We start from the raw sequence: 72,089 nt of genomic DNA, 5'->3' as shown, positions 1-72,089 counted from the left end.
AAAGCAACCGGTTAACAGTTCAGCTTTGATTAGTGACAGGAATTTAATTCATAAGGCCGTTTGTGTTGTTGTGGACGCTGCCAATGATTCTGCAAGGTTTCAGACAGAGTTAAATCCATGCTGATCTGGAGACATTAGGATTAAATCTCATGGCTTCGTTTTATTGATCCCCTATCAGCTTGAAGCTGGTTGAGACGGAGATGTGTTGGTTAAGATGAGTAGGCATGGTATCTAAGTAACCGAATGTTGAAGCTGATTTTTTTTTCTCTTCCTCTCTCTCTCTCTCTCTCTCTCTCTTCCCCTTTTACCTGCAAAATAATTGATAGAAATGGTGACTGGGTTATAGCATGTACTTTTAGACTTGTGAGATCATGTTAATCCAGCTATATAATAAATAAAGTAAAATTAGCTCATTTGGTTACATTTCCTATCTCATCTACCTTAATCACCTCCAAGTGTCGTTATTGGATGGATAAAATGAAGCGGGATACCTATTTAAGTCGCCTTGAGCTCTCAGCCAACACAGTGCTAGGCTGCATTAACAGAGCAATAGAATCAAGATCACGTGAAGTACTAATACCACTTTACAATGCCTTGGTAAGGCCACACCTGGAATACTGCATCCAGTTTTGGTCACCACGATGTAAAAAAGATGTCGAGACTCTAGAAAGGGTACAGAGAAGAGCAACAAAGATGATTGGGGGACTGGAGGCTAAAACATATAGGGAACACTTGCTGGAATTGGGTATGTGTAGTTTAATGAAGAGAAGGGTGAGGGGTGACATGATAGCAGTGTTCCAATATCTCAGGGGCTGCCACAAAGAAGGGGGAGTCAAGCTATTCTCCAAAGCACCTGAAAGCAGGACAAGAAGCAATGGATGGAAACTAGTCAAGGAGAGAAGCAACCTAGAACTAAGGAGAAACTTACTTACAGTTAGAACAACTAACCAGTGGAACAACCTGCCTCCAGAAGTGGTGAATGCTCCAACACTGGAAGTTTTTAAGAAGAGACTGGCCAGCCATTTGTCTGAAATGGTACAGGGTTTCCTGCCTGAGCAGGGGGTTGGACTAGATGACCTCCAAGGTCCGTTCCAACTTCTTCTTCTTCTTCTTCTTCTTCTTCTTCTTCTTCTTCTTCTTCTTCTTCTTCTTCTTCTTCTTCTTCTTATTATTATTATTATTATTATTATTATTATTATTATTATTATTATTATTATTATTATTATTATTATTATTATTATTATCTAGCAAAGACAGAAATGAAAAGGACGAGGGACAATTGTGATTTTTTTTTCTTCTGTTCAATCATGTTTGAGTTTTGGAAACTGCCTGGACGAGTCCACGAAGTTTGCTTGGGAAAGTTTTTCAGGACTATACAGCTGTCCTCCTCCTCCCCATCCTTTAACCCAGATTGAGCTGGTTAATTCAGCTACAAGCAGGAGGCATGTAAGTGGTATGAGTGTGTTGAAGGAAAAGTCTTCATCGTGGTGCAGTCCAAGCCGGGAATAAACAACATGGCGACTGCTTTAGAAAGAAGGTTGCAGTTTATTGAAGAGGAGAGCCAGACAGGAAGAGGGCTCTGGAAGAAAAAGAGAGAGAGCGAGCACATGTAGGGAGTGGGTTTTTATACCCTCGGGGGTCTTGAGGTTGTTTACTGTTCCTGTTTGAGCCTTTGTATTTCTTGTGTCATGTATTCTGACTTGAGTCTGAGTGTGCCCTTTGGCATCTGTGGCTTAATCCTATTATGTCCTGTATTAGAGTTTGGGTGAGGTATGTAGATTTTAGGTGTCTTTGCCTTCTTAATCTTCTTGCTGGAGGGCTCCAATCTTCCTGAATGGATTATCACATCTGCATTTCTACAGAGCTGGTTTCTGCTTGGGGGAGGGAGACTTGGGGATATTAAGAAAACTGGGCATGCTTTGCTGCCTCTTTATGATCCTTTGAGAAAATATATTTTTCTGCCCTTTTAATATTTCCTTCTCTGGGGGAGGGCTGACTTCCCACACTTTACAGAAGACATGTTGGCTTAACTAAAGCCTTCTTCCACCTCGGTCTCTCCAGATATGCTGGAACTACAAGTCTGTAAATTCCCAGCTGAGTTTGCAACTTGCTCTTGCTTCTTTGGGATTCTGTAAATTCAGCTCCAGCATACAAGGAGGGCACCTGGCTGAGAAAGAATGAGATAGTCTGCTGAGTTATTGTTACATTTGTGTAATCGATTTTGCTTTTATTTCATACTGAAAATAATGTATTACATTTAATATCTTCAAAATATTGGTTGGAACCTAAACAAGAGTAGATCTCTTTATCAGTTGAAGATAATGACGAATTACTACTCTAAAGTTGCTTCCTCTATAATACTAGGACTTCTGTCCCAGTACAAATGAGTTGTTCCATCTTCTTGATCATGAGGCTGAGAACAACTCAACCTCTGGTAGAACAACTTAACCCAAGTTCATTACTTCGCTGATGTCACAAACAAAATAGGAACATCTTGCCAGTCAACCCATAAGCATCCATATTTTTACTTTATAGGGTGTTTAGAAGGAGCGGTGTGATTCACTAAGAACCTGCAACAAAGTGAAGAATGGAGTCAGTGCTAAAAAATGGACCAACAATTGAAAAATTAAGCTCTTAAGTCTATTTCAGTCTATTTCATAAAAAAAGAGCTACATATTTTTCCATGCATGGTGGGTAGGTCTTCTTGCATGCTGCCAAATGACACAGTAGGAACAATACACACTCTCTTGGCTACAATCTGCAGGCAGCGGCATACATTTAACTATTTTTTGCTGGTCCACAATCTTGTGTGGTCTCCCAACATCTCATGCAATATATGATTGCAGATGTTTCAGGGACTAAATATTTGGACCTTAAAGAAGTGTATCTGCTTGTAGGAGTCTTGGGATATCTAATCTCACACTCATCCATCCATCCATCCATCCATACATACATACATACATACATACATACATACATACACTGTCTGTCTGTCTGTCTGTCTGTCTATCTGTCTGTCTGTCTGTCTATCTATCTATCTATCTATCTATCTATCTATCTATCTATCTATCTATCTATCTATCTATCTATCTATCTATCTATCTATCTATCCTTCAGAGAATTATGTAGACATGTCCCAGAGGTTTTCTTGCCAGCATTTTTGGCAAAGTTTTCCTTTACTTCCTTACTCATGGGATGACATGATAGCAGTGTTCCAATATTTGAAGGGCTACCACAAAGAGGAGGGGGTCACCCTATTCTTCAAAACACCAGAACGCAAGACAAGAAACAATGGATGGAAACCGTGAAGCAACCTAGCAGAAATTTCCTGACAACGAGAACAATTCACCAGTGGAACGACTTGCCTCTAGATGTTGTGGGTGCTCCATCACTGGAGGTTTTCAAGAAGAGATTTGACAGCCATTTGTCTGAAATGGTATAGGGTCTCCTGGTTGAGCAGGGGGTTCGATTAGAACAGACATATCAAATTCGCGGTGTCATGTGACGTCACGTGACGTATCGGAGCTTTTTCCCCCATTGCCGGTAATGGGGTGAGTGCGGTTTTGTCATGATGCATCCGGCCCATGGGCTGGCAGTTTGACACCCCTGGACTACAAGATCTCCAAGGTCCCTTCCAACTCTGTTATTTTGTTATTCCTTAGGTGGAGATAATGGCTGATCACATGCTTAAGGCAGGAGCAGAACTCCAGATTCTTCCAATTTCAAGTCTAGTTCCATTAACCACTGCAACATAAGTTCTTCACCAGAACTCCTTAAATTCCCAAACTCCTCTTTACCTTCACTTGAAGAAGGAGGAAAGGAAAAGTGTCATAGCAGAATAAAACCAAAAACCCTTAGGAAAAAAATAATTGGCTTTCTCTGGCGATATCACCAGAGCCAGGAAATACAAAGGCTCAAACAGGAACAGGAAACAACCTCAAGAGCCCCAGAGGGTAGAAAAACCCACTCCCTACATGGGCTCTCTCTCTCTCTCTCTTTTTCTTCCAGCGCCATCTTCCTGTCTGGCTCTCCTCTTCAATAAACTGCAAGCTTTTTTCTAAAGCAGTCGCCATGTTGTTTATTCCCGGCTTGGACTGAACCATGATGAAGACTTTTCCTTCAACAAAAGCATCTGCTGTTGAACTGTATCCCTTCAGACAGGAGACAGGCCATTCATGAGTGAATGTTCCCAGCGTGTGTATATATATATATATATATATATATATATATATATATATATATATATATATATATATATATATATATATATATATATATATATATGTCAAATGTTAACTATTTAGATTACCTTGCTAGGCCCCAAACATGGGGCAAATCTTTATTTCCTGTTTTCAGCCTATCTTGAAGGCCATCGAACAGGCTGTAGTCACACCGGACAGTTCATATATTTGTGTAAATTACTAACAAAGAATTAAGGGAGACTGAAATGCATTTCTAACTCATCAGTTTTCATCAGTCAGCCATACCCTTCTGAGATTCGAACCTGGGCTGATTGCACATTAGGCAGTGTATTTACCTCTTGAGCCACAGGATCTCTCTCGCTCTGTTAGCTTATATATCCCACCAGGCTCAAGGTTGACTATATATATCCCACCAGGCTCAAGGTTGACTCAGCCTTCCATCCTTCCAAGGTAGGTAAAATGAGGACCCAGATTGTTGGGGGCAATAAGCTGACTTTGTAATAATGCCGCTTGGGAGGTGTGTGAAAGCCCTAATAAGCAGGCATATACATAGAATGAAGGCTACTGCTAAGCTTGTAAGCTGCCCTGAGTCTTCGGAGAAGGGCGGGATATAAATGGAATTAAAATAAATAAATAAATAAATGACTGGACGCCAAAGGCGCACGGAACGCTGTTACCTTCCCACCGGAGTGGTCCCTATTTTTCTACTTGCATTTTTTACGTGCTTTCGAACTGCTAGGTTGGCAGAAGCTGGGACGCGTAACAGGCGCTCACTCTGCTACGCGGCATTCGGGATTCGACCCGCCAAACTGCCGACCTTCTGATATATATATAACCAGTAGCTACTAATTGACTTATTCTTCACCCGTAAAACTTCCTAAGTTGCTGCTGTCTTAACTACATCTTGGAATTGTCAGTTCCATAATTAAACCCTGTGCCATGAAAAGAATATTTTCTTTTATCTGTCCTGAGATGCCCTACATTTCAAGAAGACAAGCTGGTTCTTCTTCAGCAAAGCAATATGCCTGCTAATTGTATCTTTAATACTGCTTCCCATCAATTTATCTGGAACAGACATTCAGCTAATTAACCTGTAATTTCCTAGATGCCCCCGGGGATCGTCTTCTTAAAATGACGGTTACATATTAATAAACTGGCTATGAATAACGAGACTGAATCCAGCATACGAAGAACTTAGCAAATGTTGCCAGGTTTTAGAGCTTTTTAAGCAGACAAACAAGAGATTCAAAGCAAAAAAAAATTAAAATAGCAACTTCTAATAGAATGACAAAGGAGGTTATGGCAGATTCCTTGCAGCAGGAAAGCAGCAATTCATATCATAATGCCGAGCAAAACATCAGTTATTGTTTTGTTTTGCTTTTCCCTTTATTCCACTGGATCATTAGTGAAAGCAGCAGCCAAACCCGTAACGTCGTCTTCCTCCTGCTAATATATTTCCTCCTGATAATATATTTTTAATGCAATTTGGTATGATCTCTCACTGCAACTTCCCATATTACAATTGCCACCTGCCCATCCTCCAGTGCAGAGGCTGTTCATCCATTAAGGATGGATTACGTTCCTTTATTAGAAAATCACCCTTTAAGAACTCTTGGCTTTATGCCATCTGACTGGTTGATTGGTCTATACCAGGGGTCCCCAACCTATGGTCTCTGACCCACTACTCAGCTGTGGCCTACTGGCCACTGGACCGTGGGACAGGCTGGTCAGTGCACTCAGGTGTGTGCGCGCACTCAGCCCCACTCAGGCTAGCACCCATGGACCTGTTTGCACCTGTGTGCAGGGCTAGCAGCAGCGGTGGCTAGGGCCTGCATGCATGTGCAAATGGCCACCGGCACTGTACAGGTTGGGTGGCCCGTTTGTGCATGTGTGTGGTGCTAGCAGAGGTGGTGGAGAGCCCCTGCACGCCTGCGCAAATGGGGCCGCTAGTGCTGTGTGGGTTGCGTGGCCCATTTGCATGTGCATGTGGGACTAGCAGTGGCGGCTAGCATCTGTGTGGGTGTGCACGGCCCTGTTTGCGCACGGCCCCGTTTGTGTGTGCACACGTGTAAATTTCCCAGCTGCTCTCTTTCCCTCCGGGCCACCAAGTCTCTACCAGGAGTCCCCAATCTATGGTCCATGGCCCACTACTGCGCACACTCACCCCCACTCCTGCTAGCACCCGCAGACACATTTGCACCTGTGGTGCAGGGCTAGCAGCGGCGGTGGCTAGGGCCAGTGTGCATGCACACATGGCCACCAGTGCTGTGCAGGTTGTGGCCTATTTGCACACGCATGTGGTGCTCGAGGGGTGGTGGCTAACACCTGCGCGCCTGTGCAAACAGGGCCGCTAGTGCTGTGCAGGTTACACGGCCCGTTTGTGCATGTGTGTGTGTGCACAGCCCCATTTGTGCATGACCTTGTTCACGTGTGCGCTCGTGTAAATTTCCCAGCTGCTTCCTTTCCCTCCAGGCCGCCAACATGAAAAGTTTGGTGACCTCTGGCCTATACAGTATATTGATGTGATGCTCCTCGGTCTTTAATGCACAACAATAGCATACAGGGAGTCCCTGACTTACAACAGTTCATTTAGTGACTGTTCGCAGATACAACAGCACTGAAAAAAAGGGATTTAAGACATTTTTCACACTTAACGACCATTGCATCAACCCCACGGCCAGGTGATCAAAATTCAGATCCTTGGGAACCGGCTCATATTTATGACGATTGCAGCGTCCCCTGGGGTCCTGTGATCCCCTTTTGTGACCTTCAGAAAAGCAAAGTCAAGGGGGAAACCAGATTCACTGAGCAACGGTGTTGCTAACAATTGCAGGGATTCACTTCACAACTGTGGCGAGCAAGGTCGTAAAATGGGGAAAAACTCACTTAACAACTGTCTTGCTTAGCAACAGAAATTTTGGGCTTTGTTGAGGTCCTACGTTGAGGACTACCTGCAGGGGACCAGCAATTTCTTTTAAGAACTCTTGGGTTCATGCCATCTGACTGGTTTACTAATCAAATTCCTGGGTGTGCAATTGACAAGTAGGCTGGCTTTGTAGCTCAACAGCGAGACACCAGTGAAGCAGGCACAGCAGCGCTTGCGTTTTCTGCATTGCATGAGGAAAGTCCATCTTCCTTCCCCCGTCCTGACCACTTTCTACAGGGGAACGATCGAGAGCATCCTGTCATACAGCATCACAGTCTGGTTTGGAAGGATCCCTGCTTCGGACAGGAAGGTGGTGCAGAGAGTGGTGAGGACGGCAGAAAAGATCATTGGCAGTTCCCTTCCTTCCATCCAGGACACGGCACACAAGCGTTGCTTCAGCAGGGTCCGCAGGATTGTCTGGGACACTACACACCCTCTTCATGACCTGTTTCCCTTGTTACCTTCTGGGAGGAGGGGGCTCCATGGTATCCAAAGCAGAACCTCCAGATTCAGTCACAGTTTTGTTCCATACAGTGTCAACCTCATGAGCTCTAAAGCTTCCTCCTTCCGTTATGTATTCAAGATGTACAGTGATTAATATTTATATGTTACTTATACGTAAGGGTGTAGGTCTATACATATGTTGTATGTAGCATGTTTTAAATGTGTGTTGTGCATGTGCACACTTTGAGAGCAAGCAACTAAATTTCATTTTTAAAGTGTGCGGGGGGAAAAATGACAATAAAGGTTATCTATAAAGCGCCTGTTAGAAAATCATAATTAAATAAATCCCTGTAAGTGGAAGGCTTTGGATGGGGATATAAAAATGTTTGCAAACATTGGCTAATATCGTATTTGCTCTGGTCTGCAATTTCTTCTACATGAGTCAACCTCTAAGCCATTTCAGACCAGAAAATAAATCTGAAAGTCAAGCTAGTGCAAAGCTACTAAATCTTGACTGCATAAATCCAGATGATCACCAGAATCACTAAAAATTGCTTTCTGGAAGCAGGTTTTTTTTTTTTTTGCATTTGATCAGGCTCCAACATCCAGTGCTTCTATTTTACTCAGAGAGCCTAGCACAGCTCAGTTCACCATCTTATCTTTTTCCAGCTCCTATTTGCATTTCTAAAATAATTCCCACAAGTTTACTATTATTTATAGTTTGATTTTTATACACAAAGTTTCCTCCTTCTCCTCTTCCTTCTTCTTCTTCTTCTCCTTCTTCTCTTCTTCTTCCTCCTCCTCCTCCTCCTTGTCCTCCTCCTCCTCATCTTCCTCCTCCTCTTCTTCTTTTTCTCTTTCCCCCCCTTCCCCTCTCACATCCATTGCAGCTCTCTCAGCCATGTGATTTAAAGAAATATAGAATAAATTAAGGGGACGCGGTGGCTCAGTGGGTTAGGACGCTGAGCTTGTCGATCAGAAAGGTCGGCAGTTTGGCGGGTTGAATCCCGAGTGCCGCGAAGCAGAGTGAGCGCCTGTTACTCGTCCCAGCTTCTGCCAACCTAGCAGTTCAAAAGCACGTAAAAATGCAAGTAGGAAAATAGGGACCACTACGGTGGGAAGGTAACAGCGTTCCGTGCGCCTTTGGTGTATAGTCATGCCGGCCACATGACCACGGAGACGTCCTCGGACAAGCGCTGGCTCTTCGGCTTTGAAACGGAGATGAGCACCGGCCCCTAGGGTCGGAAACGACTAGCACGCATGTCCGGGGGAACCTTTACCATTACCTTTTTTACAATAAATTACATATATTAACTGTTTATAGACCTAAAGAGAGCATCTCAAATCTTTACTCTCAGAACACAAGGTTGTTTTTTTTCCAAATTTGGCTGTTTCTTCTTTCAATTTTGTAAGGCTCCTAAGTATCCCAAATGCAGATTGTCCTCAACTTACGACCACAATTGAGTCCAACATTTCTGTTTCTAAGTGAGACATTTATGAAGTATGTTTTGCCCCATTTTACAACTTTTCTTGCCACATTTGTTAAGTGAATCACTGCAGTTGATAAGTTAGTAACCTGGTTGTCGTGAATCTGGCTTCCCCATTGACTTTGCTTATCAGAAGTTTGCAAAAGGAGATCACATGATCCTGGGACTTGGCGACCGTCATAAATGTGAACAGGTTGTCAATCATCCGAATGTAAATCACATGACCATGCTGCAACAGTCATAAGTGTGAAAAAAAGGTCATAGTCATTTTCTTTCAGGGCCATCGTAACTTCGAACAGTCACTAAACGGACTGTTGTAAGTCGAGGACAAACCTGTATCACTTTCTCGGTATTCCTGTCCCACTCTTCCTATGAAACCTTTGAAATGGCAAAAAAATCTATGTTCTTTCAGGAAATGTCACAGTGGATTTTGCGATTCATTAGAATTCTCTGTCTGAAATCAAACTAAATAGACACCCTCATTATCTTTTCCATCTCTGTTGGAAAGATGAATGACTGTCAAATCAAAACAAGAGACACACACAATTTGCTAATTTCTTCCTAGAAAGGGCTTGCTATCATCTGCCCAGATTTCAGCTGTGCATTTGGCAGAGAGAGAGAGAGAGGGAGAGAGAGGAGAAAGGGGGAGAGAGAGAGGGAGGGAGAGGGAGGGAGAGAGAGAGAGACAGAGAGGGAAAGAGAGAGGGGGAGAGAGGGGGAGAGAGGGATTGGGAGAGAGGGAGAGAAGGAGAGAGAAAGAGGGAGAGAGAGGGAGAGGGAGAGGGAGAGAGGGAGAAGGAGGGAGGGAGGGGGGCACAGAAAGGGAGAGAGAATGGGGGAGAGAGGGAGAGAGAGAGGGAGAGAGAGAAAGAAAGAGAGAGAGAGAGAGGGAGAGGGGGACATAAAGGGAAAGAGAGGGGGGAGAGAGGGAGAGAGAGGGATTGGGGGAGAGAGAGAGGGAGGGAGCAGGGGAGAGAGGGAGAGGGGGAGAGAGGGAGAGAGAGGGAGAGAGAAAGAGGGAGAGAGAGGGAGAGGGGGAGAAGGAGGGAGAGGGAGAGGGGGGCACAGAAAGGGAGAGAGAATGGGGGAGAGAAGGAGAGAGAGAGGGAGAGAGAGAAAGAAAGAGAGAGAGAGGGAGAGGGAGAGGGGGACATAAAGGGAAAGAGAGGGGGGAGAGAGGGAGAGAGAGGGATTGGGAGAGAGAGAGGGAGGGAGGGAGCGGGGGAGAGAGGGAGAGGGGGAGAGAGGGAGAGAGAGGGAGAGAGAAAGAGGGAGAGAGAGGGAGAGGGGGAGAAGGAGGGAGAGGGGGGCACAGAAAGGGAGAGAGAATGGGGGAGAGAGAGGGAGAGGGAGAGAGAGAAAGAAAGAGAGAGAGAGGGAGAGGGGGACATAAAGGGAAAGAGAGGGGGGAGAGAGGGAGAGAGAGGGATTGGGAGAGAGAGAGGGAGGGAGAGGGGGAGAGAGGGAGAGAGAGGGAGAGAGAAAGAGGGAGAGAGAGGGAGAGGGGGAGAAGGAGGGAGAGGGAGAGGGGGGCAGAGAAAGGGAGAGAGAGAGTGGGAGAGAGGGAGAGGGAGAAGGAGAGAGAGAGAAAGAAAGAGAGAGAGGGAGAGAGAGAAAGAGAGGGAGAGAGGGAGAGGGAGATGGAGGGGGGCACAGAAAGGGAAAGAGAGAGTGGGAGAGAGGGAGAGAGGGAAAGGGAGAAGGAGAGAGAGAAAGAAAGAGAGAGAGAGGGAGAGGGAGAAGGAGAGAGGAGGGCACAGAAAGGGAAAGAGAGAGTGGGGAGAGGGAGAGAGAGGGAGAGGGAGAGAGAGAAAGAGAGAGAGAGAGAGGAGAGAGAGAGAAAGAAGGAGAGAAAGAATCGGTTGAGCACAAATGTCTATTTCAAAGGGGCTGCAGAATTTCGAATCAACAGCTTCTTCTGAAAAAAAAGTTTGTTCTCAGAACGTGTTTTGAAATGCGCAACTCAGTGCATGCCTTAACAGCCACACTGATATTTTGATCATATGTTACAGCTGGAACAGACACCGTTGTGTTAATAGCAGATCCTTTCATTCCTGTGTTTAATTACCTTGCAGTGTTAAGGGACATTTGTTGTTTATTTTGCTTTGAGAGTTTTCATACATTTGAAATTTTTCCCAAAATTGAACAACTGTCACTAACTCCATTTTTCCCCCTTAACTTTCCTTTTTTTTTGTTTTCAGCTATAGTGAAAACAAAGTTGAAAATAACTCTGCAGTCCTCCGTATGAAACAGAGCTACAATCAGAAAAGGGGAGGTTAAGGAAGCAAGGAGTAATTTATAAGTTTCTCCCTGCCAGGAACTTTTGTGAGTGCTCACTATACAATTGGGAGCTGAACATTAGTTTTTCTGAAACTGGGCTAATTTGGGTTGCAGTATAGAGATGGAAAAGGGACGCCGTGGCTCAGTGGGTTAGGACGCTGAGCTTGTCGATCAGAAGGTCGGCAGTTTGGCGGGTTGAATCCCGAGTGCCGCGTAACAGAGTGAGCGCCTGTTACTCATCCCAGCTTCTGCCAACCTAGCAGTTCGAAAGCACGTAAAAATGCAAGTAGAAAAATAGGAACCACTACGGTGGGAAGGTAACAGCGTTCCGTGCACCTTTGGCGTCTAGTCATGCCGGCCACATGACCACGGAGACGTCCTCGGACAAGCGCTGGCTCTTCGGCTTTGAAATGGAGATGAGCACCGGCCCCTAGAGTTGGAAATGACTAGCACGCATGTGCGGGGGAACCTTTACCTTTACCTTTATAGAGATGGAACGATGGGAAAATATGTGGCTAGAAAGATTTAATTTCAATATTATAATCTTATGACACAAGAGAAGTGGTTTAAATATACAAAGGCGCTTCAAATTTATGTTAGAAAGGTGAACAACTAGAAGTGACATATTTCAGATAGTCCTTGACTACAATTGAACCAAATTTCTGTTGCTAAGCAAGACAGTTAAGTGAGTTTTGCCCCATTTTACGACCTTTCTTCCCACAGTTGTTAAGTGAATCGCTCCAGTTGTTATGTAACCAGGTTGTTAAGTGAATCCGGCATTCCCCTTCACTTTGCTGGTCAGAAGTTCGCAAAAGGGGATCGCGTGACCCTGGGACACTGCCACCGTCATAAATATGTGTCAGTGGCCCACGTGATCCTGGGACACAACAGCGGTCATAAATACGAGTCATTTGCCAAGCATCTGAATTTTGATCACATGATCGTGGAGATGCTGCAATGGTCGCAAGTGTGAAAAATGGTCAAAAGTCACTTTTCTCAGTAATTTTGAATGGTCACTAAATGAAATAATCAAGGATTACTTGTAAATTTACCAGTAGGTTTGCACCAGAGTTACAACAGAATAACAGAATTGGAAGGGGCCTTGGAGGTCTTCTAGTCCAAACCCCTGCTCAGGCAGGAAACCCTATACTATTTCAGACAAATGGCTGTCCAGTCTCTTCTTAAAAACTTCCAGTGTTGAAGCATTCACCACTTCTGGAGGCAAGGAGTTCCACTGATTAATCAATAACGTGCCTGGCTGAGGAATTCTGGGAGTTGAAGTCCACAAGTCATAAAAGGGCCAAGTTTGAAGACCCCTGTTTTAGCTTATAACTTTGCCGTTTGACGCATTTATCCAGTCTTTTGCTAGGTTACAGCCTCCAGTATTAGTGGTAATGGTTGTGTGTTAATCTTGCGGGCCACACACAAAACAACATATATATATATATATATATATATATATATATATATATATATATATATATATATATATATATATATATATATATATATTTTCCAGAACCACAGGCAGACTAAATCATAAACGGCAGTTTCCTCTATAATTCAATGCATGTAATGGTGGCCAATAATATATGGGCGTAGCTGCTATAAGTTAGACGGTCAAGCAAAATCTGGATTTTTCTAATGTGCAGCTCTAAGACTGATTATCAAGTTGGTGGGGTCGTAATCTTAACAGTTTATCCCACATCAAGGATAGGAAGGGAAGGAATCTCTCTTGCAGAGCTAAAACGTTTAAACAACTAAAAGAAAAAAAAATCCATCTGCAAGGACAACTGAGGTTAAACCTTCACTTTCTTCCCATCTTAAATGGGATTACACAGGCTGCAAAAATCCGAGTTGTCTTATTATTTGGATAAATAGCAATTCAATAAAGACGTTTTTTCTAATATGTCTGCAAATAATAACCACACTGATATAAAACTTCTTTTCTAACTGATCATCTTGATTGCCTTATCATGGATCCTGTTTAAAATTCTTATTTCAATTTGTTTCCCCCCACAATATCCAAAACGTTCTTACTGGTTAAGATTTTCATTAAAAAGGTAAAGGTTCCCCCACACATGCATGCTAGTCGTTTCCGACTCTAGGGGCCGGTGCTCATCTCCGTTTCAAGGCCGAAGAGCCAGCGCTTGTCCGAGGACATCTCCGTGGTCATGTGGCTGGCATGACTAGACGCCAAAGGCGCACGGAACGCTGTTACCTTCCCACCGCAGTGGTCCCTATTTTTCTACTTGCATTTTTACGTGCTTTCGAACTGCTAGGTTGGCAGAAGCTGGGACAAGTAACAGGCGCTCACTCTGCTACACGGCACTCAGGATTCGACCCGCCAAACTGCCGACCTTCAGATCGACAAGCTCAGCGTCCTAACCCACTGAGCCACCGCGTTTTCATTACACTTAAGTATTTAAGCATTTTTCCTCAGGCAGGCCTTCGCGACACATTGATTCAAGTATGGCAAAAGAGAACATTTTTGGAAGAAGAGAACATCAAGCAAAGCTATTATGTGGACTATGGAATTATAGAAACTAATGGCTATTGATTTTTTAAAAAAATATAAACCCAGACAACAAGATGTTTACCAAATATTAAGGTGATTATGTAAAAAAATAATAAAACATACTTTTTAAAAAAAAAATAAACTATTTTAATGGGGGGGAAAAATCCAGGTTGTCACTAAATGGTACGAAAAGCTACAAGTAAACTTTGACTTGCAATCATTCATTTAGTAACTGTTCGAAGTTACAACAGTACTGAAAAAAGCCTGCCTTGTGACAATTTTTTACACTTAACAATTATTGAAGCATTCCTGTGGTGGTCATTATGACGGTTGCGGTGAGCCAGATCATGTGATTTCCCCCTTGGGTGGCCTTCTGACAAGCCAAGTCAATGGGGGAACCCAGATTCACTTAACAACCATGTTACTAACTTCAGAACTGCAATGCTTCCTTTAACAACTGTGGCAAGGAAAGGTCGCAAAATGGGGCAAAATTCAAATGTAACAAATGTCTCACTTAGCAACAGAAATTTTAGGCTCCATTGTGGTCGTTAAGTCAAGGACTACCTGTATACTTCTCTATGTTTTTGCAGCCGTCCCGTGGTTCTCTGGATTTTGCAGCTCAAAAAGACTGCATTAGTGACGACCATGTTTTCCTGAAAATAAGACTGGGTCTTATTTAATTATTTATTTATTTCTCCCAAAACAGGCACCAGGTCTTATTTTCAGGGTAGGCCTTACCTCACCTCTGGCACTGACAGCCCCACCCAGCCGGTCCACTTCTTCTGGGGCCGAAGTTCTGCAGCTGTATTCGGGCCTGCATTTCTCAGTCATAGGGCTTTCCAGAAGGCAGAGGCCTTCTGGAAAGCCCTGTGACTGAGAAATGCAGGCCTGGCTGCAGAAGAAGTGGGCCGGCAAGGAGAGGCCTGGCTGCAAGTGGGGGTGGGGCAGGTGGGGCAGCTCCACATCCCCACCCTGCCCTAGCTTGATTTTTAGGCACGCCCCTGGCCCCAAAACTAGGGCTTATTTTTGGGATAGGGCTTATATTAGGCCCACCCCCAAAAATCAAGCTAGGCCTTGTTGGGGTAGGCCTTACTTTTGGGGAAACAGGGTAGTCCTCAAAGAGAGCTATTAAATTGTGCAGAATCATTGTTCTGCAGGAAAAAAAATACTGCGCTTTATGGAAATAATTTCCATATTCCATGTGCTCCATGCAGCTCTTTGCAATGAGACATGACTTGGCTTGCTGGAGGCCATGGACTAAGATTTTTTTTCTCCTTCAAAGTGAAAAACAAGACTCCATTTTTTGAGGGGACCAGATTCCCCTCAATACTCAGCCAACCTATTGTTGGCACAGTGATTAGAATGCAGAATTGCAGACTGATTCTGCCCACAGCCTGGAGTTTGATGCTGATAGGGCTCAAGGTTGATACACCTTCCATCCTTCCAAGGTCGGTAAAATGAGGACGCAGATTGTTTGGGGCAACATGTTGACTCTGTAAACCACTTAGAGAGAGCTGTAAAGCACTGTGAACTGGTATATAAGTCTAAGTGCTATTGCTAAGTGGGAAGGAAGGAAGGAAGGAAGGAAGGAAGGAAGGAAGGAAGGAAGGAAGGAAGGAAGGAAGGAAGGAAGGAAGGAAGGAAAGAAAGGAGGGGGGGAAGGAGAGAGGAAAGGGAGGGGGGGAGGAAGGGAAGGAAGGAAGGAAGGAAGGAAGGAAGGAAGGAAGGAAGGAAGGAAGGAAGGAAGGAAGGAAGGAAGGAAGGAAGGAGATTTGGTGGCACAGTACAATGCAGTATTGAAGGCTAATTCACTGCCCACTGCCAGGAGTTCAATCCTGACAGGTTCAAGATTGACTCAGCCTTCAATCCTTCCGAGGTCGGTAAAATGAGGACCCAGATTGTTGAGGGCAATAGACTGACTCTTTAAAAACACTTGGAGTGGGCTGCAAAGCACTGTGAAGTGGTATATAAGTCTAAGTGCTATTGCTATTGATATCTCTCCCATGGTAGCTCAGTGGTTAGAATACACTATTCCAGGAAAACTCTGCCCAGTGCCAGGACTTCGATCCTGACCAGCTCAAGGTTGACTCAGCTTTCTATCCTTTTGAGTTTGTATTGTTGGGGGCAATAGGCTGACTCTGTAAAAACACTTAGACAGGGCTGTAAAGCACTGTGAAGCGATATATAAGTCTAAGTGCTATTGCCATTGCTATTTTTTGATAATTTGGAGAATGAATAGACTCATTTTCTAATCTTAGTATATCTAAATTCCCTGATAGGAATATGTGCTGGTGGTTTTTGATGGAGTTTGGGTAATATGTCACAAACACAACTAAAGCCCATTTTAGAAAGCTGAAATGGATTGCAAACAAATTTAATAAATAACAATAAATATTTTTTTCCAGTTCTTATAAATAAAGAATTTTCATATGTTTATCTTCTTCTTTTTTTCTTCTTCTTCTTCCCTGTTCTGGCCAAGAAGCAGTCACATGGGGAAATATGTGAAAAGCCTTAAATGTACGAACCTTAGATCAATAAATAAATTAAATTGAAAAAAATTTTTAAAAGAACATTCAAAAACTAAGGGGAACAAAATGGGTAGACCTCCCCCTGTTATCCTTAGGGCAACCCAGGTAACAGAGCTTAAGTCCTTTTCTCTTTTTTTTTTGGTTGCTAAGCAACGGTTATGACAACCTAAAACGAAACTGAGATTTTCATACACATAAGTATATATTTTGCTTTAATTATACCATGCCTTCAGGATATACTTGGAAGTTGATAAGCCTGTGTATTTTTGTAAAAAAAAGAAAAAGAAAAAAAACCTGAAATCGTCTGGGCTAATGAAGACATTCAGAGACAAAGCTGTCTTCTCTGTTTTAGATAAACCTAGGAGAGATGTCTGCGAACATCACCCTGCCAACAAAAGTGCATATAGTCAAGGCTATGGTCTTCCCAGTTGCAACGTATGGCTGTGAAAGTTGGACCATAAGAAAGGCTGAGCGCCAAAGAATGGAGGCCTTTGAACTATGGTGCTGGAGAAGACTCCTGCGAGTCCCTTGGACTGCAAGGCAATCAAACCTGCCGGTCCTAGAGGACATCAACCCTGACTGCTCTTTAGAAGGCCAGATCCTGACGTTGAAGCTCAAATACTTTGGCTACCTAATGAGAAGGAAGGACTCACTGGAGAAGAGCCTAATGCTGGGAAAGGTTGAGGGCAAGAGAAGAAGGGGACGACAGAGAATGAGGTGGCTGGATGGAGTCACTGAAGCAGGAGGCGTGAGCTTAAATGGACTCCAGAAGATGGTAGAGGACAGGAAGGCCTGGAGGAACGTTGTCCATGGGGTCACGATGGGTCAGACACGAGTTCACAACTAACAACAACAAGAAGAAGAGATGTGTTGTTAAGGCGGTCCGATTTAAGATTGTATTCCATTGTGGCATTGTTTTGAAACAGAGCTTAAGATTGAACAGCCCTCTCTCAACAGAGGGGGAGGGATACAACCACATCTATCTCTGAGCTTTTGCCTGAAATGGTATAGGGTTTCCCACCTGAACAGGGGGCTGGACTAGAAGACCTCCAAGTTCCCTTCCAACTCTGTTATTCTGTTTACAACACAGTCTTTTTCAGCAGTCCCAAGAAAGTCCCACACCTATTTGCACTACTCAAGTGACCCGAAAGGCACAGATGAGCCTCCAAGTGGCCTTGACGACTCTCTAACAATTAACCTTCAGAATGCAAACAGCCAGGTGACTGCAAGAGGCATAAACCCTTCCATTCCCCACCATTCAGTTAGAACTGAAGAAGCTTTTTGGATGAGAAGCGAAACCTCTTCAAGGAAAAAAAAACCCAGCTGCCTTTTGAAAAAAGCAACTTTGGGATGTCCAAGCGCAAATCTTCTATTGCCACCGATATTAAATCCACTCAGATTGTGTTTGCCCAAGATGGGGTTTAAAAATCGTTGAATCCTGCTAGGAGCAAATTTCAGTATATACAGGGGATGGAACTGTAAAATAAAACTATTTCTAGCTAACACTTGGCTTTTCACAGATTAAAAATAAATAAAGCCAGGGATGATGCGCAGGGGACTTGCACATATTTCCTAAAATGGATGATTTTTCTCCCTGGGTCTTACGTAGCCGTGTTGTTATTTGGGATGAGACATCTCTGGAAACAGCTTGTTACTGATCACTCATTAGACATCCTGGAATTAGAACATAGAATAATAGATTTGGAAGGGACCTTGGAGGTCTTCTAGTCCAACCCCTTGCTCGAGCAGGAGATTTTATACAATTTCAGATAAATGGTTGTCCAGTCTCTTTTTGAAAGCCTCCAGTGGTGGAGCACTCACAACTTCTGAAGGCAAGCTATTCCATTGGTTGATTGCTACCACTGTTAGGAAATTTCTGCTTAGTTCTAGGTTGCTTCTCTCCTTGGTTAGTTTCCATCCATTGTTTCTTGTCCTGCCTTTCCAAGCTTTGGAAAATAGTTTGACCCTTCATCTTTGTAGGAGCCCCTCAAATATTGGAACACTGTTATTCTGTCTTCCCTTAGTTCTTCTTTGAAAGGATATGAGTGATAGGAGAGTGTTCTTCTGAAAGAGTCCTTCAGAGAAGGCCTACATTCAGGAAGGGGAAATTGAATTTCTGTACATTTCTAATTAATCTACAAATTTCCTCTCTCTCTCTGACATTTTGTGTGGATTTTTTTTTCTAGAAAACATTTCAGATAAATGCATGACAGAGAAGCTTTAATCACGACTTAAGCATCATTTGTAGATTGTATTGTGAGGACAGTGTGTTAACTTGTTGCTAATATAGCATTTAATGCTATGGCAACACCTTCATTGCACGGAAAGGCCACTGTTTTCACCATCCAAGGCAGAATATGTCCACACATACAAGTCCATTCGGGATTTATAAACATAGAGATGAGGGATGATTGAAAGCATCCTGTTGTATTGTATTACGGTGTGGTTTGGAAGTATTACTGTTTTGGACAGGAAGGCGGTGCAGAGAGTGGTGAGGACAGTCGAAAAGATTATTGGGAATTCACTTCCTTCTATCCAGGACATGGCATATAAGCAATGTTTGAGCAGGGTCCATAGTATTGTAATGGATGCTAACATCCTCTCCATAACCCAAGGGTCTTCAAACTTGGCCCTTTTATGATTTGTGGACTTCAACTCCCAGAATTCCTCAGCTAGGCACGCTGAGGAATAAAAGGGCCAAGTTTGAAGACCCCTGACATAATTGGTTTTCTTTGTTACCTTCTTGGAGGGGGCTATGTGGTATCTGAAACAACTATATTCTGTAATACCATATAGTATAATAATAATAATAATAATAATAATAATAATAATAATAATAATAATAATAATAATAATAATAATAATGATGATGATGATGATGATGATGATGATGATGTTGATGTTGGAAGGGACCTTAGAGGTCTTCTAGTCCAAACCGCTGTTCAGGCAGGAAACCCTATACCATTTCAGAATAATGGTATCAACCTTCTTAACTCTCAAGACTCTTTTTTCTGCTATGCATTCAAAATGGACTGTGATTAATATATATTTTGTGTGTGTGTGTGTGTGTGTAGCATACGTATACTAGTGTGCATGTGCATATATGGGTATATATTTGTTTTCTTTTGAGAGCTGGCATCTGAATTTTATTTTTAATGTGTGCCGGTGTGTTTGCAGGAAAAAAAAGTAACAGTAAAGGCCAGCTCATCTTAGTCCTGGAATTCAGTCAAACATGCTTCCATTTTTTAATGTTGAAATGTTTCGTGATATTCCACTTCATGATCTCTTATATATGCATAGCTGCTGAGGACAGAAATATTCTAAACTACACCGAAGTATTCTCCCCAACAAATCTCATGCAGTAGAAATTCTAAAGAGAGTATATTTTAAGGAAGTGGGGATTGAAATACTTTGATGCAGAAATGCTGCTAACTGAGGTTTTGATGCGGTGCTGAAATAGGCTATTTACAAGAGTCTATTTTGCAATATCATAACAATGCATTACTACATGAAAGTATTTTTTTATCACCTGTTTATTGCATATTACTCACAAGAGCTGATATTTAGTAGCAATACTGAAAAATTGGATTGCAGCTTCCAGGTAAATAAAGCCATTATTCACTTCTTCATACAGCAAACAGCGTAATCACACTCTCAATATAATGTCAAACTATAGTCTTAAATAGTGATGTTTTCATACACACGCACACACACACACACACACACACACACACACACACATATATATCTTATCTATGTATATATTCTGCAAGTGTCTTTCTATTGCAGTATTGCGTTACCATCTTTTCATTCCCTGACTTAAAGAAAAGGTATTCTTGAGTTTTCTCATTGTAACTCAGCATATAAGGTGCAAGTTGATGGTGTTATTAGTTATCTGTCACTATTAAATGACTTCTTTCCTTTCAGTTCAATTTAAAAGGTTCTCAAAGGAAAAACTATAGGTCAGGGGTCTTCAGACTTGGCCCTTTTATGACTTGTGGACTTCAGCTCCCAGAATTCCTCAGCCAGCATGCCATTGGTCAACAGCTGACCACATACTGCCTATGTTCAAACCAAGTCAAGGCTTGGGTAAATGCTGCTTTTTAGCTTGTTTTTTTGTTTTTTGCAAGTTTTAATCCATTTTTATATTTTATTTATTTATTTTATTCAATTTATATACCGCCCTTTTCCCGAAGGACGGTATATAACCGTTGAGTGTTGTTTTATCTGGACTCTGGTAAGCCGCTCAGAGTCACCAGATCTGAGAGATGGGTGGTGAGTAAATTTGAAGAACGGAAGGAAGGGAGGGAGGGAGGGAGGAAGAAAGGAAGACTCAAGACCAAGAAGGATTCAAATTTCAGGTATGGATAAATTCAAAGCAATCACTGCTTCGTAGGTTTGTTCCTGAAGATGAAATTAGAAGAGTTATAAAACTGACTAGCATTCCTCATAGGAAACGCTGTAAAAAGGACCTGAGTACTCATTTATTTAATCAGACTACCAATTAAGACTGTGCATAGCTCACTATACTGTATGTAATTTTTACATGCAGGCACTCGGGGGCTTGCAAAGATTTAGCTATCTCAATACACAACCAGTTTGGCAAATACTGTGGGCCTGGGACTGCTTCCTAGTCCCAAATGAAACGTGCAGACCCCATGTGCAGCTTTCTATTTCACCCCTTCCAACGTTCTCCTGTTCTGCCAAAGGCTGGAGAAATCATTTTTAGGCAACTCATTTCCAAGCGGTAACTGAAGCCAATGAGAAATTTGAGAAAATGTGAGAAAGAGAAAGAAAGAAAGAAAGAAAGAAAGAAAGAAAGAAAGAAAGAAAGAAAGAAAGAAAGAAAGAAAGAAAGAAAGAAAGGAAGGAAGGAAGGAAGGAAGGAAGGAAGGAAGGAAGGAAGGAAGGAAGGAAGGAAGGAAGGAAGGAAGGAAGGAAGGAAGGAAGGAAGGAAGGAAGGAGAGAAAGCAAGCCATCAACACCCAGATGAGCACAAATTAACACCAAGATTAACATCAGGCCAAAAAGAAAGAAAGAAAGAAAGAAAGAAAGAAAGAAAGAAAGAAAGAAAGAAAGAAAGAAAGAAAGAAAGAAAGAAAGAAAGAAAGAAAGAAAGAAAGAAAGGAAGGAAGGAAGGAAGGAAGGAAGGAAGGAAGGAAGGAAGGAAGGAAGGAAGGAAGGAAGGAAGGATTGGATCAACACCCAGATGAGCACAAATTAAACCAAGATTATCAGACCAAAAACCAAGAAGTAAACAATGTCTCAATCAAGGAACTGCCAAACAAGCTAAACAGTAAACAGGCTTGACAGGTGAAGCCCCCTAGAATATAAACTGAGAGCAAACCACATTCTTTCCTAACCCTGATGATGTTACCTAGTTGGGTAATGAAAAGTCTGCAAGAAAGCAAGCGAGCTCAGAGAGCTTCGAAGATCCACAATCCTCCTCTTCCTCCTCCAGCACTGTTACCTCGTTTGGGTAATGAAACATCTGCAAGAAAACAACCAAGCTCGGAGAGCATCAAGGACCCCATGGTCCTCCTCTTCCCTCTCCTCCCTTTCCCCCCTCCCCCTCCTCCTCCTCCTCCCTTCTCTCTCCAAGCCCCCCCCTCCCTTCTAGCACTGATGATGATATCTAGTTGGGTAACGAAACGTCTGGAAGACAACATGCAAGCTCAAGAGAGCACCAAGGACCCTCTCATTGCTCTAAATTTTATTTACTTGCAATACTGGCATCTTAAAACCAAACTTACCTTACCTGAAAGTGCTGGGTTGAGCCCATTTAACAGCACATCGTGGCAAATCAGTCAGAGCTAGCAATTCCCCCCACACCCACACCCACAAACACACCCCAATCACGATCGCTTTCTCATGCATGCTTTTTGTATATCAAGTGGCTCAAACTTTGGCACTAGCAACTCTAGGGCACAGGAGAACTAAGTTGTAAAGCAGACAAACATCAGGCGACAGGACTGACTTTCAGACTGGTAGTTAAAAAACAGCCAAATTAGAAGCAATTAGAGCCAACGTTGGAATTAGCATGACTAAAGGATTTCATTAGCAGAACAGGATTTCAGCTGTACTTTGCCCGTTGACTTACTCAGAAGATGACAGGTTACAATCTGGAGAATAATCGAAAACTGCCTCTGGAATTAATTTCCCTTTCTGTCTTGCTGCAACACGTTATTCCCATGAATGATTTGCTGAGGCGCCAATTTCTGCCAAAACAAATACCCAAACTCTTATTCCATGGTCTACTTCGATCCCATCAGAGAGGAACGTAATTGTGGTGGTGTTTTTTTTTTGGGGGGGGGGAAAATGCTCTAAAAGTGTAGGAAGTGGATTCTCGTGTGGTTTGGCTCACTTTTATAATCCTATTTTCCACTCTGCCCCCGAAAGATGCCTACCGAAATGGGCTTTCTGCACTCCTTTCCCCCCCCCTTGAGCACGTTTTTCTCCAAGAACAGCATCCAGAGAGCTTCGTTAAGAGCTCCTTGAACTTATTCAACAGTTTTTGTTCGTGTTAAAAAGGAAAGAAAAAGAAAAGAAAAGAAAAATGATCCTATTTATAAAGATTTGAGAGTTCCTGATAATGTCCTGACTAAATTTCAAAGCTATTTCAAAGACTAAAACTGTAAAAAGCCATTAGGAGGGGGGGGGAGAAAAAGGATCTAGTTGTAGTTATTACTTTGAGCCAAAGGATGATAACATCCAAGCTATTTCAAAGCTTCCTTTTATCTCAAAGGACAGAAAGTTCAGATAAAAGTTTATTGGTGCTGTTTTGGAAGAAGCTGCTAAGTCAAGAGATCTGGATTGTCTATTTGCTTTGACCTGGTCAATAGCATTGAATAGACCGTATTAGTTTGAGGTGTCTTGTCAAGGTATTGATTTAATAGCTAACCAGCTTAGGTAATGTAAGATGTAAGATATAATATAATGATGAGAATGACTCAGCAGGGTTTGTGTCTCTTTAAGAGCATTTGTATAAAGGGAAGGCTCTGCTGATAAGTTCTCTCTCTCTTCTGTTTCCTGCTGTAATCGTGGTTTGTTGGATCCTGCTGTATTAGCACGGGTATGTATATTGTTCCTGGTGTATATTGTAGATAGGCCAAGATAAACCACCATTTAATACAAACCATTGTTTGCTGTGTTTACTCCTAGATTACCTCAGCGCAATAAGACTGTGCATGCTCTGACATTTCTTCTCTGAGGGACTCAGGACCGAAAGACTCAAGCTTTGTCAGTTGCATCCTCTATGCTAGTTTAGTTTTGTTGAAAGAAAAATCAGGCCCCTTTCCAAGCTGGGAGTAAAAAAAAGGAAGGGTAAGATGCTGGAAATACAAATGGAGGCTGCTTAGGAAAGGTTCCAGTTTATTGATGAGGAGAACAGCAATAGCATGTGATTCTGGGACAGCTGACCAAACGGAGTTGAGAGTGGGTGGATTTGTATACCTTTTTTGGGCTTTGTATCTGAGGTGCTAGGTTGGCAGAAGCTGGGACGAGTAACAGGCACTCACTCTGCTATGCGGCACTCGGGATTCGACCTGCCAAACTGCCGACCTTCCGATCGACAAGCTCAGCATCCTAAGGTAAGAAGCGTTCCGTGCGCCTTTGGCGTCTAGTCATGCCGGCCACATGACCACAGAGACGTCCTCAGACAAGCACTGGCTCTTCGGCTTTGAAACGGAGATGAGCACCAGCCCCTAGAGTTGGAAACGACTAGCACACATGTGCGGGGGAACCTTTACCTTTACATATCTGAGGTGCCTGTTCCTGTTCAATGTACTTTGACCTGAGCTTGAGCACGCCCTTTTGGTATTCTAATGGTGGTGAGTTAATCCTATCATGTTCTAAAGGTCCTGTCCTGTCATTGGAGCTGGGTGGGGGTATGTAGATTTTAGGAGTCTTTGTTTTTCTAATCCCATCAGCTCCAACCTTCATGGCCCCAGTCTTCCTGAAGGGATTACCAAATCTGCGTTTCTAAAAGCTGGCCTCCTCCATTTCTGCTTAGGGCAGGAAGACTGGGGTTGGTTTCTTCCTAAGATTTTTTTTTCTCCATCTCTCCTTCAGGGGAAATATTAATATCCCCCAAAATATTTCATTTTCTGGGGAGGGGGAGGTGCTGACTCCCTACAGTTTCAAGAATCACTGGTTTCCACCTGTTCAGTTTTGTCAAAGGTCTAAAACCAGGACTTTTAAAGATGGCTTAATATTAATATAAGTTGGATACTCCACTCTGGGTTGTGTCTGGATGTTCGCTGTTTCTTGCTGATCATAATTTCCTTTGTAATTTTTACCTACTATCGTTTGATGCCTTTTTTGTGACACTGTCTTGTTATTTTAATCTTCTGACAGAAAACAGGAATGTAAATCACTCAGAATCCTGGGTTGAAGCAAGAATGAAGCCTGGGTAAATATATAACCGAGTGAGGCTGAAAAGAAACAAAATCGCCCATTTCTACACCTCTAAGGCTGAAGATTCCCTCCCCCTTTTCTGGTGCAGTATAATTGATATAAAGTTTATATGGCTTAGGGAAGCTGAAAGAAGACAGGTCTGAAATTTTATCAGTAACTTAGCTTCTCTCTCTGAAAAATAAATCCAGGGCACATTTTGAGCATAATATAAAGATTGATTTCAGGGCATAATACAACATCTCTCTGGAGATTTACCCTACCCCACGCAACTGCGTTTTAAAAAATCCAGTTTCTTAGATGCTATTTTATTTCTTGTAGTTACCTTGATCAAAGACTGAGTTTGCTCCAAAACCAAAGATTATTGGTTTTATAAACTTGGCAGGTGTTATCTTCAAAAAGATTTCAGATGCTTAACCTGAAGTTTTGTACATAGGTTTGCTGCTTGTATTTGGATGGGAATGAAAGAGCGAAACAGAGAGAGTTCAAAAATCTTCTTTGAACGACTAGAGTGGTCTTGCTTTTCTTTTTCTCTGGGTGATGGTAAAACATTTTTCAGTGTTAGAGGCGAGACCTGGATGAAAAATCAGCTGGAAATAGACTGCCTTTTGTTGGCTCATTTCAGACAGCGATATTTTTGTCAGTCTGATGTTGAGCATTACTGTTGTTAATTAAAATGAAAATTAGGATGACACAGTCCTGAACAATTGATTAATTCCCAGATCCTGACTGCTGCGCCTCAGATGATCCCTAGATGGCAGCAGAGGGATGGGGATTTTTGTGTAATTTTTTTTTTTTGCTGCCCACTGGTCTGGTAGGGCTATTTTATATACATATACATATACATATACATATACATATACATATACATATACATATACATATACATATACATATACATGTACATACACATACACATACACATACACATACACATATACATATACATATACATATACATATACATATACATATACATATACATATACATATACATACGTGTGTGTGTGTGTGTGTGTGTGTGTGTGTGTGTGTATGTGTTAAGGTTTATTCTGAATGGCTCACACAGGCTGGAAGGGGGGAAAAACATTTTAGCCATGTTATGTGAATGTCAGTAAACAAGCCACCCTCTTAAACTTGTTATTTCCAAATTGGCAAGCAGTTTGGACCTCCAGCTCCATCTATTTTTACTTCAAGCCTATCTTGGCAATTAATTCAGTAATAACATAATTAGCTGCTGCATGTGTACAGATGGCTGCTTATGAGTGAGACCAAGAATGCTGGGCTTAGGCACATAGAACACAAATAGTTTTTAAACAAATTACAGAGGATTATGTTCATTAAAGAAGCCCATTTTAGGGGGGGGGGAAATATGAATATTTTGAAAGATTTCCTCTTTTTAGGTGACTCCACATAGCATATAGTTAGTTGTTTTACTGCAATGAGGTCTTGCAACGTGATAAAAAATAATGAGAACGCATCATAGTGTTATTAGTTGCCCTTGAGTTGAATTCAATTTCTGATGATTAGGTGAAGAAATTTCTTCTTCTTCTTCTTCTTCTTCTTCTTCTTCTTCTTCTTCTTCTTCTTCTTCTTCTTCTTCTTCTTCTTCTTCTTCTTCTTCTTCTTCTCCTCCTCCTCCTCCTCCTCCTCCTCCTCCTCCTCCTCCTCCTCCTCTTCTTCTTCTTCTTCTTCTTCTTCTTCTTCTTCTTCTTCTTCTTCTTCTTCTTCTTCTTCTTCTTCTTCTTCTTCTTCTTCTTCTTCTTCTCTTCTTCCCCTCCTCCTCCTCCTCCTCCTCCTCCTTTGAAAATGAGTTCTTCTTCTCCTCCTCCTCCTCCTCCTCCTCCTCCTCCTCTTCTTCTTCTTCTTCTTCTTCTTCTTCTTCTTCTTCTTCTTCTTCTTCTTCTTCTTCTTCTTCTTCTTCTTCTTCTTCTTCTTCTTCTTCTTCCCCTCCTCCTCCTCCTCCTCCTCCTCCTCCTCCTCCTCCTCCTCCTTTGAAAATGAGTTCTTGCAGATATCACATGCAAGGTTCCTAAAACCAATAATTTTTGGTTTTGGAGCAAACTCAATCTTTGATCAAAGTAACTACAAGAAATAAAATAGCATCTAAGAAACTGTTTTTTATTTTTATTTTTGAACATGAAGATTCTGGTAGACCATAGGTTAGATACTGTAAATACAATGCTTAGTGAACGGTTCAAAATTAAGCATGTGTGATGTCTCCTTGGCTGTTCAATATATTACTCGGGAAAGTAATAAGCAATGTTTGTGGTGATGAGGAAGGCCTGTTGTTGAAATATGAATATGTAATCTTCTTTTATATGAAGGTAACCTTGTCTTCTTGATTGAAAGCTGAATGGTTTGCAGAAATGTTAGATTGAGGGCTTCTTGTTGCTCTCTGAGCCTGGTTGTTTCCTTGCAAGTGTTTTATTACCCAATTAGGTAACATCATCAAAAATAATTCTACCCCATCCACCCCAAAAATTTAGACCCTATGCAGACACTACATCACACGCACAAATTTAACCTTTCCATTGTGTCCAACTCTTGGTGACTTTAGAGGCAAGTGTTCTCCATGCTACCTTCTCAAGCACAACTTCTTTCAACTGTTGTATGTTCATCTTTGTATCAGATTTGATGTTATCAAAGCATGTTCTTTCCTTGCCCCTTCTTCTTGTTCCCCTAACCCAGGGGTAGGCAACCTTGGCTCTTTTACGACTCGTGGACTTCAACTCCCAGAATTCCTGAGCCAGCATGGCTCAGCTTGGAAATCTCTCCCTTTCCCCTCAGCGTGGCTGGCTCAGGAATTCCGGGAGTTGAAGTCCACAAGTCATAAAGCGGCCTAGGCCACGGGTAGGCCACCTTGGCTCTTTTATGACGTGTGGACTTCAACTCCCAGAATTCCTGAGCCAGCATGGCTCAGCTTGGAAATCTCTCCTTTTCCCCTCAGCGTGGCTGGCTCAGGAATTCCGGGAGTTGAAGTCCACAAGTCATAAAGCGGCCTAGGCCAGGGGTAGGCCACCTTGGCTCTTTTATGACGTGTGGACTTCAACTCCCAGAATTCCTGAGCCAGCATGGCTCAGCTTGGAAACCTCTCCCTTTTCCCTCAGTGTGGCTGGGTCAGGAATTCTGGGAGTTGAAGTCCACGAGTCATAAAAGAGCCAAGGTTGCCCACCCCTGCCCTAACCATTCCTAGCACTGTTGACTTCTCCAAAGAATTTGAACAAATACAGGCAATATATTACTTCGGCTATTCAGTGAAAAATGCAGATAATACTTTGTTTGGCTTCCACTGATAAAGGAGCTGAAAAAGGAATTTTATTTTTATTGTTTTATGTCAGTGTGTCAGTATTGATTGTGTGAGAGTGACATTGTATATGATATCATGCTCTTCACTCAAGTCTGTTTTTAAAGGATTCGTCAATGCTCTCATATTTTCCTGAGCTATATTTCTCATATTTTTTTTTAAAAAAATGAAATGCTAAAGGCCAAAACCTTTTTCTCTAGATGTTGTTACAGAAATCTTTAGTCGATTATGCTTTTCCCACTCAGCTTGTATTTTAATGTATTTTCCCCCCTTTTCTAAGCCTCCTGTTGCTTAGAGGAAGTCATCATTACTGCTATTGCGTCTATTGTGTTAAAGTAAAATAAAGAATGATCAAGTAACAGAGTAACATAGATACCCTTTCAATGCACTTTGGAAATTTGGGAAGTCCACTGTAGAGAGACATTTGACTTCCTTTCTTATTGCTCTTTGATAATTACATGTTCTTCTCTGCCCAAAATTCTCTTTATTTTATACTTACTGTATGTATAAAAACACTATATTTTTATACTTTGCCATTTGAATTACTAGATTACTTTGCAATTGACTCAGCTTCCAAATTAGAAATTGCAGAAAGCAAAGTGCTTTTTCAAGAGGCAACTGGCAACTGGACTTCCTTGATAACAACAACAAAAACAAAACAAAACAACAACAACAACAATAATAATAATAACTCCAGCAATGCTACAAAAAACTGTGCTACTCGAAACATCTTACATTTTAAGGAGGTACCTAGTTAATACCTAGGATGCTGGCAGCAACCTGTGTCAACCATCAGGACCAGTCAATCTGAATGTTCAGTTGACTGAGGTTCATGTTTAATGAATAAATAATAATAATAATAATAATAATAATAATAATAATAATAATAATAGGAAGGAACCTTGGAGGTCTTCTAGTCCAACCCCCTGCTCAGACAGGAAACCCTACACCATTTCGGACAAATGGCTGTCCAGTCTCTTCTTAAAAACTTCCAGTGTTGGAGCATTCACCACTTCTGGAGGCAGGTTGTTCCACCGATTGATTGTTCTCACTGTTCAGAAGTTTCTCCTTAGTTCTCTCCTCATTTAGTTTCCATCCATTGCTTCTTGTCCTGCCTTCAGGTACTTTGGAGAATAGCTTGACTTCCTCTTCTTTGTGGCAGCCCCTGAGATATTGGAAGACTGCTATGATGTCACCCCTGGTCCTTCTCTTCAATAAAGTAGACATACCCAGTTCCAGCAACCGTTCTTTGTATGTTTTAGCCTTCAGTACCCTGATCATCTTTATTGCTCTTCTCTGCACTCTTTCTAGAGTCTCAGCATCTTTTTTACATCGTGGTGACCACAACTGGATACAGGATTCCAAGTGTGGCCTTACCAAGGCGTTGTAAAGTGGTATTAACACTTCACATGATCTTGATTCTATCCCTCTGTCAAGGCAGCCTAGCACTGTGTTTTTTTCTTTGAAGACATTTCACTTCTCATGCAAAAAGCTACTTCAGCTCTGACCGGATGGTGGAGAACAGAAGGATTTATATTCCTTGTAGACAGCTTGTCATAACTTATTTATTTGAATCAGCTGGCCTGGTCTGATGGGTTTGGGAATTTTAATATTAATTTTAATTAATTTTATTGTAATTGGGCTTAATATTTAATTCTATCTTAACTTTTGTATACTGTATTTTTTATTGTATTTATTGCCCTGTACACTGCCCTGAGTCCTTCGGGAGAAGGGCGGTATAGAAATTAAATTAAATTAAATTATTATTATTATTATTATTATTATTATTATTATTATTATTATTATTATTATTATTAGCATTTTTTAGAAAGTCATTGAGGCCACTTGGGGGCTGGTCTGTTTGTTTGAGTAATGCAAAGTGACCCTGAGGACACAGACAAACTCTGACTGGATGGTGGGGAATGGAAGGATTCTTGGATGAGAAACAAAAGGTCTTCAAAGAGAAACAAAGCCAGTCCAACTGCCTCTTGAAAAACCATGAGAATCTCTGTAGACATTTAGAGAAAGCAAAGTCTCACCTACCACAACTGGGTATGCTCATACAATAGGGAAAATGCAATGTAAATCTAGGGATGGGCAGCACTCTTAGATTCGTTGTAATTGATAAGGCTGGTGTCTTTTGAAACATTTCTAGTAACCACAAATGAGAAAGATTCAATGTCAGTAACGTCTGCTTTTGTGTTGTTGCGTACTGCTAAATTTCTCCACACTTAAGTGTTCCCTTACTTTGTGTGTGTGTGTGTGTGTGTGTGTGTGCAATGCCAGTCAGTGAGATGCTTTGTGCTCCCCATGAGCTGGGGAAGTCACTTTTGGCGTTGTTGTTTTGTCTTTGGAATAAACAGTCACACTGATTTATGTGATTTATGTGAAAGGAACCAGACGGGGAGATTCAGAGGCACCATTAGGGTGAAGCTAAACCCTGTTCAATTTACAGCAATGGAGATTCCCGAATGAATTATGGCTTGCGGGACTTGAAAAATAGCTGGATCCCTATTTTCTCTCTTCTGTTCTTCGGCCCGTATGAGCAATTTGTGAACTGCAGGCTATGTCAACACACAGGTCCTCCCAATCAGCTTGGTTACGTCAGGGGTCCCCAACCTGTGGGCTGTGACCAGTGGTGGTATTCAGATATGTGAACAACTGGTTCTCTGTGTGGATGCCACTTCCGGAAGTCCATTCTGCGCCTGGGCAACAAAAAAAATAGCTACCGGTTCTGCCAAAGTGGTGCAAGCTGGCTGAATCTTACCACTGGCTGCGACCCAGTAAGAGGTTTGCAACCAGGCCACGGAAACAGCTGGTGAGCACACACCCATCCTCACTTGCACGAGCAGTGGGCGAGCACCCACACACGGGCTCCATTTAAGTGAGTGGCAGGCATGCATGCACAGCCTGTATGAGCAATTTGTGAACTGCAGGCTATGTCAACAGACAGGTCCTCACGTTCAGGTTGGTTACATCAGAGGTCCCCAACCTGTGGGCTGAAACCCACTCAGGGGTTTGCAACCGTGCCACGGAAACGGCTGGTGAGCGCACACACATCCTCACTTGTGCAAGCAGTGGGCGAGCACCCCCCCACAGGCTCCATTTAAGTGAGTGGCAGGCACGCATGCACAGCCTGTATGAGCAATTTGTGAACTGCAGGCTATGTCAACAGACAGGTCCTCACATTCAGGTTGGTTACATCAGAGGTTCCCAACCTGTGGGCTGAAACCCACTCAGGGGTTTGCAACCGTGCCACGGAAACGGCTGGTGAGCGCACACACATCCTCACTTGTGTGAGCAGTGGGCAAGCACGCACACATGGGATCCATTTAAGTGAGTGGCAGGTTTGCATGCATGCCGCTCATGCAGAACCCTCTCCTTTCCCCTCCCCCGCCAGTGCGCAAAGCCAGAAACATTGGGGAACTCTGGGTTATATATAGTCTGCTTCGTATGCCTGGAAAAGGTCATGTTTGGCAGTAGGAAGCTTTAAAAGGCCAATATCAACCATAGCAGATGCTGGTTATGACCAGCATCTTGATTTTTTTTTCTAACCCCAGCCCAGGGGTAGGCAACTTTGGCTCTTTTATGACTCGTGAACTCCCAGAATTCCTGAGCCAGCCACGCTGAGGGAAACGGGAGAGGCTTCCAAGCTGAGCCATGCTGGCTCAGGAATTCTGGGAGTTGAAGTCCACGAGTCATAAAGTTGCCAAGTTTGAAGACTCCTGACCTAGGTGCAGGGGTGGGGAACCTTGGCTCTTTTATGACACATGGACTTCAACTCCCAGAATTCCTGAGCCAGCATGGCTCAGCTTGGAAATCTCTCCCTTTCCCCTCAGCGTGGCTGGCTCAGGAATTCTGGGAGTTGAAGTCCACAAGTCATAAAGCAACCTAGGCCTAGGCCAGGGGTAGGCAACCTTGGCTCTTTTATGACTCGTGGACTTCAATCCCAGAATTCCTGAGCCAGCATGGCTCAGCATGGAAACCTCTCCCTTTCTCCTCAGCGTGGCTGGCTCAGGAATTCTGGGAGTTGAAGTCCACGAGTCATAAAAGGGCCAAGGTTGCCTACCCCTGCCCCAGGCCTTTGGGTCTGCCTTTTTGGCAGATTCTTATAGGGTAGAAGGATCTGCCCTTCTCCATCTTAGCAGGAAGAGCTTTCATAAACCAAAGGGGTGCTGAATGAAAAAGACATCTGGGAAAGTACTTTTTCTACATGGAAAGTCCTCAATGTTCGACCACAACTGAGCCCAAAATTTCTGTTCCCAAGCGAGAGAGTCATTAAGTGACTTTTTGCTCCCATTTTACGACCTTTCTTGCCACAGTTGCTTAAGTGAATCCGTGCATTTGTTAAGTTGGTAACACAGTCGTTAAGTGAATCTGGCTTCCCCTTTGACGTTGCTTGTCAGAAGGTCACAAAAGGAGATCCCGTGACCCAGGGACACTGCGACCGTCATAAATGTGAGCCAGTTGCCAAGTGTCTGAATTCTGGTCACGTGACTCTGGGGAGGCTGCAACAGTCGTTAAGTGTGAAAAACTATACTAAGTCATCTTTTTCGACATCTTTGTCATTTTGAATGGTCACTAAACAAATGGTTGTTAAATCGAGGACTTCTTGTATTTAGAGTTAAAGATGAGATGGACTCAAGCTACCTCTATGGCTTGACTAGATTCTAAGGGAAACCAAAACATGCAATTTTATTTATTTGGCCTTATCTGACAGGACGAGTCTTTAAATTAATGCCTGTTGAAAGAGCTTCAATTTGGTGTGGTTGCTCACCCATTTCACGCTGACCTGCTTGGCAGATAATGGAAGGCGACAAACAGGGCGAAAGGAAAATTATATGGCTATGCAGAAGAGGCTGTGGGTAAGACACCACCGATTCTGCCTACGCATGGAAACAACGGTGTGAATCAGGGATTACGCAGGCCTTGTGCCTCTTGTGTGTAGAATGAGGAGATTTTTGTGTCAATTTGTTAGGAAAGTGGGATGGGGATTTCGCTGCCGTATAATTCAAAATCTTTTGGAAAGCTCAGGCTAATCTGAATAGCAAAAGAAAGAAAGAAAGAAAGAAAGAAAGAAAGAAAGAAAGAAAGAAAGAAAGAAAGAAAGAAAGAAAGAAAGAAAGAAAGAAAGAAAGAAAGAAAGAAAGAAAGGAAGGAAGGAAGGAAGGAAGGAAGGAGGGAGGGAGGGAGGGAGGGAGGGAGGGAGGGAGGGAAAGGGAAGGGAAGGGAAGGGAAGGGAAGGGAAGAGGGAAGGGAAGGGAAGGGAAGGGAAAGAAAGAAAGAAAGAAAGAAAGAAAGAAAGAAAGAAAGAAAGAAAGAAAGAAAGAAAGAAAGAAAGAAAAAGAAAGAAAGAAAGAAAGAAAGAAAGAAGGAGGGAGGGAGGGAGGGAGGGAAGGGAAGGGAAGGGAAGGGAAGGGAAGAAAGAAAGAAAGAAAGAAAGAAAGAAAGAAAGAAAGAAAGAAAGAAAGAAAGAAAGAAAGAAAGAAAGAAAGAAAGAAAGAAAGAAAGAGGGAGGGAGGGAGGGAGGGAGGGAGGGAGAAAGAAGAGAGAAAGAAAGAAAGAAAGAAAGAAAGAAAGAAAGAAAGAAAGAAAGAAAGAAAGAAAGAAAGAGGGAGGGAGGGAGGGAGGGAAGGGAAGGGAAGGGAAGGGAAGGGAAGGGAAGGGAAGGGAAGGGAAAGAAAGAAAGAAAGAAAGAAAGAAAGAAAGAAAGAAAGAAAGAAAGAAAGAAAGAAAGAAAGAAAGAAAGAAAGAAAGAAAGAAAGAAAGAAAGAAAGAGGGAGGGAGGGAGGGAAGGGAAGGGAAGGGAAGGGAAGGGAAGAAAGAAAGAAAGAAAGAAAGAAAGAAAGAAAGAAAGAAAGAAAGAAAGAAAGAAAGAAAGAAAGAAAGAAAGAAAGAAAGAAAGAAAGAGGGAGGGAGGGAGGAAGGAAGGAGGCATTGCCCTCCTGAAAGCGGAACCAAGGTTGCCCGTCTTATTGGGGATTGGGCTAAAGTAACGGTAAATTACGTGGAAAGTGTTTGCCTTCTAGATTCCACCTGGGTGATCCTTCCTGTGTTGTCAGCTTCGTAGAAGAGCAGCAGAAAACAAAGTCCCCCCTGTAATGTTTTTGATCTGTTTTCCCTTTGAATCACTTTTGATGCTTGGAGACGACCTGGACAAATCCCTGCCATTTTCTTTGGAACACTTTTTCTTGCCAACGGCAGAAAGAGAAGGACTGTCCCCAAATCATCCAGCTTATACTTTGATTTTTGCCTGAGGCAAGACAAGAATTCTAATTTCCTGCTCCTAGTTCAATAGCTTAACCTCAAACCAAACTGTCGCTGTAGCTGGTCTTCTCTGTGCTTTTTTAAATTATTATTTATTTTTTTAATCCCAGCCCTTTGGAGTTCCCTGTTTTGCAGTTTCTTATATAATAATAATAATAATAATAATAATAATAATAATAATAATAATAATAATAATAATAATAATAATAATAATAATAATAAGAAGAAGAAGAAGAAGAAGAAGAAGAAGAAGAAGAAGAAGAAGAAGAAGAAGAAGAAGAAGAAGAAGAAGAAGAAGAAGAAGAAGAAGAAGAAGAAGAAGTTGGAAGGGACCTTGGAGGTCATCTAGTCCAACCCCCTGCTCAGGCAGGAAACCCTATACCATTTCAGACAAATGGCTGGCTAGTCTCTTCTTAAAAACTTCCAGTGTTGGAGCATTCACCACTTCTGGAGGCAGGTTGTTCCACTGGTTAATTGTTCTAACTGTCAGGAAGTTTCTCCTTAGTTCTAGGTTGCTTCTCTCCTTGACTAGTTTCCATCCGTTGCTTCTTGTCCTGCCTTCAGGGGCTTTGGAGAATAGCTTGACTCCCTCTTCTTTGTGGTAGCCCCTGAGATATTGAAACAGTGCTATTATGTCACCCCTCACCCTTCTCTTCGTTAAACTACTATTTTAACTTCGTTAAAATACCCAATTCCAGCAACCGTTCCCTATATGTTTTAGCCTCCAGTCCCCCAATCATCTTTGTTGCTCTTCTCTGTACTCTTTCTAGAGTCCTGACATCTTTTTTACATCGTGGTGACCAAAACTGGATGCAGTATTCCAGGTGTGGCCTTACCAAGGCATTGTAAAGTGGTATTAGTACTTCACGTGATCTTGATTCTATCCCTCTGTTAATGCAGCCTAGCACTGTGTTGGCTTTTTGGCAGCTGCAGCACACGGCTGGCTCATATTTAAGTGACTGTCCACTAGGACTCCGAGATCCCTCTCACAGTTACTACTATTGAGCAAGGTACCACCTATACTGTACCTGTGCATTTGGTTTTTCCTGCCTAAATGTGGAACCTTACTTTTTTCACCATTGAATTTCATTTTGTTAGATAGTGCCCAGTATTCAAGTCTGTCCAGATCCTCCTGTATCTTAAGCCTATCTTCTGGAGTATTGGCTATTCCTGCCAGCTTGGTGTCGTCTGCAAATTTGATGAGTTTCCCATCTATCCCCTCATCCAAATTGTTGATGAAGATGTTGAAGAGCACTGGGCCCAGAACAGAGCCCTGGGGCACCCCACTACACACTTCCTTCCATGTAGATGCAGTTCCATTGAGGACCACTGCCCTTCTCCATTTAAGCATGAAGGCAAAGGAGATTAAAGTCTAAAGTTTTTTTGTTTTTTTATCTGTAAACCATCCAGAGTCATTCAGACAGTGAGTCTAATTTGGATAAATAAATAAGATAAATTTGAGAAAAGGAACATAGAACATAAAATGATCGAGTTGGAAGGGACCTTGGAGGTCTTCTAGTCCAACCTTCTGCCCATGGCAGGAGATCCTATAGACCAGGGGTAGGCAGCCTCGGCTCTTTGATGACTTGTGGACTTCAACTCCCAGAATTCCTGAGCCAGCATGGCTCAGCATGGAAACCTCTCCATTTCTCCTCAGCGTGGCTGGCTCAGGAATTCTGGGAGTTGAAGTCCACAAGTCATAAAGTGGCCTAGGCCTAGGCCAGGGGTAGGCAACCTTGGCTCTTTTATGACTTGTGGACTTCAACTCCCAGAATTCCTGAGCCAGCATGGCTCAGCATGGAAACCTCTCCATTTCTCCTCAGCGTGGCTGGCTCAGGAATTCTGGGAGTTGAAGTCCACAAGTCATAAAGCGGCCTAGGCCTAGGCTAGGGGTAGGCAACCTTGGCTCTTTTATGACTCGTGGACGTCAACTCCCAGAATTCCTGCACCAGCATGGCTCAGCATGGAAACCTCTCCTTTTCCCCTCAGCAAGGCTGGCTCAGGAATTCTGGGAGTTGAAGTCCACGAATCATAAAAAGGCCAAGGTTGCCTACCCCTGCTGTATACCATTCTGAACAAGACTTAAAATGTGTAGGCTGTATGAACGAGTGTCATGTGTGAAGTATCTTTGATTTATGAAAATCGGATGCTTTCTGGATGAAACTGGACAGGTGATGCAGCTTCTCTTGTGAATTCATTTAGTTTCTCATGCTGGAGCCTCACCATCAGATAGCTGCTGTACAGGACAGGACAGTCCTTGACTTACAACCATTAGCTGGAAGTTATGATTTCACTGAATGGTGGTTACAACTGCTCTTTGAGCCGTGATGATGCGGTGGTTAGAATGCAGTATTGCAGGCTAACTCTGCTCACTGCCAGGAGTTTGATCAAGAATGGCTCAAGGTTCATTCAGCATTCCGTCCTTCCAAGGTCGGTAAAATGAGGACACAGATTGTTGGTAGGCAAAATGCTGACTCTGTAAACCAGGGGTCTCCAACTTTTCTGAGTTGGTGGTCTGGTGGGAAAAGAAGGGGCAGGCACCTTGATGTGCGCATGCACACACACAGAGAAATGGGGCTGCGCGTGTGTGCATGCAAACGGGGCTGCAATCATGCGCATTCCGCAAATGGGGATGCTAGCACCGGTGGAAGGCATAGGGCTCAACTAGCGCTGGTGCACGGTTCTTGGCTTGCAGCTCGGCTAGCGCAGGCACAAATCTCAAGGCTCGGCTAGCACTGGTGTGAAGCACACAGTTCACAGCTTGGCGAGTGCCGGTGTGAAGCTCGTGGTTCAGTCAGCACTGGCGTGCAGCTCATGGCTCAGCTAACGCCAGTATGAGGCTCATGGCTTGGCTAGCGCTGGCTTGCAACTTGTGGCTAGCACCAGCACGTGACTCAGGATTTGTGGCTCAGCTAGTGCTGGTGCAAGGCTCACGGCCCGCAGCTCAGCTAGCACTGGCACGTGGCTCATGGCTTGTCTAGCGTCAGCAGACAGGTCAAAGCTTGCTCAACGGGCAGGGGAGCATGTGCACATGCGCATGTGCACTGGCCAGCCATTCACACAGCCCGGTGGCCAAGAGACCATGGCCCGGTAGTGGGCCGCAGCCCATAGGTTGGGGACCTCTGCTGTAGACTACTTAGAGAGAGATGTAAGGCATTGTGAAGCGGTATATAAGTCTAAGGGCTATTGCTATTGCTTTGGAATTCCTTTCGTGAGTGGTGTGTAAAAGTCTTCCGTGAATAACTCCAGCTGACATTGTTGCTTTTATAAAGGCAGGTCTTATGAATTTATTTTTTTTAGCATGCTTTATTTCCCTAGGACAGGGGTCTTCAAACGTGGCCCATTTAAGACTCGTGGACTTCAACTCCCAGAATTCCTCAGCCAGCCACGCTGAGGGGAAAGGGAAACCTCTCCCTTTCCCCTCAGTGTGGCTGGCTGAGGAATTCTGGGAGTTGAAGTCCACGAGTCTTAAATGGGCCAAGTTTGAAGACCCCTGCCCTAGGATTTCAGCTGCGCAATGTTTTCCTCTTCAAGGTTGGCTTGTCTTTGGCACTGAGGGAACTCATTTTTTTTTAATGCACACTGTTTTCAATGGAGGGCTCTTGTTCATCCAAGCTGCCTTGTGTGGAGTTGAAACAATAAGGGACAGAAGCTTTGCCAGGCCTGCCAAATGGCGGCTACAAACAATAGCCCTTCACTCAACAGAGGCTTCACTTTCTTAGGATCTTGCAGAAGAACAGGGTAGAACAACAGCTAATGACCCTCTTTTACCGGTCTACCATAGAGAGCGTCCTCTCGTATGGTATTGTGGTTTGGTATGCTGGTCTGACAGCCGCGGATAGGAAAGCATTACGGAGGGTGGTGAGCACAGCACAAGACATTGTGGGCTGTCCCCTGACACTACTGGATGACCTCGCCAGGGCCCGCTGCCTTGGAAGAGTGAGGAAGATTCTCAGGGATGACTCACACCCTGGACGGTATCTCTTTACTCTCCTGCCATCCGGTAGGAGATATAGGAATATAGCCAGCCGTACCAACAGGCTGAAAAATAGCTTTTATCCGTGGGCTGTTAGGCTTTTAAATGGGACATAATCTTATGCAGGATTGACTTGGGAGGCCGGTGTGTGGTGTAGTTGGTTCACATAGTGTGGTGGGATGGAGGGTTTGTGGTCACTGTGTGTTGGGGGGAGAGAGCACGGGGGGAGGCTCAGCTAATCTCAATGTACACATGTTGTACTTTGACAATAAAGGTTTATTATTATTATTATTCCTTCAATAGTTATGCTTGGGGAGGGGGGGGTTAGGGGGTGTCTGGTTAAAACTGCCCATTTGCAAAGGTTTCTGGTATAGTAGCCATTATCAAGATATTTAGAGTCTGTGCCTTAATTTGCATGAATCATTTACTCAACGGGTCATTTCCGACTGATTACATTGACCGGGCCTGTTGTTAATGACCGATCTATCTATCTGAGAAAGTAAATAAACTGATATCTCAGCAAGCCATCAAGTATCAGGGCCTGATCAAGACTTCGGGCAATTGATTCTTTGGATCCAGAGACAATGAACACAGCAGTAAATAAAGGGAGTTTAAGCTTTATTTACTAACACAGGCAAACAGGTTTAAAAGCATAACATAAAAAAAAACTACTTACCAAGCAAGATAATATCCACATCTCTTACAAGCTATCCGGGAGCTCCTTAAGGATAGCAGAGATACAGAATAAAAGAATCGTGGGGTTGGATGGGACCTTGGAGGTCTTCTAGTCCAACCACATGCCCAAGTGGGAAGCCCTATACCATTTCAGCCAAATGGCTGTCCAGCCTCTTTTTAAAAGCCTCCAGTGTTGGAACACCCACACCTTCTGGAGGCAAGTCGTTCCGCTGATTAATTGTTCTCACTGTCACAAAAATTTTCCTTAGTTCTAGGTTGCTTCTCTCCTTGATTAGTTTCCATCTGTTGCTTCTTGACCTGCCTCCAGATGCTTTGGAGAATAGCTTGACTCCCTCTTCTCTGTGACAGTCCTTCAAATATTGGAAGATGCAATCATGTCACTCCTAGTCCTTTTCCCATTAGACTAGAGCAGGGGTAGGCAACCTTGGCTCTTTTATGACTCGTGGACTTCAACTCCCAGGATTCCTCAGCCAACCACACTGAGGGGAAAGGGAGAGGTTTCCAAGCTGAGCCATGCTGGCTCAGGAATTCTGGGAGTTGAAGTCCACGAGTCATAAAAGAGCCACGGTTGCCTACCCCTGGCCTAGGCCTAGGCCGCTTTATGACTTGTGGACTTCAACTCTCAGAATTCCTGAGTCAGCCACGCTGAGGGGAAAGGGAGAGGTTTCCAAGCTGAGCCATGCTGGCTCAGGAATTCTGGGAGTTGAAGTCCACGAGTCATAAAAGAGCCAAGGTTGCCTACCCTGGCCTAGGCCTAGGCCACTTTATGACTTGTGGACTTCAACTCCCAGCATTCCTGAGCCAGCCACGCTGAGGGGAAAGGGAGAGATTTCCAAGCTGAGCCGTGCTGTCTCAGGAATTCTGGGAGTTGAAATCCACGAATCATAAAAGAGCCAAAGTTGCTTACCCCTGGACTAGAGATACCCAGTTCCTGCAACCGTTCTTCGTATGATTTATCCTCCAGTCCAGTGGTGGAGTTCCAATATGTGAACAACTGGTTCTCTGTGTGGATGCCGCTTCCGGAAGTCCATTCTGGCCCTGGCCAACAAAAAAATTAGCTACCGGTTCTGCCGAAGTGGTGCGACCTGGCTGAATTCCACCACTGCTCCAGTCTCCTGATCATCTTTGTAGCTCTTCTCTGCACTCTTGCTAGAGTCTCAACATCTTTGTTTATATCGTGGTGACCAAAACTGAATGCAATATCCCAAGTGTGGTCTTTGAACCCCAAAACATCAAGTATTGCTGATGTTTGAAAGCATTTTAATGTAACATTATTTGGTGGGGGGTTGGAAATAAGAGAATGATACGTTCCTAGAATGTTGTTTGATGTGGAAGGTAAAGATTTGGATTAGGAGCTAAAGGTGCACAGTTGATAGGAGCAGATTTCTCTTCTCATTCTAATCTTCGCAGTCCCTCAAATGTGGAATTCAGAGAATTAAGGGAATCCAGTAAAAAGACTGACTGTTAAAAAATCAGAATGGAGGCACTTTCCCGACAGGAGCATCAAGCAAATTGTGGGAGAAATAAGATGAAAATTAATGACGCTCTTTATTCCAGGATAAGAGCTAAATCCATCTCAATCAAAGGATGTGGAATATGGGAACTACTCCCCCATTTAATTAAGTTAATAAAAATTAAGGAACCTTTATAAATTATGAGCACATAAACCTCTCCGGTAACTTTTTGGGGAGAGCAAAATGCTATAAAATCTGGTACACCCATAAACGCATGCGCATAACTAAGGCGATCTTACAGGGTGGGGGTTTTTTGCCACTTGTTTGATTTATTACACATTGCACAGTATCCTGTTTCCTTGAACATGTTGAAGATAAAAGTGAAGATAAAAGCCATAAAAAATGCACTCTGAGGACCATCTGCTAGCTTCTCAATAGGGTATTGCAAGTATTTAACCAAATGCTTGAATCTCTACTCCTGAAAACTTCCATAAGCAAGTTTTTCTGCAAGGGAGGATGAAAGGCTAAGGCATAAATCACTTTGTCTAAAGAACAGAATCCATGAGATGTTAATGAGAAACTCAGCCAATTTAAATGGATCCCGGTTGTTGCGTAACTTGGAGGTTTTCTTAAAACTCCCTTTTTAATTAATCCTAGATGGGAAATGGCATATTTCACTGACCTGAACAAAAATCTCCCCTTCCTAATCAAAGCAAAGCAGGAAAGTCCTGAGAAAAATGTCCATGCTTATGTGCAGAAACCCAGTTGCATCATCCATTGGGCAAAGCCATGGGGTCAGCATTCTGTTCGTTCTCAGTTGGCGATGTGTGTCGGGACTTACATTGGGAGCTGCAGTTTCTCAGCCATAAATGTGGATTAGGTCAACTGCCTACCATCCAGTGGTGGAATTCAGCCGGTTCGCTCCAATTCGGCAGAAACGGTAGCTAAATTTTGTTGAGTTCGGAGAACCGGCTGAATGCAAACCGCTTCCGGAAGTCCCTTCTAGGCCTGGGAGGCCTGGAGGAGGCCTCCCCGGCCTAGAATGGGCCACCGTAAGTACATGGATGCCACTTCCAGAAGTCCGTTCTAGGCCTTGGAAGCCTGGAGGAGGCCTCCCAGGATTAGAACGGCCCACCATAAGTGCATGGATGCCACTTTTGGAAGTCCATTCTAGGCCTCAGAGGCCTGGAAGAGGCCTCCCAGGCCTAGAATGGCCCACCGTAAGTGCGTGGATGCCACTTCCAGAAGTCCGTTCTAGGCCTTGGAAGCCTGGAGGAGGCGATTAGAACGGCCCACCATAAGTTCATAGATGCCACTTCTGGAAGTCCATTCTAGGACTCAGAGGCCTGGAAGAGGCCTCCCAGGCCTAGAACGGCCCACTATAAGTGTGTGGATGCCACTTCCGGAAGTCTGTTCTGGGTGTCAGAGGCCTGGAGGAGGCCTCCCAGGCCTAGAATGGCCCACCGTAAGTGCGTGGATGCCACTTCCGGAAGTCTGTTTTAAGCCTCGGAGGCCCAGGCCTGCATCCACGCAGAGAACCGGTTGTTCAGGTATTTGAATCCCACCACTGCCACAATCCTTTTGCTTCAGCAGAAGACCAAATGTCCACTCAGCTGTGGGAAAGATTGGAGAGAAAAAAGAAAAAAAGAAGCAGAGCAATGCAACTCCAAGAATTGGATGGATCTCACCTTGTAATTAAGGAAGGCAGTGGAAGCTATCCAGCTACCAGCGTGAATTTGACTGAAGCTATCCAAACTTGTGATACAGCACAGTTGGGTAAAGATCTTTAAAGTATGCTACAATGAAGTGGTTTTAAGCAGTTGGCTACCTCTTGTCAATTCGGGGAATGCTTCTTTTATCTGCAGCAACTTAATTATAATGTCGTTTTCTCCAGGCACTTTCTATGGCTTCACGGACATTATTTGTTAAGCCACTGTTCGTTGTCAACCCACCAGGAGTTTCAATCCAGAGAAACTGTAGCTGTCAATGTATCTTCCACAGAGGGTGCCCCCTCATATCCACAATTAAAGATACTAACAATGCCAACAATAATAACAACAACTGTGATGGGGGGAAAAAAGGCCAAACAAGGTTATGACCAATGCACGGAAAGTCACGCTACGGAAATCTGAGCTAAATTTGCACAGATAAGCTAAAGACGTATTTTATTTATTTAGAAAATTTAGGTGGCTGCTCACTCTCTCACGGTGACTCTAAGTGACAATTAAAATACAGTACCAAAAAAAAATTAATACCCCAACCCACCCCGGGGACAATAGTCAAGTAAGCCAATTGATGGGCTCTACCCCATGCCAGGATCCCCAGGCCCGCTAGCAAAACCAAGACTGAGGGGTCCTGGGTGCTCTCTGAGCTTGGTGGTTTCCTTGCAGACGTTTCATTACCCAGCTAGGTAACATCATCAGTGCTGGTAAGGAGTGCAGTTTGCTGTCAGTTTATATTCTGGCGGCTTGCGCTGTCCTTCTTGGTGGGGGTGATCTTAGAGATTCTTCGATTGGGCTGTTTGCTGTTGGCTTCTCTGACAGTTTCTTGATTGGGGTATTGCTGACTGTTTGATTGTTGCTATGATGTTAACCTTGGTGTTAATCTATGCTGATCTAGGTACTGATTGCTGGTGGAGTGGTGCTTTTTTCTTTCCTTTTGGGCTGGTTGATTGTCACTTTTGCATACTCTATAGATGCTGTTTCCAGGGACGCGGTGGCTCAGCAGGTTAGGATGCTGAGCTTGTCGATCAGAAGGTCAGCAGTTTGGCAAGTCGAATCCCGAGTGCCATGTAGCAGAGTGAGCGCCTGTTACTCGTCCCAGCTTCTGCAAACCTAGCAGTTCGAAAGCACATTAAAATGCAAGTAGAAAAATAGGGACTACTATGGTGGGAAGGTAACAGCGTTCCGTGTGCCTTTGGCATCTAGTCATGCCCGCCACATGACCACGGAGACGTCTTCAGACAAGCGCTGGCTCTTCAGCTTTGAAATGGAGATGAGCACTGGCCCCTAGAGTCGGAAATGACTAGCACACATGTGTAGGGGAACCTTTACCTTTACCTTATAGATGTTGTTAATATCTATGTGTCCATTGATGGCTGATTGGTCAGAGTGCCAGGCTTCTAGAAATTCCCTGGCGTTTTTGGACTTGGCCTGCTCTAGGATGGTCACATTTTCCCAACTGAAACTACGGTTAAATCTGTCTATATGTTGATATATATGTGTCAAAGTGGGGGCCATTCTTATTACCGTAGGGCAGATGTTCCAAAGGGAGAGAGCCACTACAGAGAAAAGACTTCTTCTGGGTCCCAACAGATGTACCTCCTTAGGGGTCAGGACCCGCAACCTTCCTTGCCTCCCCTCTCTAGTGAGTTGGGTGGACGTGACCGGCAAGAGACAGTCCCTCAGATAAGCTGGTCCCAAGCCATGACAGGTTTTAACGGTGGCAACCAGCACCTTGAATTGCACCCAGAAGCAAATCAGCAGCCAACGCAGCTCCCACGGGAGAAATGCCACATGTGCACACAAAACCATGCGGGCCACTGCATTTTGCACCAACAGGAGCTTCCAGATGCTTTACAAGGGCAGCCCCACATAGAGTGGGTTGCAGCAATCAAGGCGGGAGATGACTAGAGTTAGCACATCAAATGCTGAAAGTGAATCATCAAGCCAAATATATTCTTTCTTTTTTTTAAAGAGTGCTACCCAACACAACCCCTTTTAAAATCTGATGATCGACACAAGGCGTTTTTAAGCTATGCGGCTACACAGGGCGAATGCTAACTTAGTTATTTCACAATCTTGAGAGGCTGTTGTGGTTATTGGCATTGCTAGGCCAGGTTGATAAAGTCCACTTCCCTGTGACGAATGGAATTTGGAAGCGGTAAAAGTCACCGGCAGACAGGAGGGAGAGCAATGTGGTTGTGATAATAACCCAATTCTAAAATGTTTTTCCAAAAGACAGGGTTCAACCATGCTTCCATTTTGCTTCCACCAACAATTTTAAACTCGGTCACTGACCTTAGATAAGCTTAGATAAGGATTTCATGGTGACGCTGATATAGATTGATAGGCAACAATGCAAGAACGGTTTGCCACTGCTATTTCTCAGACTTTTTTTCCAGCTTCTAGTTTTCAGACTGCAATCTCTTACTCATTTCCCCACTCGTTAACAGGATCTGACCCTGATTAGCCTTTATTGAGAGCACCCAAGGTTGGCTAGGTGGTACCATCCGCTGGGACTGATTTTGGAGGCATGTTATTTGCTAGTTGGGTAATGCAATGATTTATTATTCACTTTAGGAGGGAAATGGGCAGTGTCTAAATATGATATATTAGTAAATATTTTTTTAAAAAAATTATCTAATTGACAGGAGGCAAGAGTGCCTGCAAGGAGTTGTCAAGGGAAGTTGTTTAAGACAGAATTATACATCCATACCTCTTGTTTATAACAATCTGCTGACTTAGATCAGATCCATCAAAAAGAGGCATTTAGAACTTGTATACGCAAGCAAAACGCTAAAAAAAATATAAATTCATGGGCTTTCTATTTTTGGTAAGGATAAATTTTTGGAAAAGACGGTCTCCGCTTTCTCGCAAAATTTAATACAAGACTTCCTCATTTAGATCCAAGAGGCTTTTTTGAAATGAGCGATCACTTCCAATGCAATCTTTTCTATGACTGCTTCAATCATGATGACGTTCCTCGTAGATTAGGATTGGAGAACATGAACGGAGAGCTTCAAGGCAGATCCCCAAATCTCTCATCTTCCCAATGTGAAATTCGCAATCTGGTCAACTGAGAGAGGAATCCTTAGAAGGCTTTGAACTTCAGAGAAATCACTAGGCAGGTGGCAAATTTGTCCCTTTCTGGGGCTGTGAGAAATACAGAACACAAAATGGAAATCAGCCCTTCAAGGTAGGTCGGATCCAGGAAAGGAGACCACAAGCCAACACAGTGCTAGGCTGCATTAACAGAGGGATAGAATCAAGATCAAGTGAAGTACTAATACCACATTACAATGCTTTGGTAAGGCCACACCTGGAATACTGCATCCAGTTTTGGTCACCATGATGTAAAAAAGATGTCGAGACTCTAGAAAGGGTACAGAGAAGAGCAACAAAGATGATTGGGGGACTGGAGGCTAAAACATACAAGGAACGGTTGCTGGAATTGGGTATGTGTAGTTTAATGAAGAGAAGGGTGAGGGGTGACATGATAGCAGTGTTCCAATATCTTAGGGGCTGCCCCAAAGAAGAGGGAGTCAAGCTATTCTCCAAAGCACCTGAAAGCATAACAAGAAGCAATGGATGGAAACTAGTCAAGGAGAGAAGCAACCTAGAACTAAGGGGAAACTTCCTGACAGTTAGAACAATTAACCAGTGGAACAACCTGCCTCAAGAAGCTGTGAATGCTCCAACACTGGAAGTTTTTAAGAAGGGACTGGACAGCCATTTGTCTGAGTTGGTATAGGATTTCCTGCCTGAGCAGGGGGTTGGACTAGATGACCTCCAAGGTCCCTTCCAACTGATGATGATGATGATGATGATGATGATGATGATGATGATAATGATAATGATGATGATGAAGAAGAATTACTGCAACTCTATTGTGGTAGGGTATAATGATAGCAATTTGACCTGATTTAATCTCTTCCCTTTCATATCAAAGAGAATCACAATGGGACAAGATGAATTGTCTATCTCTCTCTTTCTGTTCAGAGCTAAGCTGCTTAATATCTTCTTCAGGGCTACCTTCATAGTCCTGAGGATTGATTATCGGTCTGCTAAAACAGACTGTGGAAAAAGATAATCTGAGCAGCTGTTCTTGGACTAAGGTGGTGTGTGACTCACCATCCATTCATACTTACTTCAAATAGGTAGGTTTTCGGAACTTGACATGGTTCTTTGTGCTTTTGAGTCAGCCGATGGAATCAGCAAGATAGTGAACTGAATGTGTGATTTTGAGTCTTCACACGTCTAACACCACAGTCGGTATTTTCACATCACCTTCTTTATAATGGTATTAACAGAACAACAGAGTTGGAAGGGACCCTGGAGGTCTTCCAGTCCAGCCCCCTGCTCAAGCAGGAGACCCTATACCATTCCAGACAAATGACTGTCCAGTCTCTTCTCAAAAACTGCCAGTGATGGAGCACCCACAACTTCTGGAGGCAAACCATTCTGATGAAGACTTGAAGGAAAAGTCTTCATCAGTTCCACTGGTTAATTGTCCTCACGGTCAGGAAGTTTCTCCTTAGTTCTAGTTTGCTTCTCTCCTTGATTAGTTTCCATCCATTACTTCTTGTCCTGCCTTCTGGTGCTTTGGAGAATAGTTTGACCCACCCACCCCTCTTCTTTGTGGCAGCTTTTTAGATATTGGAAGACTGCTATCATGTCACCCCTGCTCCTTCTTTTGACTAGACTAGATATACCCAATTCCTGCAACCATTCTTCATATGCCGGGACCTGAAAACTTGGCTCTTCGATCTGTTTGGTCCAGACTGTGGGGTTGTTAATTTAACTGGGTTTTAGATTTACTCTTGGGGCTTGAATTTAATTTAATTGTTTTATTTGTTTTTAATTTTTTTGTATTCATGGTTTTAACTGCCCTGTAAACCGCCCTGAGTCCTACGGGAATAGGGCGGTATACAAATCCAATAAAATAAATAAATAAATAAATAAATAAATAAATAAATAAATAAATAAATAAATAAATAAATAAATAAATAAATAAATAAATATGTTTTAACCTCCAGCCACCTTATCATTTTTGTTTTGCACTGTTGATTTGAAACATCTCGAAGTCCTGGAGATCCTCTATCAGTGGACAGATAGAGATAGGGCTTCCAGATCTTGTTGAATCATCTCAGCCACCACTTTTGAATGAGCAAACCCTGCATAAGGAATGTTAGGAAGGATCAAGCCCATTAGAGTAATAATCAATGGTTTACACAAAGCAGTGTAGCAAAGTACCCCTGGTTTCATTAGTCGTTGTTTGATAAAAGGCCACATTCAACCTTGATGTACCAAAATGTGATATTCCAAAAGGTCGGACCTGATAAGGAAGGAATAGGTTGAGCGCAAAGAAAAAGTGAATAGTATTCTGTGAAATTCTGCAGAAGAGGAGAGGCCGAACCTAAATTAACATTTGATAAACAGAGCATGGCTATATAAAAGAAATATTTTGGCAGTTATCCAAAATATGTATATACTCTAGGAGAGTAAAGTATATATGTATATAGGAGAGTAAATTCTCATTCCTACTCCTGCCAGTAAATTGCAATATTTTTTTTCTTAAAATTTAAAGTAAACTCTGCACACACATACACACATGTACTACACTAAAGCCATTTTGTCATTGGGGGGTGGGGGGAAGCAAGAAAAACAAATTCAGTTCCAAAGTCATTTGGGAATGTCCTTTATTAACTTTTAAATAAATGCCATTCTTGTTTTGTTTTGTTTCTAATTGATTGACTTCATTTATCGTTCTGAGAGTCCCAGAGGCCTAATGCTTAGCTGTAACATTCTTTTAAATGTTTCACCAAAGAAGTTATTCAGTTCTTCGGTTTTGTAAAACATGGCCCAACCTTTTTGCTCTCTCTTATTGGCTTCCGCTTAACATACCACTGACTCCTCTGCTGGCTGTTTTATATTTTTAAATGGAGGCGATCGCTTGCCCCTACCTTTCATTTTTGCAGAGTAAGGCACACAAAGAATTTTAAAAGCAGTAATAACAGCAGCGGTACGCCTCTCCTGCATTGCTTTAATATAATTTAACGGGTGGATGTAGGCAGTAAGACGGCATTTATCTGATTTGACGTCTCTCCCTAGACTGAAATGGAATAATGTCAGCTTCATTTACTTTGTCATAAACTGCTTTTCAAATCAAACCTAACTGGCATCCAATTTGTTCAGAAACAGAATTCTGCAAAGGGGGAAAGCATTAGAAGTTTCCGGAATGAAATAAGACTCTCTTATCAACCGACCAAGTGATCAGTTGCCTACGTTATCTAAAAGGGTACACAATAAATACAATATCCATCGTACATCTAAAATCACTCTCCTTTCTCTTCGAATGAAGTCTTCCAATGAATTTTTGTCTCTTCTGCTCACGTCTGTCCTTCTCCCTCCCTTTCCAATTGTCAAGAGGAAAGAAGGAAGGAAGGAAGGAAATAAATCTTGTGTACAGTAACAGCCCCCAGTTTAGGAGACAGCCGAGGTTCAGTGTTTATCAGATATTAATTTTACAGTTGAGGATGTGAACACTGCACCTTGCATACAGATTATTTTCTCGCGACCAATCTGACTGGCGAGAGCAAGGACTTCTCCAATCACTTATATCAGTTTTTTCTGGAAATTATTCTTCCCAAATTTACTACACTTTCTCCTGGCAGATGGTGGGATTAAATTCAAGCGACCAATTTCTCTTGGCAAAGGCAAAGGAGAGTGTAAACCTATTGCAACTGTATCTGAACCGCGGCGAATTATTTTTAGGCATTTTTTCCCGATATTTCCGAGAGATACAGGAGAAGATCTTAGAGAAATATCTACTTCCAGCCTCTGGAAGCGGCTCTAGCAATAGCCGTGGTGACAAGTGTCCTTGTTTATTCTGCTGTTGTGCGCAGGCATCTTGGCACAGGAATGCAAGCAGAGATATTATTAAAAACAAATGAGAAATTCTTGGCAAGCAAACAGTCACCTGGAGGGAGAAATTAAGGGCAGGAAGATGGATGGGTGAGAGAGAACTAGGAAGAGACCCAGCAAACAAAGAAACAAAAAAAATTAACTTTATGGGTATGGGAAAAGAAAGGCGAAAGCCACTGTGTTTCTTCTGGATCAGAACATTTCAAAAGTTCAGGGAGGTGTTTATAGCTCAGGATATTGGCACTTTTTCAGTTAGAGGGACATTTAAGAACCAAAAAAACGTGTTCTTAAGGGATTGCTGAAGTGATGGCTGTAATAAAGTCTATAAACATATAAGGAACGGTTGCTGGAATTGGGTTATGTCTAGTTTAATGAAGAGAAGGACGAGGGGGGACATGATAGCAGCCTTCCAATATCTCAGGGGCTGCCCCAAAGAAGAGGGAGTCAAGCTATTCTCCAAAGCGCCTGAAGGCAGGACAAGAAGCAATGGATGGAAACTCATCGAGGAGAGAAGCAGCCAAGAACTAAGAAGAAATTTCCTGACCACGAGGACAATTGATCAGTGGAACAACCTGCCTCCAGTTCTAAGATGGCGGCGCCTGGAATGGCTGCGGCTGCCTTGGCTCTTGAAGGCGAATAGTTTTGGGAGGGATAGTAAGGGCTATAGGCCACATGATCAGGAAGATTTTAATGTGTTTGAGCAACATGATGGAACTAAGGTAACATATGACATACGACCGACAATCTTTGATGGCCTGGCGAGTTTCTAGTTGTTTTGGAACTGTTGGTGAGACCGTTAAAAGTCGTTGGCGCTGTTTGAATTTGTTCTACCAGCAGCAAGATCTGCCTGCTGGCCCAGTGATGGATTCTATTGCCAATCAGGGCTGTTTCCAGAGGAGGCAGAGGAGGAGAGGACCTGGAGCTTATGGAGCGAAGGAACTGGATGAGGCTGTCGGCAGGCCCAGAGGAAGAGAGAGAGGCTTTTGGAGGAGTTGGTGGCGGCGGCAGCAGCGTGCTCCAGGGGCGAAAAGAAGCAAGGCCTCTTTAAGGAAAGGGTGGAAGAGTCAGGATCAGAAAAAGGAAAGAAGGCGAGGTTGTCAGAATACAAGCGAATTTGAGGGCTAATCCACATGGAGCCCCATTTCCATCTGTCCTGTTTGCCATCGTTCACTCCCTAGAGCAGAGGTCTTCAAACTCGGCCCTTTTATGACTCGTGGACTTCAACTCCCAGAATTCCTCAGCCAGCATGCCTGGCTGAGGAATTCTGGGAGTTGAAGTCCACGAGTCATAAAAGGGCCGAGTTTGAAGACCCCTGCCCTAGAGACTAAAATGGACAATGTGAAATTTGAGCGGGCCCCGAACAAGGAGTATATATCGGAGGTGGTGACCCTTTGAGAGCTGTATGCAACGAAATTTCATTTTGATGTATGCCGATTGGTGTACATTCAAAGTGACAATAAAGTTATCATCATCAGAAGCCGTGACTGCTCCAACACTGGAAGTTTTGAAGAAGAGACTGGACAGCCATTTGCCTGAAATGGTACTATAGGGCTTCCTGCCTGAGCCGGGGGTTGGACTAGATGACCTCCAAGGCCCCTTCCAACTTTGTTGTTGTTGTTGTTGTTATTATTATGTTATTTTTTTAAAAAAATAATCTCAACTTCAAGGGCTCTGTGAGTGGATGCCGTTTCTGTAAGTCCATTCTGGGCCTGGGCAACAAAAGAAAATAGCTACTGGTTCTGCCGAAGTGGTGTGAACCAGCTGAATCCCATCACTGGTTTAGCCCCATTTTACAACTTTCTTACCCTGGCTGTTATGTGAATCACTGCGGTTGATAAGTTAGTAAGACAGTTGTTGACTTTGTTTGTCAGAAGGTTGCAAAAGGGGATGGCATGACCTTGGGACACAGCAACGGTCGTAAGTATGAGTCAGTTGCCCAGCGTCTGAATTTGGATCACATGACCGTGGGTCGTTAAGTGTAGAAAATGGTTATAAGTCACTTTTCTTCAGGGCCATTGTAACTGTGAAAGGTCACTAAATGAATTGTTGTAAGTCGAGGATTACTTCTATTAAACTTCCCTTCCCTGCATATGGATTATCCAGATGCAAAGACTCCATTCCGCCGTGTTGATTATTTTTTTACATTGCAAAAAAGGCAGCAGAATATTAACTCAGATCATTATTTCCAAATTATTTCTTAATCAATAGTACTATGTTCCTTTTGCCTTGGCGGGATTCCCACTCTTTTTTTTTATTGAAAAGTTTTACAGTACATTTTATCTTAACAATCCCCCCCTCCCCCCACCCCTACCTAACCCTCCCTATCCCTCCCCCCCATTCCCCCTCCCCCCCCCCGACTTCCCAGAGCTAAGTACAAGGTATAAAAACAAAGAACAATCATAAACATCCATATGCTAACAACAATAAACTATTAATTCTATCGCCCTCTAGCTCATATAAAATGGCTACAAGCAATACTAATGTTACATATAAAAAGAAAAAAAAAGAAAAAAGAAAAGGAAACTTATTCAAATGCTAAATGAAACTTTTTAGTCCCATATTTGTTCTAAATATAATCAATCCACTTTTTCCACTCCATAATATAACGTTCTTGCGAATGATCTTTCAAGTAAGCCAAAATCTTTGCCATTTCCGCCAGGTCAGAAACCTTTAGAGTCCATTCTTCTATAGTCGGCAGTTCCTCCTTTTTCCAATATTGACCTATTAATAGTCTTGCTGCTGTAATTAAATTCAACATCAACTTAATGTCCACAACAGTAGCGTCTGTAATTATGCCCAGCAAAAACAATTGCAGACAAAACTTTATCCTTTGCTTAAAGATCTTCTGCATATTCCACCAAATTTTTATCCAAAAAGCCTTAACCTTTTTGCAGGTCCACCATATATGAAAATACGTTGCATCTTCACCACCACATCTCCAACATTTAGGTTGATAATTCGGATACATACTTGCAAGCTTTTTAGGATCTAAATGCCATCTATAAAACATTTTATAAAAGTTCTCTCTTAGATTTTGGGCTTGCGTGAATTTTACGTTCCTCACCCAGATCTTTTCCCAAATATCCATTGTAATAACTTCTTGGATATTCTGGGCCCATTTTATCATACAGTCTTTAACAAGTTCTGTTTCTGAGTCAATATCTATCAATGCGAGATAAATCCGTTTAATATGTGCTGGACCCTGATTTCTAATTTGCTTTGTCAAATTTTCATCAGTCATTGAGAAACCAATTTTCTGGTCTTCTTTCCACCTGGCACGTAATTGAGTATATTGGAACCAAGTTTGAACAATCTTCTCATCTCGCAAGAGATTGTACGGCTTCCCACTCTTTTAGGAGGACCGTTTACATCGTTGTCGAAAGCTTTTCCAGATCTTCATGTAAACTGGGAATGGTTGGTTGCTGGTATCTTAATATGCATGATCCATCCAAACGGCATCCTTGGAACCGCAAAATTAAATACATTTAAGTTTAAATGGGAAATGATCCAAACTGTTCTGTCCCAGCCTACGTGAGTCCTTGTTATGCTCACAAGGAGAAACCCCTCTTCCAAGAAACAGGCAGGAACCACAAGAAAAACCAACCCCTTTTATTATTCACAGCTTTGAGTCAATGTCCAAGGCAAACAAGCACAGTTCACAGAAACTCAATCCTCAACACGAACAGCTGCCTTTGGCAACCAGTACCTCCCACACCTTCCCTTTTATAATTCGGCCAAGGCGTAGCTTCCTAATGCCTTCTCCTTTGCCTTTGGAGCCGCCCCATTGCATTCCTCTCTCCTACTCGCCTCTTCTTGCCTGCGCTTTCATGCATCGTGGATTTGTCCCAGCTGTGCTTCATCACGGTCCAACTCAGACTCCCAGCACAGCTGTGTCTCAGCCTGAGCGCGAGTAGAGGGGCCAGGCTCCTCGTCATACTGTATGTCTTGCAGCTCCTCAGAGCCTTCCTCTGACTCTGCTGTCACTCCAGGCCCCTCCTCCTCCTCAACTGATTCCTCAGACTCAGCTACCAATTTCTTGGAGGATTGCATTAAATTCTGCTGAATTGGTTTCAAGGCCAGATCCTTTATCGATCTGGAGATGGAAGAGAATATTGCTTGCAGTGGGATATAACTGTTGTGTCATCTCTGCCTTTGCTCCCTTGGGGAAACTGAGCTTTATTAGATATTATCCTTAGCTGGATGAACTTCCTGTTTTCTTCTCTTTTTTTAAAAGAACAAAAAACAAAAACAAAGAACACCACCGTAAGGCAGAAGCTTCCATGCTGCCAAATGGGAGAGTTGAACTTTTTGTAGTTTTTCTTATTTGAAGGATGCTGTAGACAAGGGGTCTTCAAACCAGGCCTTTTTATGACTCGTGGACTTCAACTCCCAGAATTCCTCAGCCAGCCATGCTGAGGGAAAAGGGAGAGGTTTCCAAGCTGAGCCATGCTGGCTCAGGAATTCTGGGAGGGGTCTTCAAACTTGGCCCTTTTATGACTTGTGGACTTCAACTCCCAGAATTCATCAGCCAGCGTGCCTGGATGAGGAATTCTGGGAGTTGAAGTCCACGAGTCACAAAAGGGCCAAGTTTGATGACCCCTGCTGTAAGATAATAGTAGCTGAAGGGAGTACAATTAAAATGTTTGCCTCTTTTAGGTTCGTTGGAACTTCCAGAATTATAAAAGGCTAAGATGGGTGTGCAGAAGTTTAGTAGACCTGTTTTCACACCCTTTTTCCATCTGACAGGAAAATATCGGCATTGCCCTTCTTTGTACGATACATTTAGACTCGAGCCCATCTTGTTGTATGACACGAAGATGCCCAATAGCGTGTTAGACATAAAACTCAAGGTATTGGCTTCAGGATGACATGGCTGATAAAATGTACCTAATATGTATCATTACTGTGATGATATTTGGATTTTTTTTTTACATCATTTCCTGTTTCTGCAGTTATCCATGTTTCTCTACCAATATGGCTTGTCCCCTCCCTGTTGGAAAACTGGCAGATTCAATGCTGCATTAATTTGTTTGACCCCCCCCCAACAAGTAAAAAAAGTCTGAGTCCACCATTCCCTCTACTCTATTGACTTATTCTAGTAGATACCCCACAATCATCATACTCAGGGGCATATGGTAACACAGTTCTACCCCCTTCTTAAGCCTGAAGATATTTTTCTGTTGAAAGATGACCCTCCTAATGTAATATATTTAACAGAATAACAGAGATGGAAGGGACCTTGGAGGTCTTCTAGTCCGACCCCCTGTTCAAGCAGGAGACCCTATACCTGTGGTGGTGAACCTACGGCACGGGTGCCACAGGTGGCACGCAGAGCCCTCTCTGTGGGCACGTGCACCATCACCCCAGTCCTAGGCCTTCAGCTGGGTTTTATAAACCTTTTCGCTTTAGGCCGCCGATGCTGTTGGCAAAAAAACCCAAAAAACGGTTCAATCAATCAATTTCAACTTCTCGCAAGAAAAAAAAAAGATCTCGCAAAGTTGGAATTGATTGATTGAACTTTTTAGTCCCACCCAGTCTGCTGTTACCACCGCAGTCACGCCCGCCCACCCAATGGGCCACACCCACCCAACGGGCCATGCCCACCTGGCACCCGACGATACATAAGTGGGTTTTGGGTTGCAGTTTGGGCACTCAATCTCTAAAAGGTTTGCCATTACTGCCCTATACCATTCCAGACAAACGGCTGCCCAGTCTTTTCTTAAAAGCCTCCAGTGATGGAGCCCTCACAACTTCTGGTGGCAAGCTGTTCCACTGGTTAACTGTCCTCACTGTCAGGAAGTTTCTCCTTAGTTCTAGGTTGCTTCTCTCCTAGGTTAGGTTCCATCCATTGCTGCTTCTCCTGCCTTCTGGTGCTTTGGAGAATAGGTCGACCCCCTCTTCTTTGTGGCAGCTCCTCAGTTATTGGAACACTCCTGTCATGTCAGCGTAACGTATTTTCCCAACGTAACACGAAGCAACTCAATACTGCACAATCGTTCTTTTCCGTGTCATACCCACCTTTCTAACTGATGAAATCCAGTGTGGGGTGGCAGTTAGTGTAGTAGACTGGCACCAGAGAGACCCAGCTCGGTGTTGACTTTGTGCTTGTCACTTTCTCTTAGCTCAGTCTACGTCACACAGTTGTGGCAACAATAGGAGAAGGATGTGACATGTCTGCCACTTTGAGCTTCTTGATGAAAAGATGGACTGTAAATCTCCATCAAAATAGAGCTGGAAAGGACTTTGGAGGTCTTCTAATCCAACTCTCTCCACCACCACCACCACCCATGCTCAAATAGGAGTTCCAATACCATTTCAGACAAGTGACTGTCCCGTCTCTTCTTAAAAATGATGAAGCACCTGTTATGTATGGGGATTAATAAATACAAGCAGCGGCTCACTGTTACCATCAGGTAGCGCTGTACTGTGACAGGATTGGCGGATAAGCACCCGGCGGGAAAACCACATTAAGGGATTGGCTACCTGTGTACCTAGCCAGGTATATAAGGGGGTACAGGTAGCCCCTATTGTCCAGTCAGTACTTCCACCAATAAAGAGCTGTTATGCTGAACCCTTTGTCCATCGTATTGCCATGCGGCCAAGAACCCACTACACAATAGCACCCACAATGTCTGAAGGCAAGCTGTTCCGCCGGTTAATTGTCCTCACTGTCAGGAAGTTTCTCCTTATTCCAGGTTGCTTCTCTCCTTGATGAGTTTCCATCCATTGTTTCTTCTTGCCTTCTAGTGCTTTGGAAAATAAGTTGTCTCCCTCTTCTTTGTGGCAGCCCTTCACCCATGGATGTATATTTTTCTACTGTGCACAGAATTCTCTTGCACTGAACCCTTTGATAATTGAGGGAAGCTTTCACAGATGCCTCTTCTATTGCCTGCTCATACTTCTCTTGAGTTCCTCAGAGAAAGAAAACACAAACCTGACAACCTACCCATTGTGAACAATCGGGGTGGCTCCCAGCCAACTAAGCCAGATATTTCTGTTAATGAACAGAATCCTCCCCAACTACTAAATCATTTTGACAGTGACAAGTCAGCAGATCTTGGCCAAGGGCTAAGTCCTGAAGCTTAGGAAGAGGCTGAGAAGAATGACAAAAAGTTTATACTCAAGCTCTTTTGGAAAAGAAGAAATCTAATCATACCGTCTAGAGGAAGAGTAGAAAATTTGGTATCGCACCAAGTGAAGTTAACAGCTTTGTGAGCAATTGTGTCCTCTCTTTACTGGCATCTCAATCCTTGTAACTTGGTGCACTACTGGTTTATTTCAGCTGGAACTTCAGAAGAGTGTATTTGGTAATTGGTCTGGTAGTCCTCTCACTCCTAGGATCTGGCCTCCATGATTTACTATAGTTTTGACCTCAGAACAGCTTCCTCTGTACTTACATACTGTAGTTAACTCCCTGGCTTATGTATTCAGGAAAGCTCCTGGCTTTCTCAATGAATTATTATTATTATTATTATTATTATTATTATTATTATTATTATTATTATTATTATTATTATTATTATTATTATTATTATTATTAATTTTATTTGTATACCGCCCTTCTCCCGAAGGACTCAGGGCGGTGAACAGGGCAGTACATGTTAAAAGACAAAATACAAAAATTAAAAGAGATTAAACAAAATGCCCACAACTCTTACAATAATGACTGCAATCTCATAGCCTTGATTGGATGCTAGGTCTCTTTCTATTCTAAATCAGCTATCTTCTTTTAGTCTTCCTCATTCTTCAAGGAAAAGCAATTAAACCGGATAATATATTAATGGAATTTCTTAACCTTTGTTTCTGGAGAAGCCGAGCTTGTTCACATGATTGGCACAGGTAACATTCATAGCATCTTTCATGACCATTACGTAATTTGAGACAGGAAGGCGGTGCAGAGAGTGGTGAGGATGGCTGAAAAGGTCATTGGCAGTTCCCTCCCTCCCTCCCATCCAGGACATAACACAGAAGCGTTGTTTGAACAGGGTCCGTAAGATTGCCTGGGACACTACTCACCCTCTTCACAACCTGTTTTCCTTGTTCCCTTCTGGGAGGAGGGGCTTCGTGGTATCTGTAGCAGAACATCCAGATTCAGCCACAGTTTCATTCCATACAGCATTAACATTGTGAACTCTCAGGCTTCCTCCTTCCGTTATGTATTCAAGTTGGACAGTATTTAATATTTTATTGTTATGTATATGTAGGAGTGTGGGTCTATACATATGTTGTATGCAGTATGTTTTAGGTGTGTGTCATGTATGTGTCTCACTTTGAGAGCGGGCAACTAAATTTCATTTTTGATGTGCGCCATTGTGCCCACAGTAAAAAAATGACAATAAAGATTATCTTATCTTATCTTATCTTATCTTATCTTATCTTATCTTATCTTATCTTATCTTATCTTATCTTATCTTATCTTATCTTATCTTATCATCTTAGCTTAGCTTAGCTTAGCTTAGCTTATATCTTTTCTTTTCTTTTCTTTTCTTCTTTTCTTTTCATGCAAAATTCTCACCGAATCTTCTTTGGGAAATCTGAACCAGGTACCAATAATCTACAAAGTCAATTCATGTTTCATAGAATTAGCATGCCGCTCTGTTAAATGCATATTTCACTATATTACTGCACAGTGTATGTAGGAGATGACCAGGCTAAGCCAGAGAGAGGGTTTGGGTCAAACGCATCATCAGTCTTGAGTCCTTTCTCACTCACAAAAGATCTATGTTCAGCCCACCTTTGACTCTTGTATACCACCATTTTGCTGACTCATATCAAGCCCCAGGAAAAAATCAGAGAATCCAGGCAGTTCAAATGAGTATTGTGATCACTTCCCCCTCCCATGACGCTTCCCCAGATACCTCTCCAGATGTCAGCTTGGGGGAGGATGAACCAGTTCCAGCATGTCTGGAGGGAAGTTGGTTAATGGCTCTGAGCAGCTGTCTGAGAAGGAATTGGCTGAAGCACAGCTGTAGCAGGACAGCTCTGAAGCTTCAGGTGGGGAAAGCATGCAGCTGCAGCCAGCCAGTGATGAGGAAAGAGGAATTGCCTTCCGATCCAAGAACACATAGGAGAGAGAAAAGGCAGGAGCAGAGAAGGTCAGCCAGATTACTCACAAGGAGAAAGCCCTGCCCTTCTTGATGGGCTGCACCAGAAGCTGGCTCTTTAGCACAGCAGACAGATGGAGGCAATGCTGGAAATAAGGTGTTTATTTTCTTTCTGTGTGATCCTGCCTTGAACTCCAGATCATGTCTCTTCAGCTGTTGCCTTTGCTTGCCTTGCCTTGCCTTGGCCTGTGGATTTACCTTTGTTTTGGAGCTCGCCTTTGCCTTGGGAACCTGCTTTTGCCTAGTGGACTGGACTTGCCTTTGCCTTGAGGACTAGTGTTGGCTTCATTGGAGTATCCTGTGGAACTCATTGGGGTTGAGCTGGTACTGACTCAACAGGGAATTGCTGGGGAATACAATTCAGGCTTGGAAGCCTTAATAAAGACATTTACACCCATGATGTGTGTGTTTGCATGAGTAGGACATCACAAGTATAAAGGTTTATTGCAAATCTACAAGAATCTGAACTACTAACGGTCAAAGCAAATTGGCAGTAGATAAGAATCAAAGGGAATTCAAGGTGGGCAGGACTTAGATCTCTTGAGAGCGTGAAGGGACTCAAGACTGATGACATGTTTGACCCCTCCCTCAGCCTGGTCATTTCTTACAGTATGCTCATCTATAGAGCAAAGTATTTTAAAAATATACCGTAAAAATATTTTTTTAAAAAAAAAATAAAGTCCACTCTGGTGATTTTAGTTTGAAAATAAATTAATCATTCTGAAAATAGGTTTGTAACAATAATATTGGAGCCAAGGAAATTATACCAATGTGTCCATGGAAAAGAGTTCAACCTGAAAGAGATTTGACTCTTTCTGTTACAGTCAAATGGAGAAGACGGTTCTCCTAATCTTTAAAGTAAATGAAAATGTGTTCTTTGAGGGGGAAAATCATCTTCATGCAAAACTTTAATGATAGACCAGGGGTCTTCAAACCTGGCCCTTTTATGACTTGTGGACTTCAACTCTCAGAATTCCTCAGCCAGGTTCACAAGTCATAAAAGGGCCAAGTTTGAAGACCCCTGAGATAGATTGTGGAGGAATCTACTCTTTATATCTTGCTTTAGAATCGATCACTCCTCCTGGGAGTGGATATATTGGTTTTGCTCAAATTTCCTCATGATTATTCTGCAGATAAAGTCAGACAGCACATAAAAGCAATGTAGGATCAAATGCATGCTTTCAAAAGCAAGTCTTTTGAAAATGCTCAACAATGTTTCTCCTTTTGCAGACATGAGCTGAAGCTTCACTGTCACACTGTTGAGCAAGAACAACATGTCCTAGAGTATACTCTGCTCTTTCATTCAACAGCCACAAATGTAACAAGCTGTGGAAAATCTTCCATATATATGCTTATTTTTTAATAAAAAGGTTTCTGCCCACCCGTTGTTCTCAAATACACGCATCAGCAGTAGACCTTCTGCATATAGCACCCGTCTATCTCAACTCAACTGTCACGATCATGCATGAACTGAATTTTGAATCTGATATTTGAAATTCTCGGAGTCCTGTTAATTGAGCAGAGAGAGAAGATGTTTACTATTTCTGTCCATTCTTCCATTGTAATTATCATGAACAAGTCAGGCTGCAGCAAAATTACATATATATTTTTTCCGTTAGAAAGGGCAAAAGAACTCAAGACATTTTTTTTTCTGGGCAAAAGAACTCAAGATCAAAACAAACAAATGCATAACAGCCCTGGTTGAGTAACTATTTTAGTTTGATTGTTCTGCATAAAGGCAGTCCATATAATAACAGAACAACAGAATTGGAAGGGACCTTGGAGGTCTTCTAGTCCAACCCCCTGCTCAGGCAAGAAACCCTGTACCATTTCAGACAAATGGTTGTCCAATCTCTTCTTAAAAACCTCCAGTGGTGAGCATTCACAACTTCTGGAGGCAGAGAAACTAGACATACCCAATTCCTTTGTTCTTCATATGTGTTAGCCTCCAGCCCCCTATGTCATTTCAGATAGATGGCTGTCCAATCTTTTCTTTGATGGAGCACCCATAACTTCTGGAAGCAAGTCATTCCACAATTGTTCTCTTATACCAGATCAGACAAATGGTTGTCCAGTCTCTTCTTAAAAACCTCCAGTGATGGAGCACCCACAACTTCTAGAGGCAGGTCATTCCTCCGATTGTTTTAACTTTCAGGTCCAGGGAATTTCTCCTTAGTTCTAAGTTGCTTCTCTCCTTGATTAGTTTCCATCCATTGCTACTTGTCCTTCCTTCAGGTGCTTCTGAGAACAGGTCGACTCCCCTCTTGTCTCTTGCAGTTCCCCCTGCCACACACACACACACACACACACACACACACACACACACACAGTACGACATACATGTGCCCTAGGATATGTATCTAGGGCTTGTCTTGACAATTTGATTTGGTGAAATGTTATTAAGTTTTCTGTTTGCAACTTGACGGTGGCACCAAAGGAACTTAAGATTGAGGACTGCTAAAATGTTGATTCTGGGGACCTTAGACTTGCGCATGAGACCTCCAGGAGGTATGGGGTGGCTTTAGTGCTGCTATTATAAACCACAATTCTTTCTCAGCATGGATTCTGGATTCTTTCTCAGTCCTCCATCCCTTCGAGAAATGCTGTTCTAGACAGAATAGGTTGCCCTTCCTTATCCATTGCAATGGATATTCTAGGTCTGAATGCAGATCCCTGGAATTCATTATAATCGAAGGTCCCAGCCTGGGGGGGGGGGAACATGAGAGTATTATTCTGGTATTTGAGGGGCTGCCACAAAGAGGATTTTTATTTTATTTATTTTAATTCCATTTATATCCCGCCCTTCTCCGAAGACTCAGGGCGGCTTACAAGCTTAGCAATAGCCTTCATTCTATGTATATGCCTGCTTATTAGGGCTTTCACACACACCCCAAGCGGCATTATTACAAAGTCAGCTTATTGCCCCCAACAATCTGGGTCCTCATTTTACCTACCTCGGAAGGATGGAAGGCTGAGTCAACCTTGAGCCTGGTGGGATGTGAACCTGCACTAATTGCAGGCAGCTGGTGTTACCTGCAGGAGGGGCTCAACTAATTTTCCAAAGCACCAGAAGGCAAAACAAGACACAACGGATGGAACTAATCCAGGAGAGAAGCAACCTGGAATTAAGGAGGAACTTCCTAGCGTTGAGGACAATTAACCAATGAAACAGCTTGCCTTCAGAAGTTGTGGGTGCACCAACACTGGAGGTTTTTAAGAAGAGACCGGACAGCCATTTGTCTGAAATGACAGCTTGAGCTGGGGTTTAGATTAGAAGACCTCAAAGGTCCCTTACAGCTCTATTCCGATTGATTGATTGATTGAGATGGGTTCTAGCTGAAGGAACTGCAGGAAACCAGCCGACCACACTACGGTATTATCCAGGAAATTAAATTGTTGTTTTTTTTCCTGGAAGGAAAAGCACAACTCTTGTTAAACAATTGGCAAGGTCTTTGCATAAGAGCCTACTGTGTTTGCTTATGCAGCTGAATCTACTCAGTTCTTGTTTATATCTCTTCAGCCAGTCAGCACTAGAGTGTGATAAAATATTTAACACTCCCCCCCCCCCCCGACAATTAGCCATGGGTAACCTTCCGTCAGTTTCCGGCTATTGTTATAACAAAGCAATAATAAAGTTGCTTTCCCTACTTTTGTATTTAAATATTTACTTAAAACCGCATCTGCAATACTGCTGTGGAAATAAATGTGTAGCATTGAGGCTGCCAGAAATTTACAATAGAGGCTTAACGTAGGCAAATGATTATATAGCTGGGACATTATTGTTCAATGCCTAAAATATCAGTATTTTTTACTTTCTTGATTCATTTTCCTTATTTCTTTTTTTTTTCAGGTCCTGTTTACCTTAAGGACCCCAAGAAAAATGTTGAGCCACAGAGACTAAACCTTAGATCTAAAGAACAACTGCTTTGGACAGTCAGGTTGTTTTAAAACAGGGGTCTTCCAGCTTGGCCCTTTTATGACTTGTGGACTTCAACTCCCAGAATTCCTCAGCCAGTCCACAAGTCATAAAAGGGCCAAGTTGGAAGACCCCTGTTTTAAAATGTGGGCTATTCCATGGTTTCAACTATACAGTAGTGGCCAAAATTGTGGAAACCTTTTGGGAAAAGGGTATTTTTGAGGTTTAATGGCTAATAACACCACTTAATCAAGAATGTGACGCAACGTAGTTTGTTCAATGATCCGTACTGTATTCCATGAAAGGTTATAGCCAAATAAGCAGAAAAAGGAAGCGCAACTTGTTTAGGTTGATATCCGGTAGCTTTCCTTCGTCCGATTGTAGCCAATGAGCCAATCAGGTGTCATCTTGTTTTGGCAATGAGCCAATCAGATCAAAGTAGGATTCAATTATGGAGGTCACGTATTGAAGCTGAGAGGAGGACATTTGTCAGTGTGTTATGCGATGGCTATCAAGTCGGTTGGGGTTTTTTTGTGTTCTTTCATCTAGTGAGCTTGCAAAACGCAATACAATTAAAGTAACGCTGCCAAGAGTTGACTGGTCGCCGAGAAAGCGGTGTCAAATAGCATTCTTAAGTGAACAAGGCTACAGTTATAAAGGAATTAGAAGAAAAATTGGTGGAAACTTTAACCAAAGGGGTCATCTCTACTGTACACTTTTCCCAAAAGGTTTCCACCATTTTGGCCACGACTGTAGATGGAAATCAGCTAAACGACAGAGATAACCTCAAGAGGATAACCTCTTCGTAGTGCAGAATTTATTTTGCCTGCCGTAATATCCTTCCTCAGCCATCCCAGACGGCAAGTACAAAACAGATGCTACAAAGAAAGATTGTCTTTCTTCTGGAATATTTAAAACTTGGATTCGTGTCCTTGCAGGTTTTCGTTTTCTCTTTAGGGATCACGTTTTCTAGAATCCATATGGTAAATTGCAAAATTCCATCCATTGGGTTGTGTGTCGCTTTTTAGGAGAATTAAATCGAAGCCCCATGCAGATGCTTCTTTTGGGCTGTTGCCTAATTTTACCCGAATGTTACATTGTTGTTTGTCTGGTCTGTTGAAGGTACAAAGCTCAGCTGGCAGCTTTGGAACTGAATTTATAATCAGCTCTACAGACTCAAGAAATATTTAAATAAACATGGCCTCTCTCTCTTTCATTGCATCGTATCTACTAGGCACTGCTTGCAACAGTGAAAGTAACAACAACAATAACAATAATAATAATAAAGTTGGAAGGGACCTTGGAGGTCATCTAATCCACCCCCCTGCTCAGGCAGGAAACCCTATATTATTTCAGACAAATGGCTGTTCAGTCTCTTCTTAAAAATTTCCAGTGTTGGAGCATTCACAGCTTCTGGAGGCAGGTTGTTCCACTGATCAATTGTTCTCACTGTCAGCAAGTTTCTCCTTAGTTCTAGGTTGCTTCTCTCCTTGACTAGTTTCCATTCGTTGCTTCTTGTCCTGCCTTCTGGTGCTTTGGAGAATAGCTTGACTCCCTCTTCTTTGTGGCAGCCCCTGAGATATTGGAACATGGCTATCATGTCCCCCCTGGTCCTTCTCTTCATTAAACTAGACATACCCGATTCCAGCAGCCGTTCCTTATATGTTTTAGCCTCCAGTCCCCTGATCATCTTTGTTGCCCTTCTCTCCACTTTTTTTAGAGTCTCAATATCTTTTTTACATTGGGGCGACCAAAACTGGATGCAGTATTCCAAGTGTGGCCTTACCAAGGCATTGTAAAATGGTATTAACACTTCACATGATCTTAATTCTGTCCCTCTGCTAATGCAGCCTAGCAATATCCAGAAGCTCAGAGGTGTGTGTGCTTCTCATTCCCAGGCTAGACATGTCCCCAGCTGTAACTGTTGACCATAAAAGGGTGTGGGTTTATTTCTGCCTCCATGAAAGTTTGTGGAACCCATGAATACTGTGTTCAGAGAACCTCTTTCATCTGCTGCCAACTCTGCCATCAGGATGCAGATCAACAGAGTTGGAAGGGACCTTAGAGGTCTTCTAGTCCAACCCTCTGCTCCTACAAGACACCCTATACCACTCTGGACCAATGGCTGCCCAATCTCTTCTTTAAAACCTTCAGTGATGGAGCACCCAGAACTTCTGGAGGTCAGCTGTTCCACTGATTAATTGTTCTCACTGTCGGGAACTTTTTTTCCCTTAGTTTTAGATTGGATCTCTCCTTGATAAGCTTCCATCCCTTACTGTCCCGCCCTTGGGTGCTTTGGAGAATAAGTCAATCTCCTCTTCTCTGTGATAACCCCTCAAATATTGGAAAACTGCTATCATGTCATCCCAATCCTTATCTTCATTGGACTAGACCAGGGGTAGGCAACCTTGGCTCTTTTATGACTTGTGGACTTCAACTCCCAGAATTCCTGAGCCAGCCATGCTGAGGGAGAAGGGAGAGGTTTCCAAGCTGAGCCATGCTGGCTCAGGAATTCTGGGAGTGGAAGTCCACGAGTCATAAAAGAGCCAAGGTTGCCTACCCCTGGACTAGACATACCTAGTCATCATACGGTTTAGCCTCCAGGGCCCTTATCATCTTCGTTGCTCTTCTTGGCCTTTTTTTTAAGGGTCTCAACATCTCTGCTCAAGCAGAAGACCTTACACCATTTCGGACAAATGGCTGTCCAATCTCTTCTTAAAAACTTGCAGTGATAGAGCACCCACAATTTCTGAAGGCAAGATGTTCCACTGATTAATTGTTCTCACTGACAGGAAATTTCTCCTCAGTTCTAGCAAGAGTGATGATGGACGGGCTACTTTGTTTGACCCTACGCAATGTGTCCCAACCTTGGCATAACTGTTTTCCTGACCTTGAACCCTGGTGAAGAATGCTTGGCTTCTTTTTCACTACAGTCATGGCCAAAATGGTGGAAACCTTTTGGGAAAAGTGTACAGTAGAAATGCCACCTTTGGTTAAAGTTTCCACCAATTTTTCTTCTAATTCCTTTATAACTGTAGCCTTGTTCACTTAATAGTACTATTTGACACCGCTTTCTGGGTGACCAGGCAACTCTTTGCACCATTACTTTAATTTTACTATGTTTTACAAGCTCACTAAACGAAACACAAAAAAAACCCCAACCAAATTGATAGTGATCACGTAACACGCTGACAAATGTCCTCCTCTCGGCTTCAATACACGACATTGATAACTGAATCCTACTTTGATCTGATTGGCTCATTGCCAAAACAAGATGACACCTGATTGGCTCTGAAAACACTCGTGCTCATTGGCTACAATCAGACGAAGGAAAGCTACCTGATATCAACCTAAGCAAGTTGTGCTTCCTTTTTCTGCTTATTTGGCTATAACCTTTCATGGAATACAGTACAGATAATTGAACAAACTTTGTTGCGTCACATTCTTGACTCAATCATCTTTCCATTGATATAGAATTTTATGGTACTACTCCAAAAAAGAAAAAAAGTGGCATTATTAGCCATCAAAGCTCAAAAATACACTTTTCCCAAAAGGTTTCCACAATTTTGGTCACTACCAGGGCTTTTTTTCTCATAGAACGCTCAGAACGGAGTTCCGGCACCTTTTTTGGATGGAACCTTGTAGGGTAGGCAACGCGGGTTGTATGACATGTGTGAGTTCTGACACCTTTTTCTTTTACCAAAAAAGCACTGGTCACTACTATATCTCCCAAAGAAGCAAACCTGGGGGTTTTTACGAGATTTTCAAAACCCAAATCTGTACAATCCGAGGCATCACACTGTGAGCTTTTGGGGAAATCACACTGTAAAAGGAATGCACAAGGAAACCTGAGAACATCCTAATGTAAGTCTTCTGGGAAGAAAGTATGTGTGACAAATATATTTCATTACCTTAAAATCCGCTCCTAAAATGAGCGAGCATAAACGTTTTGCAGAATACAATGGTGGCAAAGCCGCTTTCCTGTCCCCAATCATTTAGCCATTGTTTATAATATACAAAAGAGTCGTGCGCTGCTTGCGGTTTTGCCAATTCTGTCACGATCTCAGACAACTGGCAGAGTGTTGTGTTGGGGGTGGGGTTTTTTGTTGTTGTTGTTGTTGACAGAGATTGCTAGCGAGGTGAAAAAGAAGGCTTTTGTGAGTCAACTGTACCATCTAAAAACAGTAACTTTGCTTCACTGGGTCAATAGAAATCCAATTGTGTGTTCAAAACTCAGCCTGTACAATGGCATGATTGAATCTTCTTGAATGCTCGCTTGCTTGATTTGTTTCTCGTCTCTGAAAACGAGAGGGCCACGTGGTTTCTGAGTATATGACTGCAAAATGACACGCTGCACAACCTGACACCAGGATAACTGGTACCCTGAATTCCCGAGAGCACGCAATGAGAACCCTCAGCCAAGGAGCTGCTAAAATCATCCTCCTTGCTAGAACACAGAAAGCCACAATTTTAGAGGTTCCAAGTACACTTGTTCAGTTGGCAGCTTTTTCAGTAGAACTTTACAGGTTGTCCCAGAGATGCTTTTTTCAGGAGGCAACTGGACTTCCTTGTTGTTGCTGTTTTTCCTTCGAGGACATTTTGCTTCTCATCCAAGCATCTTCTTTAGCTCTGACTGGATGGTGAGGAATGGAAGGATTTATATTTCTTGCGGACAGCTGGTCATTTGCCTTCTTTTAGAGAGTCATTGAGGCCACTTGGGGGTTTGTCTTGTGTCCTCAGGGTCACCTGAGTAGTGCAAATGGGTGTGGAGCCTTCCTGGAATGGCTGGAAAGGCTGTGTTGTAGACTGGAGATAGATGATGTCGTATCCCTCCCCCTCTGTTGAGAGAGAGCTGTTCAATTTGGAGAGCCTCAACGACTCTCTAAAAGAAGGCAAATGACCAGCTGCCTGGAAGGAGTATAAATCCTTGCATTCCCCACCATCCAGTCAGAGCTGAAGAAGCTTCTTGGATGAGAAGCGAAACATTTTCAAAGAAAGAAACAAGAAAGTCCAGTTGCCTCTTGAATAAACACCTTTGGGACAACCATGACCTGGATGACTGAGAATCTCCATAGAAACTTTGCAGCTTAACGTGATGCCTTTGTCTCTCAAATGGAAAGGCAGGAAACGGACAGAAACACTTGATGGCTGTTAGGCAGAAAAGACCAGGTCCACACATGAAGCTCCAGTTATAACTGCTTCATTGCTAAAAGCCTATAAACAGGAATCTTCTCCATTAACAGTTGGCATCTGCTAGGAGTTAGATAAGGGTCCAGGGAATTCAAGGGCAGTTGTACTTAGTTTTCTTGTGGCTATGTAGGGATGAATGTGCTTCATCATAAAGCATGTATCTCAGATGGACAGATGGTAAGTGCCAAGTAGTCATACTTAGAGAATCTATTCTGGGTTGAGGGTCTGCAAGAATTTGGGAGAGGGGACATAGCTAACAGGCCCTTTGGAGAATAGCTTGACCCCCCTCTTCTTTGGGGCAGCCCCTGAGATACTGTAGCACTGCTATCATGTCCCCCCTGGTCCTTCTCTTCATTAAACTAGACATACCCAATCCCAGCAACCGTTCCTTATACGTTTTAGCCTCCAGTCCCCTAATCATCTTTGTTGCTCTTACATCGTGGTGACCAAAACTGGATGCAGTATTCCAAGTGTGGCCTTACCAAGGCATTGTAAAGTGGTATTAGTACTTCACGTGATCTTGATTCTATCCCTCTGTTAATGCAGCCTAGCACTGTGTTGGCTTTTTTGGCAGCTGCAGCACACAGCTGGCTCATATTTAAGTGATCCCTCTCACAGTTACTACTATTACTATTACTATTCTTCTCCCTTATTTTGCACCCCCCTCTAATATGATGAAGAGGTCTGAAGCCACCCAAGGCTTGCATCAATACCTTTAAGGTATTCCTCCAGTTTGTTTTGTTGGGATTTCTAAATTTCTTAACTTGTTAAGTTTCCTTTCTAACACCCCAGACATTCGGAGAGGGGGGTGGGGTTTGACAGCAACCCATCATGGAGTCCAATGAAGCTCAATGCCCCCGGGACTAAACTAGGACCGCTCGCCAATTAGGTTGAAGCCCTCAACACCAAAAAATTGTATAAACAAGCACATCTGATGTAGCAACGGAGCTAAAACTAGAAGGAACTTTCTGATATTTTTTTTAATTTGTGATGCCTACTGCTTCTCCAGAAGACATTTGCTGGGGATGGAATAAGATCTCCTGCCAAAGGGTTGAACTACTAGAAGACCTCTAAAGTCCCTCCTAGCCCAATAATACTAGGATATTTCCCCTGCTTTTACTCTACTTATTTAGAGGGATTAAGTCAACCCTCCCAGGTGAGAGGAAGCACAAGAGGATTGGCTGATTTTACTTTATTGTAAAGCTACGTTAACGGAAGCTTGCAAGTCTCAAAGTACAAACTTCCCACGCCATGTAGAGCGGCTTGATCCATTGGGGCAGATCTTTCTCAGGTTTCTTCCTTTGACCGTTAAGCCTTTGGGGGAATCCTGTTTCTCCTGTCTGATGGTTTTCTAGGAATTCTGGGAGTTGAAGTCCACGAGTCATAAAAGAGCCAAGGTTGCCTACCCCTGCCCTAGGCCTAGGCCGCTTTATGACTCATGGACTTCAACTCCCAGAATTCCTGAGCCAGCATGGCTCAGCTTGGAAACCTCTCCATTTTCCCTCAGTGTGGCTGGCTCAGGAATTCTGGGAGTTGAAGTCCACAAGTCATAAAGCGGCCTAGGCCTAGGGCAGGGGTAGGCAACCTTGGCTCTTTTATGACTCATGGACTTCAACTCCCAGAATTCCTGAGCCAGCATGGCTCAACTTGAAAACATCTCCCTTTCTCCTCAGCATGGCTGGCTCAGGAATTCTGGGAGGTGAAGTCCATGAGTCATAAAAGAGCCAAGGTTGCCTAGCCCTGTCCTAGGCTGTATCTCTTTCCCACCCCACCCCCACCCTGGTCCTTCAAGGTTGACTACACATTCCATTGCAGACTGCTGGGAATTTGACCATGGCAGGAGCATAATAATATAGAGAGACTGTGTTGCAGCAGTGATGCTGAACAGGTGTCCTGATTGAGTAAAAGCCAATTTGGAAAGTTAGGTACATCTAGAGTTTCAGCAGGTACATAAATCAGGAGAGATACTAAAAGCCAGGGTGCTGTCAACTTTTAATCTGAAAAAAATCCTCCACCAGGTGACTCTAGGAGTAGAAGAGGGTAGGGGGGAAAACATAGCATAGGATGAATTATAGAGGTAGCAAAGCAAACTGCAGAAATCTCTTTTTGCAAGGAACCCAATTGTTTCTGTCCTAGATATGAAATAGTTACTCAGGGAAGAGCAGGATTTGGGCACGGCGAGACTAGAGAAAGGAAGGACTAGGGGTGATATGGTAGTAGCATTCCAGTATTTGTGGGGCTGCCCCCACAGAAGAGGGGTTTAAGTTATTCTCCAAAGCACCCAAAGGCAGGACAAGAAATGATGGATGGAAACTAATCAAGGAGAGAAGCAACCTAGAACTAGGGAGAAACTTCCTCACAGTGAGGACAATTAACCAGTGGAACAGCTGGCCTTCAGAAGTTGTGGGTGCTCCATCACTGGAGGTTTTTAAGAAGAGACTGGACAGCCACTTGTCTGAAATGGTATAGGGTCTCCTGCTTGAGCAGGGCGCTGGACTAGAAGACCTCCAAGGTCCCTTCCATCTCTGTTCTATTCTAGGTGCATTAGGTCCAAAGCAAGAAGATCTCACTGAGATCTTTGTTTTAAAATCCCCAGCAAGGTATTTGCCATCTGTGTTTATACACGGCATCTCTGTATGATGTACTTTACAATTTATAATGCATGATGAGGTCTTTATGAAAAATCAGGAATAATAGAAAGAAGACCATTGTTTCAGAACTTGTGAAAAAACAACAACCCTGCATTATCCAGATTTGGGTGCTACTGTAGTTCATGGACTCCACTCCCAATTATTTTGATAAATAATAATAATAATAATAATAATAATAATAATAATAATAATAAGAAGAAGAAGAAGAAGAAGAAGAAGAAGAAGAAGAAGAAGAAGAAGAAGAAGAAGAAGAAGAAGAAGAAGAAGAAGAAGAAGAAGAAGAAGAAGAAGAAGAAGAAGAAGAAGAAGAAGATGTTGATGATGACGATGTTGGAAGGGACCTTGGAGATTATCTAGTCCAACCCTCTGCTAAGGCAGGAAACCCTATACCATTTCAGACAAATAGCTGTCCAGTCTCTTCTTAAACACTTCCAGTATGTGAGCATTCACAACTTCTTGAGGCAGGTTGTTCCACTGATTGTCAGGAAGTTTCTCCTTTGTTCTAGGACAGGTTGCTTCTCTCTTTGGTTAGTTTCCATCCGTTGCTTCTTGTCCTGCCTTCAGGTGCTTTGGAGAATAGCTTGACCCCATCCTCTTTTTTGGGGCAACCCCTGAGATATTGGAACTGCTTTCACGTCACCCCTAGTCCTTCTTTTTGTTAAACCAGACATACCCAGTTCCGGCAACCATTCCTTATATGTTTTAGCCTCCAGTCCCCTATCATCTTTGTTGCTCAATTTGTTTGTTTATTACATTTATTTGCCTTCTGTCTCGCTGTGGGCTACTCTAGGTGGCTTACAATATTTTAAAAAAACTGAAAAGCTGTGTAAATGGAACAGAAGGAAAATAAGAGAACAATAAAGGAAACGGTGACAAAGGAATACAAGAATAAATGCATCAATATGATAACCCAAAATGGCTGGCTGCAGAACAGAGAGCAAGGGAGGCGGGGTGGTGGGGTGGAGCCTGCAGCCCATCAATCCAGCAACCACCTCCAGTAATTATTATGGGATGCTTATTGCATGAACATCCTATAACAGTACTTCATGCGCTTTATGTACAGCTAAGTCCTTGTCTTACAGTAGCTTATTTAGTTACGACAACACTGAAAAATGTGGCTTCTGGCCATTTTTCAGAGTTACCACCTTTTGCAGCATCCCCATGATCACATGATCAAAATTCAGATGCTTGGCAATTGTTTCATACTTAGGATGGTTGCTGTGTCCCAAGGTCATGTCATCCACTTTTGCAAGCCCGAATCACTCAACAATCTGGTTACTCACTTATCAACTTCACTTTTAACACCTGTAGCAGGAAAGGTTATAAAATGGGGGCGGGGGGAATCACTTAACAAATGTCTCACTTAATGACAGGAAATTTGGGGCTCAATTGTGGTCGTATGTTGAGGACCCGTTTGTACTGATAGTTGCGTTGAACACCGTGGACCCATAAAAACTTCCCTAGAGTTTGTCAATGTCGACTTCAAAGAAAGTAGATATTTTGCCCAATGAAATAATACAAACATTTCAGCCTAAAAAGAGAGCATTTGTATATCAGCTTGTATTAATTCCCGAAACATTTTAGTTGAGTTTAAAGATCAAACCATCACTTAATTGCTTACACTGAATCTTAAAGCTTGGCTTTACTAGGTCCAGCCTGAGTTCCCTTACCACCAAATATATTAGCATTCTGAGTGGAACTGCACAACGGGACCATTAATTGGGCTGATCACAGATGCAGCAGAAAAAAATGCTTATATTGCACTATATTATATATTGCGCAGAAAAAAAACAATTGCAATACTGGAAACCGTTCCTGTACGTTCCTGCAAACGACCGTAATTATTTTTCTAATGGAAAATTAGAGGAGGGGGACAAGAAGAAGAGATCCCTGATTTTTCTCTGCAGATAGCTTTCTCTGCCGATGCCAACTCACTCGATTGCAAAGGGATAACTTTCAATCGAAGAGGATAAGTGGATTGATATGAAGATGTAATCAAGGGCTGTTTGGGTGAAGACACAATAGCTATATGATTGCATGGGAGGCGAAACACGGAAACATATAATCATCCTTGAGGGGAAATCGA

Source organism: Vipera berus, assembly GCF_964194415.1.
Source record: "Vipera berus genome assembly, chromosome: 6".
Classification (NCBI taxonomy): domain Eukaryota; kingdom Metazoa; phylum Chordata; class Lepidosauria; order Squamata; family Viperidae; genus Vipera; species Vipera berus.
Note: the sequence above shows the minus strand (reverse complement) of the source record.